Source organism: Monodelphis domestica, chromosome X, assembly GCF_027887165.1.
Source record: "Monodelphis domestica isolate mMonDom1 chromosome X, mMonDom1.pri, whole genome shotgun sequence".
Classification (NCBI taxonomy): Eukaryota; Metazoa; Chordata; class Mammalia; order Didelphimorphia; family Didelphidae; genus Monodelphis; species Monodelphis domestica.
Window position 1 is genome coordinate 55,714,912 of NC_077235.1, and position 72,089 is coordinate 55,787,000.

The 72,089-nt window shown below is 39.0% G+C and overlaps 1 long non-coding RNA gene across 1 annotated transcript; it reads left to right on the plus strand.

The window, feature by feature from the left end:
- The first annotated feature begins 7,092 nt into the window (after nt 1-7,092).
- On the plus strand, nt 7,093-38,534 carry LOC130456123 (uncharacterized). Its single transcript, XR_008914617.1, has 4 exons — nt 7,093-7,390; nt 11,466-11,505; nt 12,088-12,172; nt 38,434-38,534. It is a non-coding gene; the product is annotated as an uncharacterized LOC130456123 (long non-coding RNA).
- The last annotated feature ends 33,555 nt before the right edge of the window (nt 38,535-72,089 follow it).

The window sequence follows — 72,089 nt, forward strand, 5'->3', positions numbered from 1 at the left end:
TTGTTTTTTTCAGTTGTTTTTCTTTTTTGAGAAGGGAGGGTTCAGTTCTGTGTGGGAGGATGGGGTTACATAGTCAGAAATGATTTATTATGTAAAAGCAGAAGGCATAATTTAAAGAGACATGAAGATTTAATACCCTTCTCTCTCCCTCTCTTATGCTGCCTAGAACAGTGGGAGCTTCAGGGAAGAAAACACGGAAGAGATGGGCACAATAAAAGTCATTTTTTAGCAGTCGCAAGGAGATATAGGACAGATGGCCAAAGTTGGAGGAAAGGATGGCAGGTTTCTCCATGTGGGGCCACCTACTGAGTCTACTCTCCCTGTTCATCATGAGCTTTATACATTCCAAAGAACTCAGAGGAAACAAGATAGTCAGCTGAGACCAAGAATAGTGCTATATGGCACATCTTCTTTCACGTTTACTTGGATTCAGAATCCATTCCCTGGGTCATGAGTTCCAGGTTCTTCTTGCCTCTTTATCTGGTGAATCCTTCTTTGAATGGACACTTCACTTTCAGTTCGGGTCAAAAGAACATAGATTTAGAGGCAAAAAGGAACTCAGAGGTCATAGGGGCTAATTCTCTTATTCTGTGGAGGAATACACTGGCACCTAGAGAAATGAAACAACTTGTTCAAGGTTACCCAAAGGTTCAGAGATCTAAAAGTAGGCTCCCAAAGGCCATATAGTGCAACCCCTTTATTTTTTAGATGGGAAATATTGAAGTGCAGGGAACTCATTCCAGGCCATTCATAGAACTAGTGATCTAGATTTAGATCTCAGAGGCTATCTGGTCCAACTCCTTTATTTTACAGAGAGGAGAAACTGAAGACCAAGGAGGGGAAATGAGTTGTCCAAGGTCACACAGGTAGTGAGTGGCAGAGGATTGAGAACCAGGCCTAGAGATGGGAGGGTCCTAGGCTCAAATTTGGCTTCCAACATTAACTGTATGACTCTGGGCAACTCACTTCCCCTCCTTGGTCTTCAGTTTCTCCTGGGTAGAAGAGCAGTAAGGGCTAGGCAGTGGGGGTTATATGACTTGTCCAGTTACACAACTATGAATTGTCTAAGGCCAGATTTGAAGGCAGGACCTCTCATCTCCAGTCCTGTATCTTTCTCCACTGAGCCCCTTGGCCTGCTCAACTTTTCACTCAGTTTTGAAGTATGCCATTTGGTAGCTCTCAATCCACTAAGCCACTTAGATGCCCCGAAGGGAGAAGTCTTCTTACCCTGGACTTGATAGCTTTGCTACTTTTCATTTGTATGACCTCAGGATAGTCCCCTCTTTTTTTCTTCACATTAAATTCCTCCACTTTAAAAAAATGAGGCCAGATTGAATGGTTTCTGATAGATTCCACATATTACATAGGTAAATTGGCAAAACTTTTGGCAAATCACCTCACCTATCAGGTCTTAGCTTACTCATCCATAAAGTAAGTCGATTGGAGTATTTGAGTTCTAAATCTAGAGCCACTTCTAGTTTTAGATCTAGAATCCTATATGTGACCTTGGGCAAGTCATTTTCTCCTCTGTAAAAATGGAGAATTGGACTAGATGACCTCTGAGGATCCTTCTACTTCTGGCACCTTATGGTTCTTTATGTGTGAACTGTGAGTCTTGATTCATTCTTGTTAAGAGTGGATGGGACTCACTGTCACACCAACTGATGGGGCTGCCTTTCATCTCCACTAAGGCACCCTTTCTAAAGGGCACATTCTACTTCAACAGATTATGAGGCCAGAGCAAAGGGCAGCAGTGGGGCTAATTTCTCCTTGGAAGGCTGAAGTTCTTCATCATTAAAGTTAAGTCAACTCTCTCTAGGGTCTCTCAACCCTCTACTCAGTGATGACTACTCAGTCTATCAAACAAGCAGGAATGATCCTCATGGAGATTTCACCTCAAGGAAGACATATAAACCTGTGTCATGGCCAGAGTTAACTCTTCGTTGCATAGCCTACTTTATTTTGATTTATATACTTGCAGACAGAAAACAAATGAGAGTTTGAGCCCCTAGAAATCCAAGAAAGGTCAGCTAGCCCCAAATGTTGGTTCATTTGTCTTCTGCTGCATGTTTATAAATCAGGAGAAAGGTTATCAGGCACTTAAGGTAGTTAAGTGGTAGTGTAATAGATAGAAAAACAGAAATAAGAAATGATTACTGAACTTCTCAAAGGGACTTGAATAATTCTCTTTCAGCTGACATCCCAGTCACTGGCTTTATTCTTTTTGGGGTACCTTTGAAAAATTCACATGTGAGAGTAAGTGTACACATATATGGTAAAACAGATATTCATAGGTATACGTACAGAGACATTTCTGAGTGATTTGCAGATCTGACTTAGGACTTTTCACAATTTTGGTGTCATCTGTCATTCCAAGACCAATCCTCAGTGCAACCCAGAGTCTAAGTGCCTTCACTTCTTGCTGGGGGCCATCAGTCCACGACACCTTGACGGAGTCACGTGTGGTAGCCAGGGAGACCACAGAGTGGTCCTTGGCGAGATGTGACTTCCCACTCTATCTACCTTGCATTATTTCTTTTGAGACTAGGGGGAATAATAATCATGTCAATTCATAGGTAAGGGGCATTGATAAAAGAAGTCATGCAAGGGGGATAGAGTGGGAAGTCACATCTCGCCAAGGACCACTCTATGTTCTCCCTGGCTACCACGCGTGACTCTGTCAAGGCATCGTGGACTGATGGCCCCCAGCAACTTCTGGCCTCCATTGTCCACTTTCTAGCTTTTGCCCAGGCTTTTATATTGGGAAGAGTTAGCATATATAGTCATAGAATAAATGTAATGCTGGTCACGTGATTATATAGATTATAGAGGTCACATGACCATATCATCCCACCCTTATAGAGTCTGATAGAAACTGAGGCCCAGAGAACATTAGTGAATTGCCAGGGGCACATAGCTAGTAAACAACAGAGTTGGAATTTGAGACTAGGTCCAGCAGTCCTTCATTATTTCCCCTGATCTAGGCTATCTTGAATTGGAGGCTCCCACTGCATCTCTCCTCTTTCCCTTCACTTTTCTCGAATTTGTCCTTATATATTTGATTTCCATGAGAAATTCCTAGCTTGTTATCTCATCTTCTCTGCATTTAAACATATAAGCAGTTGAACAGTTCATGTATTCATTTAGTGAACAAATATTTATGAAGCTAGACAGTGGGAACATAAAGATAAAAACAGAATGGTCTCTGCCCTCAGGGAGCTTATATATTATTAGAGGGAAAGAACATCCCAGAACCACCGAATTTTAGATTTAGAAGGAATTTCAGTGGTCATCTAGTCCAAATCATTGCAGAAAGGATTCTTTATTATAACATGTAAGGCAAATGATCCTCCACCCTCTGCCCAAAGCCCTGCATGTATTAATTCCTTTCCCCATCTCCTTATTCTTTGCATCTTCTCTCTCCATTTTACCAAAAAAGTCTCTCTCTGGCTCTGTATCTCTGTGTCTTTCTTGTTTGCCCCTATTCTCAGGCAGCCTGCATTCTAATGTAGATTTTTGTGCTTCATTCTTTTTGGTCCTGTCTATTCTTCATGTCCCCATTTGGGATTTTCTTGTTAAAGATACTGGAGTGGTTTGCCATTTCCTTCTCCAGTTCATTTTGCAAGTAAGGAGCCTGAAGCTGACAGGGTTAAGTGACTTGCCTAGGGTCACACAGCTACTAAGTGTCTTCCGGACTCCAGGCTTAGTACTCTATAGTATAAATATAACTCTATGCAGAATGATGTTAATAGAATAAATGCAAATGAAAACAAGTTAGGGAATGAATAAATGCAAACAAAAAATGAGGTAGTTCAGGAGACATGTCTCTAGCAGTTAGGAAGATCACATAAAGTTTTATGTCTGCCACACTTCTATGTTGAAGAGAGTGATTTTCTGACACAGAAGTGAGGAGGAAGGACATTCTAGTCAATAGGTAATGGCATGGTGGAAGCAAGGAAATAGAGTGAGCACAGTATATGAGGAACAGGGAGAAGACAAGTTTGGCTAAAATGCCAAGTATAGGAGGGGAATTATGACTAGGGTTTTAAAAACTCAATAAAGGACATGCCAGTTTACCCTGCGGCAATGGGGAGCCCTTGGAGTGGATCTAACAGGGAAGTGGCTAGGTCAGAGCTTTTCTTAAGAGATGACATCCTTGACATCCTTGTTGAGGCTGTATTTTGGTGGGGAGAGACGGCAGGGAGGGGAATCAGCTGGGGTGACAGCACAGGAGAATGGTGATGAGAGCTTGTACAGAGGTGGCAGCTTTGTGAGTGCAGAGAAGCTAGAAGTGAAAAATACTGGAAGGGCAGAAATGGAAATTTGGGTGAAAGACTGTTAGGGAAAGTAAGGAGTCTAGAATGGCTTTAGCCTGAGCATACCCATTTGAGAGGGGGGAAAACTGATGGTGCAGTAGAAACAGGCACATTTGGTAGAAGGATGGATTTGGACAGAAGCATAAATTCTGTTTATAAGGCATTGGGTCTGAGATCTGTCTAGGACATTGGGATTCAGTAGGTGATGTTCATCAAGGCCAAGTGATTTGCATGAATCAAGGTGTTTTCTTGGGAATCTGCTTCCTCTTAGCCATTTGATTTTGTCATTTCCTGTGTAAAAGGCATTTTCCTGGATAGAGAAGACAGGTCCCCAAAAGTATTAAGTTGCCTGTCCTCTCTGTTTTGGTCATCATTCCGTCCACCTCAATTAGCCAGTCATTATATCACTACTGGATCTCTCTTTCTCCTCATTCTGGTTTAAAAAGATGTACCTATAAAGGATATGCAAAGTAACTTCCAGGGCAGAGGACATACTACCATTTGGGGATGCAAGAAGTGGGGGAAATCAGGATGGGTTTGCCATGGAAGGTAGCACTTTATCTGACAGCTTTGAAGGAGGAAAGGGACTCTCTGAAGTGGCAGAGGTACAGAGAGAATCTATGCCAGGCATGGGGGGGCAGATTGTACAAAGGCATGAAGGTGGGAGATGGGAGATAAAATGTCAGCTAAGAACCAATTTGTCAGAAATGTGGGATGAGGAAAGAAGGATCAAATACAGTAATCCTGGAAAGATAAGCAGGAAAGGTTTTCAAAGAAGAGATTTTTTTTTTAAATCATAGAAGCAAGAGGCTCTTGAGCAGAAGAATGGCAGAATTGTACTTTAGAATTTCAGTTTGGTTGTGGTATATGATCCTCATGGAATGCTATTGTGCTGTAAAGAATGAGGAACAGGATGGTTTCAGAAAGAGCTGGAAAGACCTCCATGAACTGATGTAGAGAGAAATGAGGAGAACCAAAAAAGCATTGTACACAGTAACAGCAACACTGTGGAACCATCAAATGTGATAGACTGGGCTACTCTCAGCAATGCAATGATCCAGGACAATTCTGAGGGACTTATGACCAAGAATGCTCTCCAACTCCAGAGAAAGGCCTGCTGAAGTAGGAATGCAGATGAAAGCACATGATTTGTCACTTGTTTATTTGGGTTTTATAAGATTATTTGCTTGCAAAAATGAACAATATGGAAATATGTTTTGCATATATATTTTGATATATATATATCTCAGATGGAATTGCCTGCAAGCACTGGGAAGGGGAAGAGGAGGGAGCTAAGTTCAGACATATAACTTAGGAAAACTTGTGTGGAAATGTGTTATTTCATGGAATTGGTAAAAAATAAAATAAAACTATATTAAAATAAAGAATTCTAATTTGGAAGCTGTTTGGAGGATAATTTGGAGAAGGGAGAAAATGGAGGTAGAGAAACTAATTAAGAGTATTTTAATATTTCAAGGGAGAGATGATGAGGGGTTAAAATATGGTTGTTGTTCATGTCCTGGCGAACAAGTAGAAGCAATCAAACTTGGTAACATTGGACATGAGAAATGCGGGGGCTGAGGAGTGGGGGTGGGGGAGGCAGCCAGGTTTGAGAGGGGGAGATCCAATATGACCCCAGACTCTTAGCACTGTGACTTGACCCTGGGCAAGTCACTGAACCCCCATTGGCTAGCCCTTACTACTCTTCTGTCTTGGAACCAATACAGTATTGATCCTAAGAGGGAAGGAAAGGATTTAAAAAAAGAAAAGAATGACTTCTTTGGAAGGCTGGTGGTGTTCTCTCTAGCAACAGGGAAGATGGGAAGGGGAATGGTTTGGGAGGAGAAGGAGTAAGTTCTGTTTTGAACTTGCTGGTTTGTAGGTGCCTGTGGGGCATCCCTTCAGAGAAGCAGTTCTTAATGCAGGACTGGCCTTTCGGAGGGAGCTGGGCCAGTTTACAGAGATCTGATTATGCTGTGTATAAAGACAGGTGAATCTTTGGGAGCTGAGAGGAACTAGAGAAACAATACACAAAACAGAGCCTCAGGGCTCTCGACAGGCCATTTAATTGCTTTGGTTTTTAATCCACCAAGTAAAGGACAGTTCATCAAAAACTTGTCAATATACTCAGCTTTATTTGACTTCCTGGCTGAATCTACAAGTCATTTGAACTGGCTGGATGCGTCACTCCAAAAGGCTAACTCACTTTGGTGTGCTTGTGACTATCTATGTGTATAGACTCAGGCTCTCTATTTTTCAAGTGAAAACTCCACTTAAGATGTGTTTTCTTCCTCTACTTGATCCAATATCGTGTAAGGACGTAGTCCTCTCCACCTCCCCCTCCCGTCACTTATTACTTTTGCGACTTTAAAAGACAGTAAGCGTGCCACTTATGGCAGTGACGGAAGCCCAGGTGGCAGGATTAGGTAGTGGTTAGAACGACATTTTCTTTTAGCCACTGGGTCTGTTTAATAAAAAAGTCTCTCTCTTCTAAATCCATAGCCAGGGCAAGTCAATTCCAAGCCCCTTCCCCCCTCAGTGCTGGCTAGGCCCCATTGTTTCCAATGGTGTATCGATTTTTATTCTGAGGGGCCCAGTCGGCAAACACCTGGAGCCCGAGGTGGATCGCTACAAAGTTATCTAGAGATGGGTGAAGGGGCTGGGCTGGATTCAAAACAACCAATAGAAAGTCCCCCGATTTTTTCAACGAATGATTTGGGCGCCAATACAAAGTATAAAAGGGCAGCGCCGGGTTATGCGAAATCCTTTGCTGCCAGTTCACTTCTTCTGCACGCTGAATTCGAAGCTCGCCTCCCAAGCTTCCCCGCATCTCCGGCGCCAGAACGACCCACGATTAAGATTCCCCCCACTACTGTGGGGGAAGCTCAGCCCTTCTACTGAAGGCTTGAGGTCGAGGTTGGCCTGAGGCTGCCAGTTGCAGTTTTGGAGGCAGGCGCCACCCCGCAGGCGACTTCCAGTTTCTACGCTCTGGGCGCCGGGGGGAAGACGGCACACTCACTCGGTCCGGAGTCACGTGCAGAGTGCGGCTAGCACTCGAATCGGCAAGCAAGGAGGTACGGTACTGGGTTTTGGGCGCGAGGGCCCCCTTTGAAGCCTGGCAGTTTGGAGTTCTCTCCTCAACGGCCGGTTCCAGAGGTCAAGCCGGGGGGCTGGTTCTAATACTACCAACCGGCCCCGAGCGTGTTTGACAGCGTAGACCGGGCACCTCCGGGCGGCGGGGGGGGGGGGGGGGGGGCGGGGCTGTGGGGGAGCGGGGAATAGATTCAGTGGTGGGTGGTGGGGACAGGATACCGGCAGGGCCACGTGCGCGGTCTCCTCCCTGAACAGCCCCTCCCACCTTGACCCCGAAATTTTTTTCCCTTTTACTTTGCTTGTCTCCTTCCTGGGCTAAGTCTGTCCCGGGGCCCTAGCCGTTAGCGTGGGGAACCCCGGGCGGGGCGAGGGGAGCCCAAAGCTGCTCCTCTTGAGCAAGCTGGAAATCTAATCTCAGGTAGCGAGACCTCTAAATTAAAAAAGGGATCTCTTTTAAAAGGAAGCCGAGGGGAGGGGAGTGGCCCTTTACCGTGGGCCAGAATCTCCAGCTGAATCTCTAGCAGCCTCCATCTCGGGTAGGTAGACATGACCCGGGCTGCCGGCCTGGCCCACCTGGGGCGGGGTGAAACTGCCTATTCTTGGGGTCGGCAGCAGTCTAGAAAAAAGAGCGCCGCGATTCCGTCCCACTTTACTCAGATTCTTTGGGGTTCTGGGGTTACTGAAAAAGGCCCCGAGTTCCACATTCCAAAGAGTCCCACATCTCCCAGCGAGCTCTCCAGACTGCCGCTTGGCTCTAGGTGGGTGGGTGGGTGGGTTTGGGGGGGGGTTGCGTCTGGGGCTCATAGCGCTTTAAGAAACAAGACTTTGCCCTTTGGGGTTTGGAGAAAGGGCATTTGGGGAGGGAAACTGCACTGCTTTGGGAGTCAGATTCAGGGCCAAAAGAAAACTTTGTAGACCTGGTCCAGCAGTTGTTAACCCAGCGGCATTGTGAACGGGTGGGGGGGGGTGGGGGGGTGGGGGGGAAATGGCATCTTTATTTCCACTGACTTTTAACGGAATTTTAGCCATTTCCTCAAAGAATAAGTTACCCCCCAAAAAAGTATTATTCTAAAAAGGGCCTCTGCTGTGAGTTTCCTGGCTCTAGAGCTCTGGTTTTGCTTAACTACCATTATGTAGTGAACAGAAGAAACGTATTTGTGCTTGGGGTAGTAGCAGCCTCACTTCTCTAGAGGAGATAGGAGTTTTGGGAACTTGAGGTCCCAGCCAATCGGCCCCATCCCTGGGAAGTCCCTGCTGGGGTCAGGTGGGACATGGGACGGGATAAAGGGGCGGGGCTGGGTATTGCAGGACTCAAGGTTAAGTTTATTCTTGTCCTGGAGTGTGTATTTCTATGGTTAGTCTTATGAGGATTGCCTATATTGGCAGGAAATTTCCAAGGTGGTGATTTCCATTCTTCAAAAAGTTCATTTTAGGGGGCGGCTGGTTGGCTCAGTGGATTGAGAGTCCAGCCTAGAATCAAGAGGTTCTGGGTTCAAATGTGGTCTCACACTTCTGAGCTGTGGCCCTGGGCAAGTTACGCTTTGGAACCCAATCCTGATTCTAAGACAGAAAGTAAGGGTTTTAAAAAATTCATTTTTTTCATCCTTAGCCATCAGGGATAGGAGGGAATGAAGCAGTGTATTTTTCCTTTCTTAGTGGGGGCTGGGGGGGAGCTGTGGTTATTTATGCGGGGAGTACCAAACTCCCAGTAGTGCCCAGGTTTATCCCAAGGTCATGACCCAGGGTGAAAGGATCTTGGTTCATCTAATCCAGAAGTTCTTAACTTGTACATTTATCTTTGTTGAATTTTAATTTAATTTTTTAAAATTTAATTTTAATGTTATTTATTTAAAACCCCTTACTTTGAGTCTTAGACTCCATTGATTTTAAGGCAGTTGGGGTTTAGTGACTTGCCAAGGGTCACACAGCCAAGGAAATGTCTGAAGCCAGATTTTGTATGAACTTAAAATATATATGAGATACATATTTAAAAATATTTTTCTAACTGCATTTTCCTATAATTGGTTTACTGTGTAATCTATGCATTATTTATATATAAATGTATATTTTAACGTTTTTATAAATAATATGAAAAAGCATTTTACATCCAAATTAAAAATTTTTGTTTACCTTTTTTACATTATTAAAGAACATTATTTTGAGAGGGTCCTATATAAAACTTCATCTGACTGTCATAGGGGTCTGTGAAACAAAAATATTGAAAAAACCCTCATCTAGTCCAATTTGAGGCCAAGAGAAGGGGATACAAGTTACTGAGGGTGCTTATATATATAGTAAATATTGAAGTCCTGTTCAAGATCTTTGACTTCCTCTCTTGGAGCCTCAGATCCTTAGTCTTTCAAAGGAAGGGGGTCTTTAAGGGTCTGGCATTGGCATTCTATGACCATATGAGAACTTCTTTATAATCCTGAAACAACCAAGACTCATTGTGTTCTCTTCCCAGCATGAAAAACCTTTGTTTTTGCACTATCATTAGAAATGAAAGCATATGGACAGTAATTTTATGAAGTAAGGGTCAACGTGGCTTAGATGATTGAGCTGGCCTTTGAGGCAGGCAAACCCTAGTTAAAGTCTGACCCTTCTGCTATATAAACTGGGTACCCAGATTATTTCTTAATGTTTCCAGGGCTTGGGGTAGCCCAGTCTGCCTGCAAGTGGCAGAGATGACTGCTCTCTATTGGGATATGGGGTGTGTCCTAACCCCAGGCAGCATTTTTCCCAATACCAGTAAGATCACAAGCTGAGCTTGAGTCCCCTTAGAAGTAGCCCCCTCCCCAAGGTTTCTGCAACTGATCCATGTAACATGAATGAGGGGGTCCCATCAGAGCAGGTTCCCAAAGGCTCTTCCACACTTGACTAAGCATGATGGTGAAGGTAAGGTGCTAGAGTGCCAGGCTGGAATTAGTAAGTCATCTAATTGAATTTGAATCTAGCATCAGGCCCTTACTAGCTATGTGACCCTGGCCAAGTCATTTAACCCTGCTTTCTTCAAGTTTCCTCATTTGTAAAATGAGCTGGTGAAGCTTTTTTAGGTGGAATGAGGAAGACTCAGAAGACTTAAATGACTGAACAGCAAGAAACCACAATGATCCATAGAACTGTTCACTATTTATCCCAAGTGCCATAGGTGCAAATGTTACTGCAAGGGCAAAAACTTGCTTTTCTATGGCCTCTATAGTCTCTGTCCTAACTGGGACTTGGAGAAACAGCTTAGTATAATGGAATGAGGCATGGATTTGGGGTTGAATTTGAATTCAGGTCCTGCCTGGGATTTATTAGATGTATTTTGCTGGCCAAATTACTGAACTTGGGTTTTCTCATCTGTAAAATGGACACAGTCGCCCATCTCATGAGTGGCTTTATAGACACTAAAATAAAAATCAATATGAAAATATGAATCATTCCCCTTATAGACAGGCTTTCTTTTTCCAAATGGAGAGGTGGAATAATGTGAAGGAAAGATCCTAGATTTCTAGAAAGATGATTAATATCCAAATCCCGACTTGTATCACTAATTACATTTATGACTGGACAAGTTCCTTCTCCCTGAACCTCAGTTCCTTCACCTGCAAAATGGTGGGAGAGTTGGATTAAAGTTCTAGCTAGTTACAGAGCTAGGATCCTGTGCTGATAAGAACAGATGTGATAATTTATGCCCTCTCCAGAGACTTCAGCAGGGTCATTCTTTTGAAGTGCTTTAGCTGGCACAGTCAGTATCAGAGTTAGGGTAATGAATGCTAAGCTCCCTTGAGACCCAGACCCCCTTTTGGGAAATGCCTGGAAAGTTCTATAACTTCATTGTTTGGATCCAGCATTTGCAAAAGCCTATTTGGTTTCCTATGACCTGTCTCATCTGTTATACAATTTAGCACCATAAAGTTAAAAAATAAGATCTGGTTCACTTCAAATTTTTCTAGATCAGGCTATAACCATATAGCAAAATTAGAATTGATCTCAGCACTGAAGTTGTTTCATAAATTGGGGTAAAAGGTTTTTTGTGTGTATGTTTTTAACTCTATATCAGTCTTTCCACAGATAGTGACCCATGTATCCAGGATCTTCTCAATAGACTAAAGTAGGTATGATTTAAGTATTTTCCTAGGCCCTGGGGTGGGGCAGGGTGAGAGGGGTGAACCTTGGAAGGAAACCACAAATTTTCAAGTGACAATAGTGAGGGGTGTCTGGTCTTTCAAATCTGAATGGCAGCTTGCCTGAAGGTGTGAGGGAAGGAGTGTGTAAAGGGCATTTATTTTGTGAAATATGTGGGGAAGGATGGGTTATATAATCAGACTTTGAAGGGCTGTCAAACCAAGCTGTTTCTATTTATCCTTGATGTGGTATTAAAACTACCAGATGTTCTTTTTAAAGATTTTTTATTTTTTAATTTTAAGATTTTTTTCTAGTTACACATAGAATCAGTTTTCAACATGATTTCCAAAATTATTAGATCCAAATTGTCTCCCTCCCTCTCCCCCATCTCAGATGATAAGCAAATTTGATCTGGGTATATACATGTATTATCTTGAAAACATTTCTTTATTCGTGGTTGTGAGGATAATAATAAAACCAAAACCTCAAAATAAAAACTCAAATAAATTAAAATAAAAAATAGGATGTTTTGATCTGCATTCTAACTCCAACTGTAATTTTTCTGGAGGTGGAGAGTATTCTTTGTCATAAGTCCTTCAGACTGCTCCTGGATCCTGGATCATACTGCTGAGAGTAGCCAAGTCTTATCACAGGTGATCATTGTATAGTGTTGCTGTTGCTGTGTACATTATTGTTCTGGTTCTTATTTTGCTCTGGATCAGTTCATGCAGATTTTTATAGCTTTTTCTGTTATCTCCCTGCTTATCATTGCTTACAACACAATAGTATGCCATCACATACCACAATTTGTTTAGCCAATTTCCAAACTGAAGGACATCCCCAATTCTTTGCCACCACAAAAAGCTGCTATAAATAGTCAAGTCCTTTCCCCTTTTTATGATTTCTTTTAAGATACAGACCCAGTAATGGTATTACAGGATCAAAGGGTATGCATTGATTTATAACCCCTTGGACATAGTTCTAAATTGCACTCCAAAATGGTTGGATTAATAAAATGATATATTAGGGTCCCGGTTTTGCCATGTCTCTCAACATTTATTACTTTCCTTTTTTGCCATATTGGCCAGTTTCGTTAGGTGTGAGGTGATACCTCAGACTTGTTTTAATTTGCATTTCTCTAATCAAGTGATTCAGACCATTTTTTTTTAATTTTATAGTATTTTATTTGATCATTTCCATGCATTTTTCATTAAAGACAAAGATCATTTTCTTTTCCTCCCTCCCACCCCCCGTGGCCGACGCGTGGTTCCACTGGTATCACATGTGTTCTTGATTCGAACCCATTGCCATGTTGTTAGTATTTGCATTAGAGTGTTCGTTTAGAGTCTCTGACTCTGTCATGTCCCCTCAGCCATTGTAGTCAGGCAGTTACTTTTCCTCGGTGTTTCTACTCCCTCAGTTTGTCCTCTGCTTATGGATAGTGTTTTTTCTCCTTGATCCCTGAAGATTGTGCAGGGACATTACACTGCCACTAATGGAGAAGTCCATTACGTTCAATTATACCACAGTGTATTAGTTTCTGTGTACAATGTTCTCCTGGTTCTGCTCCTCTCGCTCTGCATCACTTCCTGGAGGTTGTTCCAGTCTCCATGGAACTCCTCCACTTTTTTATTCCTTTGAGCACAATAGTATTCCATCACCAACATATACCACAATTTGTTCAGCCATTCCCCAATTGAAGGGCATCCCCTCGTTTTCCAATTTTTGGCCACCACAAAGAGCGCAGCTATGAATATTCTTGTACAAGTCTTTTTCCTTATTGTCTCTTTGGGGTACAAACCCAGCAGTGCTATGGCTCGATCAAAGGGTAGACATTCTTTTATCGCCCTTTGGGCATAGTTCCAAATTGCCCTCCAGAATGGCTGGATCAGTTCACAACTCCACCAGCAATGCATTAATGTCCCAACTTTGCCACATCCCCTCCAGCATTCATTACTTTCCTTTGCTGTTATGTTAGCCAATCTGCTAGGTGTGAGGTGATACCTCAGAGTTGTTTTGATTTGCATCTCTCTGACTATAAGAGATGTGGAGCACTTTTTCATGTGCTTATTAATAGTTTTGATTTCTTTATGATTCAGACCATTTTTTAATGATTATTGATAGCTTTGATTTCATCTGAAACCGCCTCATACTATCTTCCGGCTATTTTTCAGTTGGGGAATGGCTAGTATTCTTATAAATTTGAGTTGGTTCTCTATAAATTTGAGAAATTGATAGAGAAATTTGCTTATACATTTTTCCCAGTTATTTTTACATCTTCTAATGCTCTATTCATAAATTCATCCCTTTTCCATAGATCCAATAGATAAAACTATTCTGTTACACTCATTTACTTAGTTTTACTGTTTATTACTAAATCCTATACCTATTTTGACCTTATCTTGGTGTGTATAGGGTGTGAGATACTTGTCTATAGCTAGTTTATGCCATTTTTACTTTTCCTAGCAGTTTTTGTCATTGATAGCTTTGACTTCATTTAAAAATTGCTTGTTCATATCCTTTTATCAGAAGTTTTCTATAAATCTTCCCCCAAATTTATTGTTTCCCTTTTAACCTTGACTTGGCTTGGTTTTGTTTGTACAGAACCTTTTAATAGAATCAAAATGATTCATTTTAATTTACATTTTATAATATTCTGTCTCTTGTCATCCCTTCTCTATAGAGCTGACAGGTAAACTAGTCTATGTTCCCCTTATTTACTTATGGTATTGAATAATCTCATATATAAAAATAGCCCTTTTTCTGTTTTGAATTTGTAAATTGTCACCTAAAGGATGGATAGACATAAAAAACTAGTTACAATCGTATAACAACCTTTGGAAAATTTAATGAGCTGAATTATCTCAAATTGGTTCTTAAAGGGGTTTTTTAGACATGATTTTTGTATTTTTTCAACAACTCTGATAAGGTAAGGTCCATTTCAGTAGCTGAAGTGAAATACAATTATAATCTCCATCTCCCACATTTATAAAAATGTGAACGGATGGAACATCACAGTCTCATACCAAAGGAGCTGGGAAGATAGGGCATTGTGCCTCTGGATGAGACTCCCAAAAGAGGAGCATCTCTCTCATTTATAACTCTTCAGCTCGCTTTACCCAACATCAACAGTACAGAGGTTTGGGTTTTTCCTAGACTCCTCTGCCTCATTTTTGTAATGATATCTAGATTTCTTGTTGATGTTCTAGATCCAAGTAAGTTCTACTTTGTTTAAAAACATGTTTGCCAAGGTTGAAACATTGCTACACCTGACAAGTATCCATTTTCTTTATATGTAATGCAGTAGACTTATGATAGTGGGTTTGTTTGCTATTGTAATTAATTGGGCTATCGAGAATTTTGGGGATATTGATACCTACATAATTGTACTACTGTTCTTTATTAAAAAAACTGTTACCTTGTGAAATTCATTTGCTTGTACTCACAGTGGATCATGGCCAGGTATGAAGAGGAAATGGATCTCATTTTTGGTGAGAAACCTTGTATTCTATATGTCCTTAGCTGACACAGTGTGTCAATGATTATGAGCTATATTTTTATTTTTAAAACTTATTATATATTTCTTGCATGTGCAATATACTATTTCAGTTTTTAGTTTTTTTTCTTTCCTTTTTATATTTGAAGCACGTCACCAATATAAAGACTTTCTTTAACTTTTTTGATTTGCAGTGATATAAGTTTAAAATATATTTGCTATAATGTCAATGCATGCCCCAAAAGCTTGAGACTATAAAAAATGATGCCATTTATTGATAAAAATTATGGGACTTGGCTTAATGATTCTCTCTGATTCCAGGACAAGATATACAAAAGAGCCATTGCACAGTGCCAATTGAGCACAAGGTCAGAGACTAACCAATCCCAAAGGGGTTGATGAAAATTCTAAGCCAATACAAAGGATTTGAACCTAGTGTGAGACTCGAGGTTGCAATGCTTGACATGTTAAGATGTAGGCCTTCCTTGTATCCACACTCTTTGTGAAAATACTTACAGATAGTATCTCAAATTTGGCTCCTATCTGGCTCCTATAAACTAGTCCTTTTTCTGTCTTTCATAATGTGGCAACTTTCTGTAGTCCTGGCTACTGATTGGGTACATGCATAAATGCTTATATCATTTTAATTGGGCCCTTATTCAAGGACCTGTTATAGATTTAACTTTCCTTTACTTAGAATTTTTACACATAAGACTTTGATAGTCTATATTTCATCCAGAAATCATTTTTTATTTGGATTTTTTTGATGTTTTTGATTTCTCTTACCAATTGATTCATATACCTCATAACTCAGCCATGCATTCCTAAGTGATCCCTGTGTTTTTCAATCACCCTCTTCAGGGGGGAAATGTAAAATTATTATTTTAAATTACAAAGTTTAAATTCCTTGAGAGGGAAATTTTAGGTTAAGAAACTTGATAACTCTCTGAATCCAGAAACTGAACTGTTTGGAGAAGCCACCATGAAGATGCCTCCACGGACCACAAGCTGCATGAGAAAGATCAAGAATGAACTTTGGGTGTGGTTGATTAAATACTTATTTGTATATATACTTTTGGGGACTTCCCCCTAACTGGCTTTTTGTCAATGCGTCTAGCAATTATTGGTTTTGTCCTCTTTTCCTCTTATCCTCAAATTGTTGTATTTTCAAAGTTATGTTTACAAGACCCAGCAAAGAGGCCTTGGGGGGTAATGTAAAATGGAGATTTGAACACTAGACTTCAATCCCCAGAAGTCCTTGGTATTTTCCAGAATTCCGTATAATCTCACCCGAGTCTCCACCTGGGGGAGATCACAATGAGTATTTTAACTGGCGGTAACCACCTACCTGGCACTGCTATGCTCTCACTCTTGCTGCTTGGCCATTTGCAAGATCTAGTAAGTAAGCTTTGAAAGGGCTAATCAGCCCTAGGCACGTGTTCTATTATTTTGTATTTCCTTTATCCCTTGATTTCTAATAATCCTTAGAAAACCTTTTAAAATATAATACTTTTATTACTAGAGACAAATTTAATTTTTTACAGTATCACCCTTTGTCTAAATCATACTGACCTTATCTTGGTATAGGGTGTGAGATACTTGTCTAAACTCAGTTTCTTCCATTTTGTTTTCAAGTTTTTCAGTTAGTTTTTTGTCAGATAGTGAGTTCTTATCCCAAAATCTGGGATCTTTGGGCTTATCGAACACTAGATTGCTTAAGGTCCTTTGCCTCTGATCTATTTCATTGATGCATCACTCTTATTTTTATCCAGTAACAGATTGTTTTGATGATTGGTGCTCTGAGCTTTATGGAATAGTTAGAGATCTGCTACTATTGGGCCACCATTATTCACTTTCCTTCCTATTGTCTTCCAGATGAATTTTGTTTTAATTTTTCTACTTCCAAGAGAATTTTTTGGTAGTTTATAGTGTATGTTGCTGAGCAAGTAAATTTAGGTAGGATTGCCATTTTTAATATATTGCCATGGCTTATACTTCAGCAATTATTATTTTTCCAATTGTTTAGATCTGACTTTACTTATTTGAGGTGTTTTGTAATCATTTTCATATAATTCCTGTGTTTGTCTTTGCAAGTATATGTCCAGGTATTTTATAATTGTTTAGTGATTTTAAATGAATTTCTCTTTCTAACTTGATGCTGGACTTGGTTGGTAATATAGAAATGTTGGGGGGGGTGAGCTGGGTAGCTCAGTGGATTGAGAGCCAGGCCTAGAGATGGGAGGTCCTAGGTTCAAATCTGGCTTCAGACACTTCCCAGCTGTGTGACCCTGGGCAAGTCACTTAACCCTCATTACCTAGCTCTTACCACTCTTCTGTCTAGAACCAATAACCTGTATTGATTCTAAGGCAGAAGGTAAGGGTTTAAAAAAAAGAAATGCAGGTATTTTATGCCAATTTATTTTGTATCATTCAACTTTAGTAAAGTTTTTAATTATTTCAACTAGTTTTTAGTTGACTGTAGGATCCTGTAAGTATACCATCATATCTGTAAAGAATGATTGTTTTCCTCATTACTTACTTTCTCCTTCAATTCCTTTTTCTCATTGCTGAAGCATAAAAGTTGTACAATTTTAAAAAATAGTGGTGATAATGGGCATCTTTCACCCTGATCTTGTTGGGAAGGCTTCTAATTTATCCTCATTGCAGATGATGTTTGCTGATTTTATTTTTAAAAATGTGTGATTATTAAATATCAAAAAGCAGTCTAGAGAAAGAAGCATGAACCACATCTCTCCAGCTAGCTTTTTGCTGTCTCCTGAGAGCAAGCTGAGTCATCCCAGAGCCAGTACTTTGGCCCTTCCATATTCATGGTTTGAGGAAAGGGAAGACTTCCTGCCACATTTTATATTCCTTATGATTCCCTTTTCCTGTGCCTAGTTGGAGTATTCAGACCTCATTCAGGGCAAGAGTTAGGTCTTGTAGATGATTGGGCTTGTTAAAATGGCCACTGCACAGTACTGGCATTTTCCAGCATGGCATTTATTATCCTAAGGGAATCCTTTTTTTTACAGATAAAACAAAGATCTTCCCTTGGAGAAGCCAGTGTGTGTAGGTAGCTGCATTCATATAAGAACAAACTTTCTTTTATTTTAAAATCAAAATGTTGCTTGGTAGTTAAATGGATAATTTGATCACATTTTATAAAAAGTATGCTGCTACATGCTTGGAAATTTTACACCAAAGTGGTCAACTGCATACCACTATTTTCCTTGTATGCAGGCAGGCACAATTTCTTTCACCATTCTCCTACCAAACCAAAACTAAGCCTTTTTTTTAACTGAAAAGATTTACTAGATTTTTTCAAAGTAGTAAATTCTGAAGTGGTAGAGGTGTAAATAGAGGAGCTGAGCTTCAGGGATGTGAGCAATGAAGTCTATCTCGAAGAAGATTGTAGAACCCCTTTGGGTCGTGGCCATGGCACAAGTAAAACCTATTTGCCTGAGAAGTGGTTTCTGAATTCACTGGCACCAAGAATAATTTTGATTTGCTGAATGCCTTTTTCTTATGGTGACCATAGAGGATCTTCAGAGAGTACAAATCACACCACCACCTCTGATGGTATTAACCATTCCTGTCCTTTTTGGTGGAGGAGCTGTCCTTGAGAGAGAATGGAGCAGCATTAGTTTTTTCTCAACATAATTAAAAGAAAACTTGACCTAAAAAAGCCAAGAATTATCCAGTCTACTCTTTTGATATATCTGAGGCATATTAGTTGTTAGTTTTTTGCATTTCCCAAGTCTTATTAAGAAAATGAAATTATCTGTATTTCATTCACAAAGTTCTAGACTTAGAGCTGCTAGGAACCTCAATAGTGTTAGTTGAAAAGGGCAAGTCCAAAAGGGGAAGATGGCATCCTTGAGGAATGATTTCTAGAAACTTGAATCCCCATCAGTGGGTTTTTGAGAGAACTCAAAGGGCAGAAAAAAATTGAAATCTTTTTTGCGGTTATCTTTTTTTTTTGGTTGAGGAAGCTATTGCTGTAGATTATTTAAGGAAAGGCCCATTTATGTTAATAGGAATGGGTTTTTGAGGCTTTTTTCCCCCTTGCATCTGTTGAGATCAGTGATTTCTGTTAGTTTGGTTATTGATATGGTCAATTATGCAGATGGTTTTCCTGAAACTAAACCAGCTCTGAATTCCTGGTAGGTCCCACCTGGTCATAGTGAAAAATTCTTGATATGTTTAATTTTTGCATTTTTGCATCTATATTCATTATTAAGTAAATTGATCTAGAATATTCTTTCCCTGTTTTTGCTCTTCTGGCTTTTAGGTATCTGCATCATATTTGTATAATAGAAGGAATTTGGTGTAGGTCTCAGTATTGGACTTAATTGTTTATTAAATGTTTGATAGCATTTGCTTGTGAAGCCATCTGGGCCTGGGGATTTTTTCCTTGGGAGTTCATTGATGGCTTGTTAATTTCTTTTTTTGAAATGGGATTATTTGCTTATTTATTTGTTTGTTTTTTAAAGCCTTTACCTTCTGTCTTGGAGTTAGTACTTTGTATTGGCTCCAAGGCAGAAGAGTGGTAAGGGCTAGGGAATGGGGGTTAAGTGACTTGCCCAGGGTCACACAGCTGGGAAGTGTCTGAGGCCAGATTTGAACCTAGGACCTCCCATCTCTAGGCCTGGCTCTCAATCCACTGAACTACCCAGCTGCCCCCTGAAATGGGATTATTTAAGTATTCAATTTCCTCTTTGGTTAATCTACACCTTATATTTTTATTTAGATTGTTAGATTTAATGGCATATAATTGGCAAAATAGTTTTTTCACCTTTTTATTTTATTTTTCTCTTTAAATTTATTAATTTACAATATCAAAGTGGTTCCTAATGATTGCTTTAATTTCCTCTTCATTGATGATAAATTCACCCTTTCATTTTTGATAATGTTAGTTTTACTTTTTTGCATTAAATTAAACCAGTGCTATTATTTTTTCAATAAAACTTCTAGTCTTGATTCATTAGTGCAATTTTTTTCTTTTCAATTTTGTTAATTTCTCTTTTGTCATATTTCCAATTTAGTCTTTCATTGGGGATTTTTAATTTGTTCTAGTTTTTAGTTGCATACATAATTCATTAATTTGCTTTTCTTCATTTTATTGATGTAAGTGTTTTCATATGATATATGTATGTATACACACACATATACATATAGTGTTTCCAGTTAAATTTTGAATTCTTTCTGTGGTCCCTCAATTGATGATAATTTTGCATTACTATGAGGATACATTTATTATTTTTGCTTTTCTTCATTTGGTTAACTACCCTAATTCAGTGATGACAAACCTTTTAGAGATGAGTGCCAGGCTGCCAGGCCCCACAACACCCTTGACCAAGTACTATGACCCTCCCCCAGACTTATTGCTGTGCTTTGTCCCCCATTTACCTCAGACGGGAGGAAGTGCTCCCCATTGGGCTGCTGGCAAGGGGTCAGGTAGAATGGAGAAGTGTGGAGAGGGGCAAGAGAATGGCTTGAGTACTCTACCCCCTCCAGCTATGTATATGCTATGATCTTTGGTACTCTCAAACCTAGCTTCTCTCCTGCTACTACAGGAAGTCTGCATACCCTCATGTAGCATGTGAGCACTTGCTTTATGAAAGGAGAGAGGAAGCACTCCTACTGGACTGCTGGGCAAAAGGGGTGGGGGAAGTGAGGACAGTCTTAGGCTCATGGAGAGGGGGAGGGGAACAGATCTACCCCAAGTCCCCTCTCACTTCCTAGTAATGAACTCTGGGAGGTGACTATAAACATGACCACAGAGAGGGCTCTGTGAACCCTTTGTGTCATATATGCCATAGGTTCACCATCACAAGCCTAATATATGGTCAGTTTTTGTGCAAGACCCATGCACAGCTGAAAAGATGGTATATTTTCTCCAGAGATCTTTTAGTTCTAACTTTACTAAAATTTCATTTACTTTTTTGTTTATTTTTTTGGTTAGATTCATTTAGTTTTGAGAAGGGAAAGTTGAGATTCCTCCACTAGTAAAGTTTTACTATTTTTCTGCTAAAGCTCATTTAATTTCTCCTTTAAAAATGTGGAGACTATACACCATTTGGTGTATATGTTTAGCATTGGTATTAGTACCTTTTAACAAGATGTAGTTTCCTTCCTTCTCTCTTCTCATCATATCTATTTCTGCTTTAGCTTTGAGATTTTGATCACTGCTCCTCCTTTTTTACTTAAGATGATGCACAGTAAATTCTGCTCCAACCTTTACACTGTTACTGCCTCATGAGTATTTTGTAAACATATAGTAGGATTGTGTTTTTTAATTCTTAACTGCTTCTGTTTTACTGGGCGAGTTCATTCCATTTACAGTTATGATGACCAACTGTATATTCCCCTCATTCCCCCTTTGATCCTACTCTTTTCTTTCACTCTGTCCCTCTTCACCAGTGTTTTGCTTTTTTCACCACTCCCTACTTCCCCCATCCTATTTCCACCCTCCATTTCCTTCCCTTACCTTATTCTCCTACTTCTTTACAGGGTAAGATAGGATTCTATACCCCATTGAGTGGTTGTTTTTCTCTCTGAACCAATCATGAGAGTAAGGTTTAAGCATTGCCTTTCAGCACCCTCATGCCTCTTTAGGTGAGATAATTTACCCCATTACATTTCCCTTTTCCTCTAAATGAAATCTTTCGTCCCGTGATATTTTTTTCATATCATATTCCATTCCACTTCCACACCCTGTGTATATTCCTTCTAATTGCTCTAATACTGATAAGATTTTTAAAATTATAAGTATCCTCTTTCCATAAAGAAAGTCTGACCTTAATTATTTTCTTATTTTTGTGAGGAGGGCTATGTGTTTTCAGAATGTTTTCCAAAAGCCAATGCCAAGAAATGTGCTGGTTTCAAACATGCTGACCAGAGTATCATCCTCAGAAACTCCTAACAACAACCCCCTGCTACTGCTTAGCTGTGTCCCTGAGCATATTTTAGCATGCTACAGGTGTTATTAAAGTTAATGATTATGCCATTTGTGAACTGAACCAAGCTTTTATGCTAAAGCTGTGGTTGTTAAAGTTGTGATTGTTCTATCTTCTGATTGAGTAAAACTTTAGTCTGTAAGTTTTGGCTCCTCAGTTTCTGAGGTGAGGCAGGCAGGGAAAGGAGGTGGAAAAAGGGGGTCTTGTGGTTAAAGTCATTAAAAAGGCTAGGTTCAACCAAAAGCAGGGTCCATTTGCCTTATGATTAGAGACTGTGCCCTTTTCTGCTCATAGAACTGACTGAGTTCATCCTTTTATAGTTCTCTCATCCTGAGACTGCTGATGGCCTGCAGAGCTCAGAGCACTGTGAGCTGCTACCCTAATACAAGGTCTATTAGGCTTGTATGGGGGCTTTTGATCTCCCTGGGCTTGATCTGCCCTCCTCCTCTTAAGCTCCTCTCCAACCCTACCATGGGAATCGCCTTCACCACAGACTCAACAGGGTGCTGTCTGCACTGCACCCTCATGACATATGAACCCCAGTCCCCAGTGCTTTACCCCAGTTAGGGGAAGGAGGAAGTGTTCCCATTGGGCTGTTGGGCAGAGAGGCAAGTGAAGTGAGGAATATCTTCAGGTGCATGAAGAAGGGGAAGGGGAAGAGCTCTGCTCCAAGTCCCTCTGGATCTGGAAACTGTAGGTATTCCCACAGAGAAGGCTCTGCCTATCCTTTTTGGCATAAGTGCCATCCATTTGCCATCACTGTGCAGGACTTGGAACCTCATTGCAGGTTTATGCTAGGGCTGGGAAACTTCAAGGGTTGCGTGAGGTGCTGTGCCTCCTCAGGGTCTTGGGGTTGTCTTGGGCCCAGATTCAGAGCCTGAAACAGCAGATGGGGGAGCTTTTGGGACTCCTTTGTGTGACCTTGCTGCTGGCTGCTTGGCCTTGCCTCCGCTGTGTTCCTCTCTCACTCCAGTGAACCAGATCTTTTCTGTCTACCTTTCAAGTTGTCTTCGGGAAAATTGTTTAACTCTGTTCCCCTGTTGGCTCTCTCTAGTATTCTAGTATTTGTCTTGAAGTTATTTTAAGGTTGGTTGGAGAGGATTCTCGAGAGTAGTTTTCTTGCCTCTACTCCACCATCTTGGTTCTCCAGAAGTTCTTTATAAAATCAATTAAAAATTTTTTTTAGCGAAAACCTATTTTCTCTCCTAACCTCTCCCAATGGAAAAAAAGGGAAAAAATAACCTTGTGACAAATACAGAGTATTCTTGTATTTGCCATGTACAAGAAAAAGATTTTTCCCCAGGTCTGACATTGGGAGGAACTGGATTCAAGTATGTATGAGTCAAAGATCAAACTCACCTGTCTTGATTTTTATGAGTGTAGTTAGCTATTTTATTCCACATTGGCTGAATCAAGCAAGTGATAGGTTAATAGTTTCTTAAGGAGGAGAAAGAACAGTGTTGCTCATACTTGTGCTCTGGGGAGCTTAGTTAGGTAGCTGTATGGAAGATGGATTAGAGAAGAGGACATATTGGAAGCAGAGAGAACAATTAAATTAGGCTACTGCTATTGTATGGGTGAGAAGTGATGGAGGTCTTGGCCTAGGTTGATGGCCTTGATAAATGGTGATAATAGAACAGATGACACAGTTGTTGCAAAAGTAAAATTAACCAGACCTGGCAACTAATTTGACTTGAGAGACTGAAGAATTTAGGATGACTCCACAGTTGCGAATCTTAGTAACTAGAAACATGGCAATTTTCTCTCTGGGATAGGAAAAAGATTGTTGTTTGAGTTGTTTGAAGGAAGTGAATATAAAATTAGTTGAGGAACTTCGATATCTGCTCCCAGCAGAGACCTAGTTTTGAGGAAGGATATGGCTCATGAAATATGTATCTCATGTCAGTTATGGTTTGATTGGACTTATATTTTATCCAAATTTGGTATGTTAAAAAATGTTCTTAGTTATCTGATTAGAGAAATGCAAATTTTTAAAACTTCTGAATATCAGAGGGCATGTGGGAAAATTGGGACACTAATGGGATGTTGGTAGAGTTATGAACTGATATTCCACATTCTGAAGAGCTATTTGGAACTATGCCCAAAGTGTAAAAAAAATTACTTTTTTTTGTGGTACAAAGAATTGGAAGTTGGGGAAGTTTTGTCAGTTGGAGAATGGCTAAACAAGGGCATGGTAGATCATCTGTGAATGACTCAAGTATTCTGAGCAATACAGCGATCCAAGACAATTTCAAAAGGACCCATGATGAAAAATGCTATGCATTTCCAAGAAAAGAACTGATGGAATCTGATCACAGATAGAAACATACTTGATCTATTTTGCATAACTTCACATTTGTAATTTGTCACTTGCCTTCCATTTCAAGGAGGTATGAGGGACATATGAGAAAATTCAGAACTCAATTTTTTAAAAAAGCATCATTAAATTTTTTGTGTAATTGAGAAACATTTAATGAAATAAAAAATAATTTGAGAATATTAAGAATTGCCTAATATATATTTCTCCCTACTTGTGTGTAGTTTAGCAAAAGCTGAATAGGCTTACTGCTCAGTCTTCTCTCTGGAGGCCTACATGGAATAAAATCAATGAAGTCCATTTTCTTGACTATATACCTGGTAGTAATTGACATTTAGTCCCAGGCAAATAGCTCTTTGAATGAGTTACCCTCCCTAGCCAATTCTCCCCTCTTCACTGTATGTAAAAGTCATGGGAGTGACTTTTGATTAACATTTCTTCTTCCATCATTATTTATAATAATCACAACAGCAACAAAACATGACACATGGCCCCATAACTTCAGTAAAGCTTGGGGTGATGTAGTTCATACTGTTTCTCATGTAATTCTAATTTCTTCTACTAGGTATTTATATTTGGAAAAAGTTTTTAATTCAATGTAGTTTGTAGAATGAGTATACAGTGTAGTAGCATCTATTATGTTCCTATAGATGTGGATAGCATTTCTGTCTGTAATGATTTGTATCCTGTAAAATTCATTTGTTCAATTCTCAAGAGTATTTTGGGCAAAAAGGGCTTCATCTTTAGTCTATGAACTAGTGAGTTCCCTCCTGGTGGGTCATTCTAGTCACTTGGTTGAATCTTTTTATGTATCTGGTGGACTTGAGTTTTTGTAGTCTGCCGCTTATGACATGATGCACAGTTTTTACCATGTCGGTGTCATTGATCAATCAATCCATATTTGTTAGCAAGTGCAAGGGAGAAAAAGAGGCAAGAGGCAGTCCCTGCCCTCAAGGAACTTGTAATCTAATTGGGGAACCAAAACTCAAACCAATATATTACAAAAAAGCTATATATAGGACAAATAGGAAGACATTGGAATTAAGAGAAATTGCGATGAGGAGAGAGGACATTAACAAGCATGGGACACAGTGGAGAAAATTTCTGTAGTTGAGACGTGGAGGGATCCTGTGTGTTCATGGAATGGTCAGGGGAGGCTAGTGTCATTGGATCAAAGAGTACATGCCAGGGAGTATAAGGTGTAAGATGACTAGAAATGTAGGAGATGGTTAGGTTACAAGGGCTTTGAATGCTAAACATAGCTTTTTGCATTTGACCCTCAAGGCCACAGGGAACCACTGGGGCTTAGGGGTTGACATGCTCAGATCTATTCTTTGGAAAAATCACTTGGTGGCTGAATGGAGGATGGCCTGGAGTAGGGAGGGGCTTTTGAGGTGGGAGGACCCAGTATCAGGCTATTGTAGTAGTCTAGGCATAAGTGATGAGAGCCTTTACCAGAGTGGTGGCAGTGTCAGAGGACAGAAGGGGAAGAACATGAAAGATGTTGGGAAATCAATGGGACTTGGCAGCAGATGTGTAATCTCCTTTGATTGATATATTTATTTAAGCTCCTTAAGGGTAGATGATCTTTCAATAATTTCTGGTGTGAATGACCTGATCCTAAATTGCCTTCAAACCCCTCCCAATTCTAGAAACCAGTTCAGATGATTCAGCCATTCACCCAGCAAATACTTCTTTGTAAACATCCTGTTAGTTGAGTTCCTGCCAATGTTGCTCAGTCTGTGGGGAGATGCAGACATAAATAATGTCCTTTTAAAGTTTACACTCTGTTGGGGGAGATAAGGCAAATATCCCATGAAAGAGAAAATAAGGGTCAAAGAGGTATGATAAGGTGCTATCAGAGTTCAGAGAAGAGTGATTACTTCAGAGAGAATGCTCTATCTGGTAGATATGTTATCTGTTGAACAAAGTTTCCAGTTGTGAGCCTGGATCAGTAGTGTCAAACTCACATAGAAATGGGGTCTATTAAACCTTACATAAGGATCCATGTAGGCACAGCTTGCCTTAGAAACCCACGTTAACATTATCTTTGGTTTATTTTGTTAAATATTTCCTATTTACATTTTAATTTGGGAGTTTTGCAGGCCATATGAGCCTGAAAGCCATGTATTGGGCAACTCTGAAATGAACCATTCCTAGAAGAAAGGCAAGCCATGTTCAGCACCCTGAGAACAGGGTAGGGGTTAGATAATAGAACAAGTGGCCATTGGTCATAGCTTGTGTTCCTCATTTCAGTGATGCCAATAAGCTTGGAGAAGGAAAATGGGTCCAGAAGCCTGAAATTGATCAAGAGGGCATTCTGGCAGGAGTCTGTTTGGACTGTGGGGTATAGCAGCTTCCAAAGAGCAGCTTTGAAATCTAGCCAGTGGTCTAAGGCCACATGCCCTCAAATGAAGGGGGGGGAATGCATACCTTCTTTCAGAGTTAGTATAGCTAAGCCATTAGAGGAGGCAAGTTCACTGAAAAACAGGCTGTCAGGAATTAAATTTGAGTGATCAGAGAGCTTACAGGGATAAAGCATCTGGCTATTTGGGGAGTATCTGAAGAGGAAAGGAGACCTGTGGAAGTGCTAAAGGTATGCTACTATTTTTAGAATTCATGAGCTGTGTCTATATGAAATGGCAACTGGTTGACATACTATGAGCTGGGTTTTGCCAAGTTTAGGATTGAATTCATTGTCTTATTTGCTGTTGGTGAAATAACCTATTTCAAGGATTAAAGAACTTTTTTTCTGAAGGTTGATGACTTAGCTATTCTCCATCCCCATGGAAGATTGAACAAGAAGAAAACAGACTAACCGATGAGACAAGAAACCTCAGATAATTATAAGGAAATGCTTCCAGACAATGTGGGTTGTTTGTTGCTATTGGTAACTGAAAGAGCTGAATTGAGCTCCTCAATGAGAGAGAATTTTTCTCTTTGGAAACTTTGAACCAACCTCATGGTAGCAATAGGATGGACATGATGATCTGTGAAACTGAATAATTTCTCTTGTGCTGATTTATGAGTTTCATTGCTGTGAGTCAGTTGCTTATGATGTCAGCTGTGGAATCTCCTCTGGACCCTTGACTGTTTTAAATCAAGAAGGGAAAGGAAGCTCCCAAAACCTCTTTATTTTCTTATGATGTAGGCTTCATTGCACAAACCAACGAAAAGATGTTCAGTGAATGAATAGCACGGTTTTGGGTACAGTGAACATCCTTTGGCTTGCCTAAATGACCAGTAGATGCTGATACTTCACACAGTGAGCCTTGAAAGACTTAGAAAGAAGGAATATTTGTTTCAGTTTCAGGAGTGATGGAGGATATAGCCATTTCTGTGCCATTTTAAGGTTTACTAGGTGCTTTCTCACAATAGTCCTGAGTAGGAAAGGAAGCACTTTGTAAATTTTACATCTTCCATCACTTCTGAAACTATGAAACAAATAGTGTCCACTACCCATCACTGAAAATCCTGGTCTTTTTGATGCATTCTATACTTACTGCTTCAGGTATTCCAGGCTCTAAAGGAGGTTCACATTAAAATATTGGTTCCAGAGTCCTAGAAATTTACAAAAGATGGCTACGTTGATGGACTTCTATAGATAATCATCATATGAATCTAAGCCTGAAAGGAACATAAAGGCCACCTACTTTGTTCTCTTAATTTGACAAAAAAAGACTGATGGTCAAAGTGGAGAATGGATTTGCCTAAGATAATTCATCTATTTTTTGGTAGAGTCAATACTCATAGCTAGGTCCCAGATTCTGTCTTGTCTGTCTCTCTTTCCAAACATACATATATATCCCACCTATATACACAAAACATGCATATACCCATACATGGATATATAATACATGGCCATATATATGCATAAACATGTCGCATGTGTATGTTGTAAAGTGTGTGTATATATATTTGGAAGGGGAGGAACATTTCTAGAAAGCTACTTTACACAGATTCCCATTGGTGAAGTGTTGGACCAACTGTCTACACATCAGTATAACACAGGATGGCACTTTCTCTCATTGTTCTACCCTTCCAACTGCTTCAGCAGATGAAAAATATGAGATATGCATTGTTTTGTGTATTTGGTTTTATTAGTCAATGAAACACACGGTGGCTTAGAAATTTTCTACAAAGATGATGATTATGTAATGGTAGTGTTTTTAGGATCTTAATTGATAATAAATTGAGTATTATGTTACCTCTGAGCAGGGCAATAATTTTTTTGACTTGTTTAGATAAATCATTCTTTAGTCAGGATTAAAAATGTCCCCAACATAATTTCATATGGCTTTCAATGTGATGCCTTCTTATCTTAATACAGTAAAAATGTAAAAGAAGGAAGGATAAGGTGAAATTAACATGAAGTGGTGATGTCATTTCATAGAATGCAAAATATTTCAAGAGTATATGGCCTACTACAGTCATGTAGTATATAAAATGAAAAATATTATAAGGGAAACTCCTTTCCAAAATTAGAAAAGTCTAGAAAGCCTTGATTTCCAGTTCATTGAAATTCAATTATGGCACTTGTCTGAGGAAAAATTTCAGTTCAAGATCCTTGAAAAGTTCAAGTTGTCCTTGAGATTCCATGTTAGGCCGCTACCACATCTCATTCACCAGCTGAGCCAACCGATGGCTTAATTAATCATATCAGCCCAACTGGAAGGTTCTTGTTTCAAGGAGTTCAACTGAATGAATGTTCCTGACAAAAGATACCTTATTTCCTACTTTGATGAAGGAAGAGTAAGACTGAAAGCTTTGGTTAAGATTTCTTTTAGGCATTATTCAAATGCTTTTAAGTTTTTGTCTAGGTCCCCTTAATGTCTAGGTCTCTTAATGAATGTGGTTTGGAAACAGAAATGATTTTTGACCTCTGTCAAAAAAAATGGGTAGGAGTTCAATATTTGCCTTGTTTAAAGTAAAATTATTGTGCATGCATAATGAGGTCTATTTTAAAAATTCTATCTGTCAAGACATATTGATAAGTGAATGCTGTTAGTTCATGAGATTGTTTTTCTATTTTGTGTTCTTGAACTCTCTTAATAAAATATAACATGTACCATTGTATCATTTTGACATTACTCTTCCTTCTGTTGGTCATTGTATATTCAGTGTGCATTTATTATTAGGCAAACTTTGAAAGCATATATTTCAGTGTCTTAAAATCATTTGGGCAATAGACCAGGCTTTAGTGTGATGATAAAATTTTGAATTCAGTTAATACAGTTAAAACTCTTCAATTTAACTGGTTGTCATTGTGTGCACTTTTCATCCAGTTGTTAGCTTCATATGGGCACAAATGTGTCATTTAGCATAATATAGATGCCACTTAAATATTTCTTTTTCTACCTTTCTGTCAGTTGTATTTGTGCCATGTAGAGAGTTTAAATCTCTGATTTATCTAGATATTTTTTGCCTTTTTATTTAATATTTTTCAGAATTAGAAACTGGTAGAAGTTGGAAGGAACTTTATAAAGCCAACCTCCCATCTTGTGCAAGAATTGCCACTTTCTGTGAGTGAAGGTTATCTAGCTTCTCTACTTTATTGGTCTAATATGTATTCCTCTTTTTCTCTTAATGATTTTTATTAGGAGTGGGAAGGATGGAATCCGATCCCATCTCAGAAATAGCTTTTGTGAACTGAGAGAAAACCAGATACAGAGGCACAGTTGTCACATCAGGACTCTGGTCTCATTCTGTTCTCTAATCACAACCCCATAGCCTTCCATCTATTTGTTTTCAACTCTCTGATGTTATCTCTTTGATTTAAATTCACTGTGACATTCCTTCTCCTCTCTCCTCCCTTTCCCACATGGCTCTGAATAGAGAATGCACCCTTAATAAAGAATCTTTCAAAGGGGAAAACATTTAGGTATATGCTGAGAAGTAGTTATACAAAATTCCCTCAGATCTTGGCTAACTCTGGCCCCATCTCTGTGGGTACACCTTCTGATGGTGTAGATCAGGAACTTGCTTCCCTTTCTCATTGTATGCCTCTTGGCAATGCCTTCCTTTAAGTCTTCAATGGGACAACCACCCATGGCTCAGGGCTAGTATTGTGTAGATACAAGCCGAACATGTGGGCCGGGATTGTATGTTGGTCCTCCCTACATGACTGTCTTACCTCTTCTAGTCAGACATCTTTAATGCATACATCTTCTTGATAGTATGTCATAATCTTACATTTGGATCATCTTCCTGTTCAGTGCCCTTTGGGAAATCTGCCACACTCATTTTTTGGATACTGTGGAATTCCATTACTCATTGCTGTGCAAAGACAGGCATTTGTTTCAGTGAGAAGCTTGAAATCATGAAAAGCATTCTTTGAAGACCATTTGGCCTGTTTTTTCCTCCCCTTCATCTATGGACACAGTCTACTGTACTGTGTTCTGTCCAAGATAACAACTCTAGAGTTTGTCCATCCACCTGCATAGTAGTCTGGACACTGGGCATCCTCAGGGTGCTGGGTCATTGCTTGGTTGATAGATGAAACTCTACAGTGTTTCTGGGCTTGATGGAGTCAGTGCCATATTATCTGCAAATAGAACTACTCTTTCCTGTACACTCATCCTCTCTGACCTTGAATGAATAAATTTTCCCATTTTATGTTACTTGGAATAATCAGGATTTTATACCAAATTCTCAGCTTTTATCTTTCAAGCATTGACATTCTCAGGATACACCTTGGAGAAGAACATTTAAAGAATTGTTTTGTTCTAAATCGGATGCTTTGAAAATATAATTAATGAAGGCTCATTAGCTCTTTTTCTTCTTTCTCTTGAGTGACTATACTATCTGTTTCTTTCTTACACTTGCATCAGCAGTACCCTGGGTTGTGTGTGCTTGTGTGCACATGTAGATAATTATCATAATTTCCCCTATGGTAGTCCCTCTTGAGTGTGATCCTTTCTGAGTTTCCCCTCCATGTTACTGGTGATTGGGGTGGACATCTATTGAAAACCACTGTTTGAACTGCTCCAACATTTCTTTTACTAATCCAAAGTGGGTCCTGCAGATTTGAAGAAAGGGCAGTTAATGAAGCAAAGTGACACACAAGAACATGGAAGGAAATCTAGTATCAACTTTCAAGGGAGCACTAATCCTTCAGAATGGCCAAGATAACTTAACTGGATGGGGCAGCTAGGTAATACAGAGAGCAGAGAACAATAGACCTAGACTCATGAAAAACCTGAGTTCAAATCCAGGCTCAAATATACCTGTTGTGACATACTGGGCAAGTCATTTAATTGCTGTTTGTCTGTGTCGTCATTTGTAAAATGTAAAATAATAAAAGCATTCCAATTCTCAGGGTTGTTGTAAGGACCAAATGAGATACTTTAAAGCATGTCATATATTTGGAAGCATAATATAAATGCTAGTCGCCATTATTATGTAAGAGTAGTACTTGGTCATGTCAAGTTCTGTGGGCTCCACATGAGGGCTTCAGTTCCTTCTTACTCATCTTTCTGCTTACCAGCTTGGTACCTGGTTTTCTCTAGTTTTCATTGTGACCATCCCTAGTGGTTTCTCTGATTATTCCATTCTTGGCCACTAGATATTCATTCCTGGTCCGTCTCTATCCTCAGCAAGATATCCAACATCCTGCTCAGCTAATACATGGGATTCTGAAGGAAGTTCTTTTCCCCTTAAGAAAAACATGTAGAGGTTGGTAGTTAATAACATTTTCCAGCTCATCCATTTTTCAATCTGTGAAAGGCCTTTTTAACAAATGTAAATTAAGATTTAGCTGTTTTATTACCACTGCTATTATTTTCTTACCAAAAGCTCAGTTATGGCTGATATTCAGGTTTTCTGCAAGCCAGATGTGGCCAGGAGTGGACTGAGAGGGAAATCACTATTCAGACATGGTTTTATTGGGGAAGAGAGAGACCCAGACCTGTGACTTTATTCAAGGGCAGTAGCTCTCTATCCACTCTGCCACAATTGCTGCTCCTTCAAACTAATACTATATTCTAATTAATCCAATCTGACCTTTCTTCAGTCGCTTAGATTTTTCACCTTTTGTTTTCTTGAGTTCAGTTGCATTGTTAAGATAAGCATCAGGAATTTGGAGTGGTGGGTGCTCTCTAAGAGAGAAATCCTTTGTGTGTGACCAATGGGGAATATGATGGAAGGGGAGAGTACCTACAGCAGTGTGAAAGTCTGAGAGAGCCTGTAGGCTCTGAGGAATGTAAAAATCAGAAAAAGCAGCAATGACATTAGACAATGACTTCAGGAAGGAAATTCCTTAAATGGTACTCTTCTGCTAATAGACCTGATAGATGTGAAATAAGAATACTTGAGGGAAGGGCAAGCCTCCTTTACCTCTTGGGAAGTGATGGTGATGGAATCATTGTGCAGTCCAATTGGGAATTTTAAGTAATGGAGCCTCTATGTGCTCTTGCTGTCTTGAAAAGATTTAGTGTTAAATGAAGACTAATGTACAGACCAAGACTAAACAAAAAACATTTTTTTCAGGAATGCCAGCTAGCTAGTGAGATGGAAATGGTTGAAATTAGGAGTGACAGCAGCTGTTAGGAACACAATTTGTAACATGTTCTTTTGGACATGATAATATGTTGTGGTACTGCACAAAGGTTAAAACCATATGATGGTTGACTATAAATAGAATCAGTGTGATTCTTAATAAACACATCTAAAAGTTCCATTATTTCTACTGCAGGCTGTGATAGCTGCTTTAAAATTATTCATATCAATTCCCTTTTCATTTTTAAAGAAAGCTGTTATTAATGACTGCTCTGGGTCTTCTGGGGTTTGTTTGCTTTTAGTGTTTATGCACATTTGGTTTTTTTCCTCTCTTTTCATTTTGTTTTCTATCTTCTACCATAATCAAATAATTCATTTGGAAAAGAGTTGCTAGGGTAAATCTGAAATGCATAGGCAACTTGCAAAAATTAATTTAAACCTAATTGAACTTTAAAGTTGTTGCAAAGTGAAAAACATGATACAGTGGGCATGCCATAAGTAAACTTGATAAAGGGAATAGAGATGTGTCTGGAGGAAAAAAAATTAAATGAAAGGAGTAGACCTATCAAACCAATTCTTCCCTGTTTTGATATAACAGTGTTGTTCTGCTATAAGCCAGAAGGATCAAGCATTGGATCAATGTTTATTTTATTGGAACTTTAGGGATTTGGGGTTGCAGGCCTTCTTGGGAGCTACAGGGACCTGCTTTCAGGTAGTATGGTCCCTAACCCAATTCAGATGGCTGAGGATCGCAAGTTTAATGATTGCCAAGGAAATAGATCCTATACCCTAACTATGTAATCCATTTCACTGTTGAAATAATCTCAGTGCTACAATTTAATTAACTATAGGGTTGAGTTTTCAATGATTTAATCACTCTTATTGCTAAAGGGGTCTCAAGTAATCTTGAGCCTGATAAGAGGGGGGAATCTTCAATTTTGTGTGAGGGGGAATGCCCTCTTTATTGGTATACAAATTAAATGGGACAAAATGAAATTGATTTCCAGAATGTCTTTAAAAAATATAAAAAACTTACTATGACCTTTTGCTGTGGTCACTTGTTTTAAATGATTGGAAATTTAGTTCATGAGATTTTGACATTTTCTGTCTTAATGAAAGGACACTGGATATAAGCATACATTGGAATAGTCCCCCTTTTCAATTTATTCTTAATAGCATATAGATTGTCCTATAGTAAGACTTTAAAATTAATTGATTTACTTATTTTAATATATTTTGGCATCTGCCCCCTCACTGGGCTCCTCAGAAACAAGGCCCCAAACTCATTAAAGATATGTAATCCAGTAAAACAAATTCCTACATTGTCTGTAACCATGTACATATCTATACAGTTAAAAATTTCCTTCTCTAGCAGATGATACCCCTTCAGTTTCTAGTTTGGGGCCACTACTTAAGCTGTGATAAATACTTTTTGTATACCCTTTTTCTTATTTAACTGCTTTGAAGCTTTATAGGCCTAGTAGAGATTTCTCTGGGTGAAATGAATTTACAGTTTAGTAACTTGAGGCGCAGTGGTAGTTCCAAGTTGCTTTGTAGACTGGGTGGACCAATTCCCATTTTCAGAGGCAAACCACTGTGTATTCCAATAGATCATTTTCTTCTTTTGTCATATATACCTTTCTGAAGGGTGTGATGCAGAATCCCAAAGTTGCATTCGTTTTCATTTTTCATTTAGAGCATTTTCCAGTTAGATCTGTCTTGACTTTATTCATTTAAAAATTGTGTCCTTTGAACATTCTATTGGGAAAAGACTCTTCATAAACTTGAATCACTTAAATATGTTTTACATGTATGTGTGAATAATATGATATGGGATATTTATTAGAGAAACTTCATAGATTTTCTATACAAATCATTTAAAAATTTTTTATCAAACTTCCTCCATCACTTATTTAGCATTCCCTATTCATAGATCCCAAGATAATTTCTTCTTCCCTACTTTATGCATTGTGGGAAGTATTGATTGAAACCTAATTTTTGCCAGATCAGCAGTTATTGTTAAGTAAATCTTTCCCTACAGGGACTGAGGTTTAGGGGCTTGCTGAAAGTTATGCTCCTATATATGACTCCTTAGCACATGATCTATTTCACAGTACAAATATGACCCTGTCACCTCCCTGTTCAAAAACTCCCGTGATTCTCATATGAAATCTTCTCTTTTCCTTGTAAACCCTGGCTTACACTGGCTTACGTTCCGTTTTCTAAATGTTTCCATTGGCCATTTTCCACCTTTGTAATCTCTACCTCTTGGCTTCTTTTAAATCACAGTTAATCTACCTTCCGTGAGAAGCCTTACTTGATCTCCTTTAATCCCAGTGATTTTCCTCAAATTATCTCCAGTTTTTATCCCATGGTTGCATGTTATCACTCCCCCTAGACTTGGAGCACCTCGAGGGCAAGAAATATTTTTTCTTTCCTTCTATTCATAGCACTTAGTTTAGTGCCTTGTAGATAGGAAGGTTTTTTTTTAAACACTAGAAGGACTAGATGCTCCAATTGATTGAAAAATTTCACTATTTTACTTTGAATTTCATTATTATTTTTTGCATTTCAAAGATTCTTTTGATAGGTTGATACTGAATAAGTAAAGTTATTGAGGTACTCTCATTTTTACTATATTGGCTCTACCTAAGGTTAGAGGCCTTTCTAGTGAGGAAGCCCTATTTAATATTGTGTTACAGATAGATCCTAGATAGAGTAATAATTGAGGGAAGAGAAAATGAGGGGATGAGCATATGCAAAGAGGAAGGAATATTACTGCTTTTTTGAAGATGATAAAAAATACTTGGAAAACTCTAAAGTCAACCAAAAATTAAAGCGAAATAAATTTCAACAAAGTTGCATATAAAATCCACAGAAAACACCAACATTCTTGTGTATTTCAAACGAAATTCAATGGAAAGAATTTGAAAGTAATTCCTTTGAAAATAAGTATAGAGGCTATAAAAAATTGGGAGTGTATATATCATTCCTCCTGGGAATATGTGAAACAGTTTTGGTGGTAATACTAAATATTTGGAAAAACATTCAATGCTAGGGGTGAGACAGCATTCTCCTCCCATCTCTTGAAAACCTGTGACAAAAGGCATGGTATGCCCTATTGTAGTATTTGATCTCATTTGAGGATTTTTATTGTTTTTAGAACAATTCTGCATCTTGGTATATTAATATATTTTCATAGTTTGTTATTCCCTTAATGTGGATAAGACTTCTAGACATATAGAAAGTAAAAAAATCTCTTTTCCACACCTATTTTTGGGTGTGAATGTTTTACATCTTGATGAAGATAACCATGTCTATGAGACAGCCTTGGACTTCTTCTGACAAGTCTTATTATAAAAAGTGCTTTTCAATGGAAAAATCAGCTGTTCGAATTAGCTGTTCCTGAGTCTTCAGGATTCTAGTCTTTTTTAAATGTAATTTTATTATTTTTTTAAACCCTTACCTTCCATCTTGAAATCAATATTGTATATTGGTTACAAGGCAGAAAAGTGGTAAGGGCTAGGCAATGGGGGTTAAGGGACTTGCCCAGGGTCACACAGCTGGGAAGTGTCTGAGGTCAAATTGGAACCCAGGACCTCCTGTCTTTAGGCCTGACTCTCAATCCACTGAGCCACTCAGCTGCCCCCAGGATTCCAGTCTTTACCACAAAAACTACTTGTGATTAGCATTCCTTTTGTTATGAGGTGACCTTGTTAATCTTTTTACTTTAAGTGGTCCTATAGAGAGGAGGCAAGATTCTAAAGGGCCTCCTTTTCTGAGGCTTTCATTAGGCCATTTCACAGCTAAAGTCTGGCAGGGTGCTTTTTAAGCACACTTGTTTCAGTGTGGACTTGAATTATACTGAAAATATGGGACTGATCGTCTCCCCCCACCTCATGCCACAACCTATTGGTATACTGTTTAAGAACTACAAATCTTGCAGCTTTCCTTTCAGTTATAAAGGTTCAGATCCTTTCTCTTTTTCCTACCTGTGTGATCTTGGGCAAGTCACTTAACTTCCTTGGACCTCTTTCCTCATCTATAGAATAAAAGGATCAAACTGATGATATCCTTTCCACCTCATCTCTTAAGATGCTAAGACTTAATCAACTGGCAAATATTTGTTATTCATTGTGCACTATAGTTATTTACTGTGTGCAGTGAGGATATGAATAACCCCAGCCCTGCCTTCAAAGGGTTTGTGTTCTCTGCTGGGGATAATTTATACACATTTTTAAGTATATACAAAATCAGTACAAGGTTATGAGGCTCCCAGCAGCTTTTTAGGGATCAGGAAAAGTTTAATCTAGGACCTAGTGTTTGAGTTGAATCATGAAGGAAATGAGGGATTCTAAGAGGCTTTGATGAGTGAATGGAGGATAGTTTGGGTCTGAGGATGGAGAGAAGTACGTGAGAAGCTTAGAGGTATAACATCTGGGAAGGGGAATAATTATTAGTATTATTAAATATTAACTATATTTGATGGGTTTAGAAAGATAGATTGGGGCCAGGTTATGAAGGAATTTAAAAGCCAAATGGGTTTTAGCAGGAAAGGGGACCCACAGTTAAGGAGTATCTCTTTGGCAGCAGTACAGAGGAACTGTAAAAGAGACTTGAGGCAAGATGGCCAATTAGGAGGCCATTATAATAGTCCAAGGAAGAGATAATGAAGGTAATGGCTTTAGAGGAAGAGTGATAAGGGGACAGATGTGAAACATGTGGAGACAGTAACAACTACTGGATTTGGCTGGTTATTAGCTAGGAGAAGTGAAAGAATGAGTCTGAGAGAGTGCTGAAATCATGAAATGGGAATGCGAGAAAGTGTTATCCCAGACAGAAGTGGCAAAGTTCAGAAGAGAAACAATGATGGCTTCTGGCTTGGACATACTGAGTTTGAGATGTCTTTTAGGCACTTTTGAAATATCCAGAAAGTATGTGAGATATAGTGTTGAGCATGTGAGACTAAGGAATTCATTTCAGAGAGGATTACAAAATCCATAAATGTTGATGAGATCAAGTGAGAATACAGAGAAAGAATTGAAAATGATCAAGCATATCTAGTAGTGTTCTCAAAGTTGAGGGGGGCATAATAGTGATAATTAGCTGGTAAAGGTGATAGAGTAGGTAAAAGAACAAATAGAGAGCACTGTCATTAAAACCCAGAGAAAGAGACTGACCTTCTGGGAGGAAGTAGTCAACGCTAAATGCAACAGATAATTTGAGCAAGATGCAGATCATGAGATTTGGCAAATATCAGAGTTTTGGTAACTTGGGAGAGAGGAGTTTGCATTGATTGCTGATTCAAGAAAACCAAACTGCAAAAAGTAGAAAATAAGTGAGAGAAGACATGGAGACAATAACTGTAGAGAGGTTTTTCATGGCTAAGAGGGTAGGAAAGAAATGGGATTTGTGAGAATTGTATGTAGGGTCTAGTGAAAATTAAGGATGGAGAGAAACTTGGATGCATTTGTTGAAGGTGGCAAGGAAGGAACTAGTACATGGAGAGAGGCTGAAGATTAAAGGGAGAAATGAACTGACTGAGTGGGTAATCTGGAGAGAACTAGAAGGAATGGAATCAAGTTGAGGTTGAATTACATAAATGTGGTGTGAATCCCGTCAGCTTAGTTGTGTGTCTTTCTCCAGGACCGTTTCATAGCATATGAAGAGGAGGAAATCATGCTACTAATCCTGGATTGAGCAGCAACAGGAGGAGAGATCAAATTATTTGAAAGCAGAAGGTAATGTAGAATTGAACTATTTGACTATGGGGTCCATGTTGGGAAGGGAGGAGAGGGTAATGGCTGAAAACTTACTGAAAGGTGGACTGTATGAGGGGATGCTTCTGAGGAGGCTCTCCAGTTGAAGTGACATTTGGCTGGGACATTAAAGAACAGCTGCATAACAGCAAGCGAGAGTGATACAAGCATCTTCAAAATCTTTAAATTTTAAACCAACTAATTTGAGAGAATACTTTGTAGTATGTGGAAAAGAACGTTTGGGATTTTAAAACAATTTGAGACTAAATAACATGTAGGAAATGGAGGGCATATTCATTTCTCCGTTCCTATCCCTCACGTTCTACCAATAAAGCCTTACTATTGAGAAGAATTTTTCCTACTATAAGCAGTGAGTATGTTTGAAAAAAATCTGTTCTATAACCTGATTGCGTCTCCTCCATTTCAGGGCCACGGATTTTCTTTTGGACTATAGTTTTGACTTTGAAAGGCAAAAGAATTAAGAATTCCAATCTGTGCCTAGATTGTATTTCATTGGTAATGTGATAGTAAATTTAGCATCTGTATATCCAGCTTCAATTAAGAATATTCCTTTTGAGAAGGTTTACGCTAAGATCTGTATTGTATCTCCTCCATTTTCTGTTTTAACTATTGTAACCTGATACAATTCTTCTGAGGTCAAGATTTTTATTGTTAGTGGCTTTTATTCTTAAGGGAAAGCAACATTCACATAAGGCCTTACCTTTATCTTTATTTCCTGGAGTAGTTTTCATGCAATTGATGACGCATCTCTGTAATATTTCACTAGAATACTGGTGACATGTTGGCATCATTGTCTTGACATCTACACCACGAATTGCTTCTGACTCGATAGGTGCGGTACTAGAAGCCAGACTGCCTACTTCTTCCATCCACTCAGGTTCATAAGCTCAGTCATCTGTCACTCTGATTCTTTATCTGCCTCAGCTTTTCCTTCCTTCCCCTCCTTGACTGCTGGATCAGTTGTCCAATCTGGTTGATGCCACTTTCACATATTTACTATAAGCCTCTGTGTTTTGTGGATTTTTTTTGCAATATGTTATAGCTTATTTGAAAATATTTGTCTTTGGAGTGAATTCCAAGTCAGGGGATTGTGAGATGAGACGCACGCAAGTCAAAAGAGAAAAGGCTTCTGTTTCTAATCCACTTGGAAATCATTCTATGTTTACCTGTTACAGAAGGAGGATCAAAGAGATTAAGTTGACTCTAAACAACCACCAATGTAATTAGATGTGATGGGGAAAAATATAATCTGTCCCTTTATAATAACATGTTGAAGACTTGCTTCATTATATACTCATTTGGCTAACACAGCATGGAGATGGTTTGGCGCCATGAGGTTAACATGACATTTGGGCCTGAGAGTCTCCAAATGGGTTTTAACTTATGACTATTGAATGCACAGAATAGTTCTGGTGCGCTGCAGTTAAGCTTAGCCTGTGCTCTGCTCTCATCACGTGATGCTTCTGTTCCAATTCTGAAAAATCGATGACTTGTAGGAAGACAAGTTGAATTTCAGTTCAGTCGAAATATCTCTAGCTTTGGGAACCTTGAGTCAGGAGGACTACATAATTTTACCAGTTTGGTTTCAGGAATACTGAGGCTCTTAAGTCCAAGTGTTAATGCACGTCAGTGGCTTGACAAAGTGACTGCTATATATCATTTTAAGAGTTCCCGAAAAGGTCTCTTTGGAACCCCTTTTGCTGCCAGAAAATCTGAAGTTAAGATGATGAGCTTTTTTTCCAACCACAGGTGCTTGCTGGCCCACATGGAGTTCTCAGGCTGTGTTGGAGGAGGTATTTTTCTCTTTACCTTATTCTTTTTCCTGTTCATCATTCAGGGATTGTGACAAAATCTTGTCAACCTGAGCTGACAATTATCAGACTGACCAGATTCTTGATGAGTTTTCCTGAATTCCTCATTAAAAAACCGGGTAGGAAAGCCTATTAACAAGAATGTCATCCTACCGCTTTTATGTATTTTTGTTCTCAGCTTCTATCAACAGCCTTCCTCTAATGCTCATTCCCACCACTAGTTCCCAAATGTCTATGCCTTTGCCTTGCAAAGCCATGTTTAGATTGCACTAACTTAACTCCTTGCCTCCATCTCTCCAAATCCTTCATTTTCTGTAGGATTCAGTTTGAGCACCACCTTCCACCTGAAGTGTTTTTTCATCTGCTTGACTGCCAGTGCCTTTTTTATCTCTGCCCAAATAAATGCTCAGCTTTCCTAAATGCTTGCACATTGATAATTGAATTCTTGACTAAGGCTCTAAAGACAATGAAATATAGGAGAAAGAACATAGGCCTAGGATCAAGACTAGCTTTGGAATCTGACTGACTACAATGGGATGTTGGTCAAAGTTCTGTGCTTCCTTGATCTTCACTTAAAAGAAGATGTCAAAGTAGATCCATGTTGGTGGACACATGCTGTGCCCATGGGGGCTACTTCTATCCCCTTCTCCACTTGAGTACCTGAAGACATTTCTCTCATTTCCCACCCCTCTGCCCAGCTGCCCAATGGAAGTACTTCCTTTTTTCCCTGTCTGGGGTAAGGTGAGAGTGACTCACATGTGGCATGAGTTTGGGCATGCTAAAAAGGTTCACCAACATTGAATTAGATCATAATTTATGAAGCACGTTCTTCATAATGATTCAGGCAGAAGTGATCTCTCCATTTTCAGATTTCTCGGCACATTTCTCTTTTCTTTATCACTATATTTCCTTGTATTAACCTTTTTGGTATCCACAAAGTATCATAGAAAATTTTCATTTCTTCAAATCTAGCATAGTATTTGCAAAAAAGAGAGCCTTAATATATGCTGATTGAATTGAATTGGGTTGAACAATGCATCTAGGATAGATTACTCTCAGATGAATTTTGGCTACTAAAAGTGGCTGTGAGAGACAGGTATGGGTGAAGGGGGGAGGTTAAAGGCTGGCTGGGTGCCATCAATGAAGATATCCCTTCTTTTGAGTTCTTTTATGTAAACAATATTTGACAGTGCCTTCTTTTTCCTAAAAACATTCTATTTGGGACAGCTTTACTTATGATGGGGTAAAGGCTCTATTGGAGTTACCACTGCAGTAGTAAAATGCATGGGAAATGCATGTGGTTTGACCTCTTTCCCATGTCTGGAGCTGGGCTACCCCAGTGAATGTCACCTCCAGGCATGGACAGAGTATAAATAGGATGATTAAGGAAGCAAGAGGAAGGCACATTTTGTTGGTGATGCTTTTTTAAGTAAGTGCTTGGTTGATAGCATTGGGAAATAAAGCGTGGTAGTTGATTCCAAGGTCAGGTGGCATGTTCTTCATTACTGAGTTGGGTGGGAAGGATAAAACTGATTAATGGTCTCCTTAGTATGACTTATTCTAGATCTTGGAGGAAACAGCCATTTGACTCCCATTTTTAGATTGTCACCTTATCTGATAGTTAAGCTATGGTTTAAACCACCGACATTGCATTGGGCCTTTTTTTTTTTACTTGAGTGGACTTCTTGGTGAGATGATATCCTGTAAATATAACTAATATGTACATTTAAAAGTCTTGTTCCAAAGTGGTTAGCACTTTAATTATGTTAGTCTACATATTAGAAAGGAGTTGCATTGGAAAACAGCACTAGATCATAATGCCAGACCTCGGTCATATTTCTTGGGATCACATGTGAGGATTCTCTTAAAAACCCTTCTTGTTCAGGGCCTAAGTTGTGGGAGATAGAGATCTCATCATGCCCTTTAGGAGAACTCCATTCATGTGAGAGATAAAGGAGTGTTTGACCATGTTCTGTTCCAAAATTGCTCTTGATTCAGTTTTTCACTGAGGCAAATTTTAGTAATGAAGGTAGATTTGCATTATGCAGCCATCTCTTGGCTGATCCTCTGAACCAAGAGAGCTCATGATGGAACCATTGGGGGAAGATGATCATCTTGGACCGATTATCACCAAAAGAGACTAGTAGCTGCTGAAGGAAAAATAATGGAAGCCCTGTTGGAGGGGGTCTTTTTTTTCAGTGGCTGGATTGTTTGGGGAGTCAAGACTTTCAAAGATTCCAGAGGAGAATGTGTAAGATTTAATATCCTTAGTCAATTTAATTGGACTTATATTTTTGTTGGTTTACAAAGTTCCAAGTTAGAAACTTGCTTTACTAGTACAGGTTGGCAATTTCTTCGGAAGTTATAATTTTTGAGTCCCAAGAAGCTAAATAAGTTATCCAGGATCACACAGCAGAGAAGTCGAACTTAAGTCTTCTGTATTTTGGGGTCAGCTTTCTATCCACTCTGCAAACCTGGCCTAATATATATACTAAGGGGAAATCAGCCTTGGAGGGATGGGAAGATTTTGAGACTGAAGTTGTGCTGAGAAATATTTCCAATGAAAAGTCAAAAGGAGAAATTGATACTTATGACTTGTTCACTAAGGGCTTTCTAAAAGGGATAGAAGGATAAGTCAGTGATAATAGATGATAGATAAAAGTATGGCAGTCCTATAATGAAAGTATCATGTTATTAGGAAATGCTAAGAGTAACAACAATGAAAACAATGTAAGGGAAAAGAAGCAAATTAAGTGTTAGAACTGTGGCTTGGGATAGACAGTTGATAATAATGGATGACTAGGTATCGATGCAATTCAGGAGAAAACAAGTGGGCAGTGGAAGGAAAGGGGACAGAATCAAGAAGAATCTCGTGGGAAGGTGGATTAACTTTCCCACATCCTTCAACACTCAGACTCAGGGGCCAGTTTAAGAACTGTAAAAAGCCAATTGTATGAAGGATAGAAACTGACCTATCTAACCCTGTGGCTTATAACTAGCCATAGTGAACCGGCTTGGGGAGAGACACTATATTGCTAGACTTTCAAAAGGTCTAAACTAAGTTGGTAAGCTCATTTTTAATGAGGACGATTTAGAAAAATCAGTTGAAAGAGATGTAAAAAGCTGATTGAAGGGGAGAAATGCACAAACAAAAGAAAAATTCCATTTCACTAGACATGCAATTCCCAATAAAGGTGATAATCAAAACCTTTTGGGGGAAGTAAAGTAAAAATAACATAAATTCTTCAGGGTACCTAGAAAGGCAAAAGGAGTAATTCCAAAAACTTCTAGAATGTTTTAGAAGAATAATCAAAGAAATAAGGGAGGATATGCAGACAGGAAATAACTCAGAGGAAATTGTTAGAAGATGCCAGGAAATCCTATGTCCAGTCGCAATATTTCCAATTAATTAAAAGTTGGATTAAAGCAGTCATCCCTTCTAAGACAACTTGGGAGGAGATCAGGAAAGGCCTGACTTTTGAGATGTTGAGCCACTGGCACAACCACATTACAGATAACATAGGCAGATTCTGCCAAGTCAAAAAACAATAAACCCTGGTGACCAGCAGCCTCAGCTTTGGGAGCTTTCACCCCTAGATGGAATGGAGGTCAGTGACTGATCTAAAGACTGAAGCATGTTGAGGGGAAGAGAGAGGTTTTTTGGAACTGGTCATGAGACACAGCATGTTGACCAGATGTGGTCCCAGGCTGTGGCTGTTGGTGAGGAGGAACGAGCAAAATTTGCTGCCGTAATGGGGTGGGGTGTCATACTGTTTGTGGCCTCTCCCAGAGAGTAGAATCCCTGGTTTACATTACAGGCTAGAGATATGAGCTTGATGCTTGTGATGCCTGAGGGGACTACTTAGGAGTAAGAGCATTTGCAATGGCAGTGGTGCTAGGGATCCTGATTATGGTTCAGGGGTGGTACCTGAGGTTGCATATGGATGTGAGCCAGAGGAACACCTGCCCTTGGGTCAGAGAATATTGGAAAAACTAAAAGGTGAAGAAAGACCCCAAATTGAGTTCAGAAAACAGCAGGAGTCTGACATAATGATAACATAGGAAAGAAATGGTGTATAGACATTATACTTCAAGAAATTATTTAGGAAAATTTCCCTGAAGTTTTAGAACTAGAGAGTAAAATAGAAAAGAATAAAACCCACCAATCACTGTCTGAAAGATCCCAAAATGAAAACTCGGACATATTATAGCTAAGTGTCAAAGCTCCCAGATTAAGTAGAAAATACAAGTAGATAGAGAAACAATTTCAATAATATACAGCTACAGTCAGGATTTAGCTCTAAATGATTATTAGAGAAATTCAACTTTGAGAATACTGTCTCCTTTCAGATTAGCTAAAATGATAAGGAAAAATGAAAAGTCCTGGAGGGGAATTGGAAAAATGGGAACTGTTTGGAATTGTGAACTGATCTAACCATTTTGGAGAGCAATTTGGAATTATGCCCAAAGAGTTATAAAACTGTGCACTCTTTGATGGAGAAATGCCACTATTAGGCATGTTTCCCAAGGGAATTTGAGAAAACAGAAAAGCACTTGTATGTTCTAAAATATTTGTAGTGTCTTTCTCTGTAGTGGTAAAGAACTGGGAATTGAGGAATAGGTGAATAAGTTGTGATATATAATTGTGAGAGAATACTAGTGTGATATATAAGTAACATGGAGACTTGGATAAAATAATGAAGAATGAGTAATAGGGTTTGATTGGTAACTGAGTTACTAAGCTTTTTCTAGTAACTCAAATCAAACTACAAAGGACTATGAATGCAGATGCTATCCGCCTCCAGAGAAACAACCATTATATGGAAGTATGTCTTCTCTAGTTTTACATACATATCTGTGAGGTTGAGAGGGAGGGAGAAAAAGAGGGAGTCAACTCAAAATGTAACAAAAAAACGAAGGGAAAAAGTTCTTGGAGACTAGGAAATTTGAAACAAAAGATGTACCTCATGTCTATATGTGTTCTGGAAAAGAAAACGACAAAATTGGATAACAAGAATATAGATACAGAAGGAAAAAGAATGAAATACTTTAAAAATATATCGTAATTTCAACTGCAAGAGTGCAAAAATAATAATGGGTGTTCAAAAATAGTTTAAAATAAAATTACATTAAGAATCATACAGGAAATTTGTGAAAATTTTCAATGCACAATAGCATACTATAAATGATATTATGGAATTATGCTCAAAATCACTACTGATCAGAGGAGTACAAAGTAAATTAACTTTGAGGCTTGTCTTTCATGCAAATTGGCAAAATGACAATAATAGCAATTATTGCTAGGGAATCCATGGGAAGACACGTTAAAGTGATCAAACTGTTTGGTTTCAGTTTATAATTATGCAAGAATATTCAGTACTCATGGCTAGACTGTGCCAATATAATGCAAATAATAATTTTTTTCTTTTTTACTTCTATGGTGCTATACCAATCAAAATTTTAAAGAAATATTTTATAGAACTTGGCAAAACAATAAAATTCCTTGGAAGGCATAAAAGATATAGATCAATTGAAATAATGAAACAAAAAGGTTGAAATGAAGAGGAAATGGAGAGGACAGTACATATACACCAATAGTTCTTTAAGCAAGAAATATCTGAGGACCTTTCAGGGGATCCATTTGGATAAACTATTTTTAAAATAGATGTTTTCATTTATATTAACAGTAGACATTGACTATATCTAGCATAAACTAAAGTTCTTTTTTTTTAAACATTATTTTATTTGGTCATTTCCAAACATTATTCATTGGAAACAAAGATCATTTTCTTTTCCTCCCCCCCCACTTCTCCCACAGCCGACGTGCGATTCCACTGGGTATCACATGTGTCCTTGATTCAAACCCATTTCTGTGTTGTTGGTATTTGCTCTAGAGTGTTCATTTAGAGTCTCTCCTCAGTCATATCCCCTCAACCCCTGTAGTCAAGCAGTTGCTTTTCTTAAGTGTTTTTACCCTCAAAGTTTATCCTCTGCTTGTGGATAGTGTTTTTTAGATCCCTGCAGATCGTTCAGGGACATTGCATTGACACCAATGGAGTTGTCCATTACATCTGATTGTACCACAGTGTATCAGTCTGTGTACAATGTTTTCCTGGTCCTGCTCCTCTTGCTCTGCATCAATTCCTGGAGGTTGTTCCAGTCTCCATGGAATTCCTCCACTTTATTATTCCTTTGAGCACAATAGTATTCCATCACCAACAGATACCACAATTCATTCAGCCATTCCCCAATTGAAGGGCATCCCCTCATTTTCCAATTTTTGGCCACCACAAAGAGTGCAGCTATGAATATTCTTATACAAGTCTTTTTCCTTATTATCTCTTTGGGGTACAAACCCAGCAGTGCTATGGCTGGATATAAACTAAAGTTCTTTGAGAGAGTTTTCAGTTTTTCAGAGTTTAAAAGGGTCTTGAGACTAAAAGGTTTGAGATCTGCTGCTATAAACAATAGTTCTAGGAGTAATAGCCAATAGGAAAGTTTCATATTGTGATTTTTAAAACTATTCCACCCTAATCAGACCATTCTTTAGAAGATTTTATTTAGCTATTTCCTGATCAGTGACAATGGAGATAACTTAGGATAACAGAATTAGGTCTTGGAAACTCCACATTTCTCCTCCCTTCTTAGTTTAACAAGATTTGGAAGGTCTGCATGGAACTCAAGATTTAATTATCTGAGGAAATGGCCTTCAACAGACATGTGCAGAAGTCAAGCTAAGCCATCATTGGTATAGATGAGAAATAGGAAAGTGATGTAAAACTGTCTGTATAAGGCACATCACTTCCTGTCTCCCCTTTTCCTGGAGAGACAACTCTGGCTGGCAGCGTGCTAAGAGTTCTGACACCTTGGCATGGTGGCAGCTATTGTCTGGTTTCGGTGGTGAGTTTTGCCCTGGAGCTGATTTCAGGTTCAGGCATCTTGGCTCAGCCTTTTCCCTTTTGGAGTTCAAGCCTGACTCCTTCATTTTTCATGCTCCAAAACCATATCTCCTAATCTCCCCACCAGCCTGGGGGGTGGTGGTGGTGGTGGGTGGTGGGGAGAGAAAACCTACTCCTTTCCTTCTCCTTAATCACCTCCACTATCAGTTAAATCAACATAAAATTTCCAGCCGACTTGGGGGTTCATTGGGATTTTATAAATCCTTGGCGACCAAAAAATATTATTACATTCAGTCTCGGGCATAATTTTAACACTTAAAATATTAACCTAAGGAAGGGTGGGTAGGTGATGAGCCATACTGCGAAAGGTAGAAAACTCTTATATAGTATCTTGTGTCATGGTCACATTTTGTCCAAAGTTATTATGTTGTATAATACCTGTGTAAAAACTCTTTTACCAAACCTGGAAACATGGAAGAAACTGGGGCTCTTCCTTAGTCTTAGAGAACCATAATTCTATATCCTGGAATTTAGAAATGCTGTGGTCAGGGTGATGTGAAACTATCCAGCTCTAGAGGCATGGTTTTTTCCATCTTTAGTTTTTCATTATTTTATAAACGATTGAAAATAAATGCATGAATAAAATTTTGCATCTACTTACTATTCAACAATATTGACATCAGGAAATATTTTAAATTATTTTTCCTTTTGATGGTGATAGCAGTAGCAGGATCCTAAGGCTCTGCCTGATGTAGGTTAGTGTGTATTTTCCTTAAAAAGGTGTAAAGAGCTTTCTTTGCTTCTCTGTATTCATTACATTTAATGTTTCTTGCAGTATAGTTCTAATTAGCATAAAAATATGAGTCTGTAACTGTTTTGGTGTATATGGAGACTTTCCTTTTGAACAATCCGTAATTTGGGGTAGACAACTAGAAGTGAAACTCTGGGTCATAAGTGCTCTTTTTAAGTCATTCCCATAATTCTAAATTACTTTCCAGAATGGTTTGCCCTAATTCACAACTCCACGAACAATGCACTAGTGATCCTGTTTCCCATACAACCTCTCCCAGATGGACAATTGCCATATTTTATTGTCTTTGCCAATTTTGCTTATGGGTCCAGTGAAATCTCCTGGCTATCTTGTATTTACAGGATGTGGGGCAGTATTGCTTTTGAATAGTTTGCAATTCTATTGAGAACTAGTTGTTCAGGTTGTCTGGCTGCTTATTTGTTAGCGAATGTGTACTGGTCTGTCTCGTCTTCAGGGCCAAACCTTTCTCCATGATATTTGATGGAAGGATTCATCTTATTGACCACTCTCTTCTTATCCTAGATGGATTCATTTTGTTTGTGCCAAACATGTTCACTTTATGTAATCAAAATATCTATTTTGTCTTTCATTTTATTTCACTAATTTTTATATTATATTTTACATCTGGCAGTCTTAATGGATTTACTCATATATATGGTATCATAAATGTGTATTTTTAAGTTCTTAAAGCTTAAATGTGCATAAGATTTGGGGGATGTGCTGTATAGGTTATCTTTATGGCTAAGTAGTTCTTCCAGCTGCATCATAAAAAATGGCCAATACTTTTTAAACTTTGTGAGAAGTACCAATTGGGGAAAAACATAGAACAGATATTGCTAAGTTGTGGTTCATAAAATGCTCAGGGGTTTTAGAGCCAAAAAGTTTCCATAAGGGGTCTTTATAATAATGCAGACGTGATTGGAGCTTTCCTTTCTTTGTACAATAAGAAGACGGGAGTATGTGATTCCCTCAAGTCCCTTTCAGCCCCCAAACCTCTGACCCTCTGATATAGGCCACTGGGAGGTCATCGAAAGGAAAATATTGGAAGATAAAGAAGTGCATTTGGATTTCACCTAAAAAGAAACCTGTAGAGGGAATGGAGTATATGTGTCTGCTTGTATGTGTGTGGGCTTGTGCACTTGTGAAGGGTTGGGGGTGGTGAGCAAGAATTGAAAACACTGAAACATCAGAGTGGTTTTGATTAAAGCAAATTTTCTGAGGTTTAGAGTCACCAAATCTCATATGGAAATTATAGTTGCTCATAATCTGCTTTCAGAAGACTGATGAAAATATTAAAAAGTAATGAACTAACAAGATTGTTTGTTAATGCCACATAAAACTGCTAATTATACATCATTTCCTGCCTACAGCAAAGCCCAAGAGACATCTCCTAAGAAATTGTTAAATAAGCTTCTTCATCTGAAATGTGACTACAGCAGATTTGCATGAGGAATTTTCACTTATGCATCTTGGTGTGCCAATCTCATCCTTAAAGTTACCCCCACCCCACCTTACACACTCATCCCTACCAGAAAGTAGTATGGTAAATGGATCTGAGCAAAGTGGCTTTTTGGCTCATGGAAAGTATATCATTATCATATTTGTACCACATATTCACCATAGACTTTGAAAGAAGTAAAGAAGTATATTTCATACTTGACTATATTTAGTCTGTATTTGGAGACTGATTATATTATATGACCGGTATAAATTTCAGTGTTATTACTTTTAATAATAGTGAAAGTCACAGCAGTAACTTACTGGATTGTATTAGAAATGTAGGCTTTGTGTCATGTTATAGACTGCTGGTTGAATTTCTGTATCCAATTCTATTCAAAGCCTTGGGTGGGGAGAGCATTGCTTCATTGGATTTTTTCCATCAAGAGAATACTTTTAAAACAATAATTCGCAGCACTGTTCTTTCTAATTTTTGCTTGTCTATATTAATCTATTTTCTGCATCAAAGAACAGCTTTTCATCAGGTATATGAGGATTTGAGAGGCTCTTGGTTTTTGATCTCATGCCGGATATGCTTAAAGACTGAGTTGAAAAGTCACTTTCCAGTTTAGAAAAAAAAATCAGTCCACATGGCTGAACTCCAGATGTTTGTCTGTGGGAGAAATTCCTTTTTCCCTGATAGTGACTGATATGGAAAGCAATGAGATCTTAATTCCTCTCTGGGATTTTTTTTAAAATACAAAATGAGAAAAAACTCATTATTATAGAAATAGACACTGCCCAATAAATAGCCACATAAAGGCCTTTCCAAAGTATAGTCTCCTCAAACAGTTTAGCAAAACCGACTAGGATTGTGACTGAAAGGATATGTCACTATCTGTTCCTGAAACTTATCATAAAGGAAGGCTGGATGTATGCTTGAAACTTACTAGGATTACTGCAGCATAAGGAAATAACCTGACTAACGATGGTTGGCCCCCTCTTTGGGTAGTGTTAAGAGGCATTATGTACTTAATGATAGGGTGATGGAGTAAACCAATGAAATTACCCCACCCCATCTAGGGCAAGAGAAAAATTGCTATGCTTTGGTATTTTAGCTGTGTGGGAGATCACTTCAGTCAGTCAATAGACTCAACATTCATTGAGGGCCTTCTCAATAACAGATGTTGCTGGGACACAAGGGAAAATAAAATGATTTAAAAGATTTTCTTTTCACCCTTTTTTGGTGTTGTATGGTGTGCGTACTGGACATTTCCCTCCTTGGGATCCTATTATGCATGGTATGGGAGTTAGGTATTGGGTGAACATACTGAATAATTTGCTCCCTTGGTACTTGAGTCCAGGATGAGATGTAAAACCCTCTCTTACCTCTCTTAGGAGGGCCCCTCCTTCTATTCTTCTTATAATCTACCCTGCTGCCCTCCTCATGTACTAAGGAGTCTAGTAAGCCCCGCCACCTGCTCTTCTTTGAACTGCTTATCCCATTCCAACCATTTTTCCTGGCATATTCTATGTCTGGAAAAGTCTCCTGGTTTCCCCAAGTTTAAGCCTCAGCTAAACCCTACCTTGTCCTTAAAGCCTTTCCCAATTAATGATAGTGCCTTCCCTTGGTCAGTCTGGTCTCTGTCCTCTCTGTGTATATAGTTGACTGCATGTTCGCTCTCCTGTTGTCTGGGGAATTCCTTGAGAGTATGAACTGTCTTCTGCCTTTCTTTGAATCTTAGGTGCTTGGCATATAGTGTGGTGCCTAATGGGAACTTACTTAATCCATGCTTATGGCCTGAATGCTTTGTGTAGCCCGAGCTTGTGCTCTGCCTGTCTGTCCTTGTTCTCTGGAGCCTTGTGCTCTGGCTCCACCTGTTTTGTGCCTCCTGGCTTGCTTTGAACTCCGAGCATCTGAAGGTTTTTGGCCGTGTCCTTTTTGTGCAATCCTGGCCTACATGGAAAAAAAAGCTAATTAACTTTGGATTTTTCCTTGGGGTGCTTCACTGGAGGTTGGCAAGGGATGTGGGCCCATTGATTTTACAGCTGAAGACACTGACAGTGGAGAAGTGATTTGTCTAAGATCAGACATATTTAGTGGTTTAGTCCTAATGGAAATCAAGTCTCCTCATCACTGAAAACAGTGACCTGTTCATTGTCATGTTGTTGAGGTTTTTTCCATTACACTGAACATTTTACATCGAATGGGAGGCACTGGGCTAGCTTCAGAATAGAAATAGACTGAAGAATCTCCAAATCTTCGGCCTGGGACTGTGGTAGATGATATTTCTAGGAAGAAATGAGGCAGTGACTTTCAGTGAAACACTTGCTACTTAAAATCCTCCCCCTTACAAATAGCTTTGTAGTTTGTCCATTTTCTAACGTCCAGCTGCTCTCAATCATAACCAGAGATCAGGCCCTGAAAGAGCCAGGCCACTTAGTTTTGAAAGTTCTGCTCCAAGGCTGAACTCTACTGATTGGTGAGAGTCCACTACATCTAGCTTACTTTGGACCACCCCACCCCACCTGTTCTTATTAATCATCTTCCCTCTAGTCCACATAAGCTAAGGATCTCAGACTCTTAAACAAGTCTTGTGCCTTGACACAATGCGTTTTTCTTTAATGCAGCTTGCTGAAGCTCTCACTGATGCACTTTCCTCCAAGATCATTTAGGAAACCATCCTAACCTTTTAGAAAGGTGTGAGATAGTAAAAACTGTTGTGGTATCAAAACTTCCCAAAATTCTGTGACACTTCTAGTATATACAAACACTGGAGGTAACTTGGCTCAAGATTAGAAAGGAATGTGGCAAAGAGGTTACTGAACTTTTGCTTGATGGATCCTTTCTTGGGGTTCCCAATGTATAGTTTCTTTGCTGAGTTCCTTGATTTTTAGTCTATCCTTGAGTTCCATTAAAAGACATTCAGCATGTCATTACACTAGGCCACCAAATCCTCAATACCTTCAAAGTTCTGTGACCATAAAGGTGGGTATAGGGTTAAGGGAGACCTAGGCTAAGCACTGTTCCTTCTTATTCCCCAGGTAGTACCTCCTCAGAGGTTTTCCTGGAATGTTACAATTGCTCCATCTAAAGAATGACCCTTCTTCTCAGCTTGCTCAACAGTTTATAGATGACAAGGGTCAAGATCCGATTTTCTTGGAAATTAAATCTCATGATGGATAGTGACTTTTCATCTGGGTAAGGCAGCAGGATATGTCATCAGTTTTGAAACAGGCACATAGTAAATCTGCAATAATTTTCTCTTCATTTAGAATATCTCCTCTTGAACTAGTTCTATTCTTTCTCTTCCCCTGCCCATCTATGCCTTTTTCCTCTTTCTGAAATTCCCTCTTCTTCCTAATCACTTCACATACACAGATACATGTATACTTTACACACATAACAGTCATTCCCCCAGCATACATAGCATTCTTTTGGCTCAGAAGGCTCTCTGAGTTTTTTGACATACTTTTATATGACTTGTCCTAGCTTTCCTTTGCCTCTTGGGACCATGTTGGTGAGACATGTAGTAAAAGAAGTTAGATGGAGGCGTTCTTAGCGGGAATGGGTTGGGGAAAATGATCTGTGCTGGGATTGATGGAGTTATCTGGGTATAGTGGGTGGCCTAGGAAAGACGAATATAGAAGAAAAACTGACAAAAGTGCTAGTTACTTCAATGATTTGGAATGGCAAACCTGTTCTTATTTGGGATCTGAGACTCAGCCCTTTTCAGTGGTAATAAAGAAGGTCCTAAAGTGAGCATGAGATGCTCAATTTGCATTTAATCAATTGTCAGCAACAGTCCACCTTTTTTAAAGAGTGGAAAAAATGGTATGTGGTGAGACACTGTTTCTCTGACTTCTGAATATTCAAAGCATACCAATTCCTGAGCAGAACTACCATGCATGTCCATTATTGGGAAAAGAAAGAGCTGTAGCCACAGAGAAACAGCTGTAATTTCACTTAATTTAGGCCTATCACCTGTTTCCTCTGTGGGAATATCACTCATTACAGCTCATTATAAGGAAGCCATTTGAGATTCTTTGATAGCTATAGAATTAACCTGTGTCATGATGCGGCTGTGCTTTCTTCCCATAAGTAAAAGTTTGTTTCTTTCTAGATTTGGCCCATTGATCTTAAAATTGGGTCATTTCATGTAGACCTTTAAAAGGGCCCTAAAAAAAATCGACGCCTCAGTTAGTCTGTTAATTCAAGGCCATTGTTTAGGGCTAGTGGACTTGTTGTAAAGTGATTTTGTTAGATGTGCTACTTAGTTTTTTAGTGACGGCTGGTGTTCCATGATGGATGAAGTCAGGCCGTAAGACTCCAATGAAAAGAAGTGATTTGCTGCTGTTTAGTGTTTTTGTTAAAATTATTTTCCAAAGAACAAGACATAATTTTAATGCCATGTCTAGTTTATAAAAGACTATAAATAAAAATTCATAACTTTGAACTTTAACCTTCATTTTCCTGTATTTTGATTGGTTACTCATTCTACCTCTTTCTATCAGGCCTCTGGAGTTGTATAAACAGGGATGTGTAGGAATGGCTAATGAATCATACTTTGGGACGCTGAAAAGGTCAAAGTTGTACAGTTTAACTATTATCTTCTAGAGAATATATAGGACATTAAAATTCTGATGCCACAGTCTTGTGACAAAGAATATAATGAGAACTATAAATAATAAACAGTATAACATGAATCTCCTTGTGGCAATGATTATAACTAGTATAGGAAATACTTAACTCATTCCCATTGCTGTCATAAAAAGAGTCTATTGACTGATAATTTCCCATTTACTCATAAAAGGAAAAGACTTTTGACTAGTAGAGTACACACATAGTGGGCCTATGATTAAAATTTGCTGAATTGAATTGAATGTTATCCCTTAAGGCCATCATCAAGTGTCATCATTGTTCCTGAACTAATGAATCACAAGTCTGTGGATTAGGGCCCTATTTATACCTTCCTCTTTTTTTTAAACATTGTTTTGTCCAGGCCAATATTTTGGCAAAAGTCATATGCTTTTCTCTCTTTGAAGCCATCAGCATCCATAAGTGGGACAATGTTTAATGGCTGATTGCCTTTCTTTAATGCTTTAAAGATCCACAGTATCAGCACTGTAAGGCTTCCTTTGTCAAAGCAGGTGTTTGACTATAGCTCTTAGCAGCCAGTGGCCTTTCTGATTTGTTTTGGCCAGAAACATTGGTGACCTGTTAACCAATTTCCAGAGGTGAACCTCTCTAAATTTAACTAGACCAGGTCCCAGGCAATTCTATTTCTGGGTTTGGACTGGGCCTTTCAGTTTCAGAGTACCTAGTAGAGCTTGGATGCTCTGAAGATATGGTGTCCACGAACCCAGGCTTACCTACTTCACCCCTAACATTATATGAATCAGTTAAATAATTCTCCCTACAAATCTATTTGAACTTCATAGCAGGGTCCCAGGGTCGTTGCTAAGTATTTTCATTTTTTTTCTCAAAGTATTGATTCCAACCCAAGTTAAATGAATAGCCTTTGTAATAGAAGGGCAGACAGATCTGATTCTTCAGTTGACTAATTGCTCTCCTCTACTACTTGCAATTACTGTTGAATCTTTAGATATGACTAGTGTTTGTTTTCTGTGAAACCAGGCATTTGCCATATTCTTAGTATGCATTTACCATGTTCCATGTCCTGGGGATACAAAGATCAAAGTAAAATAGTAAGAACTTGCCCTCGAAGTTTACTTTCAAGTAGAGAAGATAGCATGCACGTACATTGATATCCTATCAAATACATGCAAAAGAAATAGAAAAGAATTTGAGTGGTGGGGGAATGGGACAGAAGGCATTGGCAGGTGGAGAAAGGAAGACAGATATCCTGCCAAAGGTGGAATATAGTTTGAGCCTTGAAGGAAAACAAGGATTCCAAGTGTGGAGATTGAAGGGAGGCAAGCTGGTCATCATAAGCATTAAAACCACGTATGGTCAGAAACTGGGCTCAGAAATAGATGGTGCTGGATTAATGAATTGCTGCATCATGAAGTTAAATCAAGATTTAACAAAACAAGGAAACATAAATTCAGCATTGCTTCCAATAAAAATAATAGTAATTCTTTAGGTGAGAACAGAGGATTTTCATATCAATAAAAATATTACTTCATCTTGATTTCTTAAAATTTAAATTCTATTCTGTGTTGAGCATGTTAAATCATTATTGGCACTGCTCTCTCTGTCTCTGACTATCTCTGTCTCTCTCTCACTGTCCAGAGCAGAGCTTACCTTTCCCCTTGTGTTCAGTGGAATTATGGGTGTGCTTGCATTGCACACTGAGAAATCACTCCAATGAGCAGACAGGAGACCTATATACTAATGTGGCTTTACTTGGAGGAGGGAAGGGAAGGAAAAGGAATTCTGCCCACACAAGCTCAGTGCTAAAATGTCCTTTCTCTACTTTGTAAGAACAGTCTTTTATTATACTATTGTAGCAAGATTCTCTTTCCTTCTGTCCAGTCCTGTATGGGGGGGGGATGTTCACAGTCTTTAGCAGGTGATTTTTTATTATGTACCCCTAAAGACTCTTCATGATCAAAAAAACCATGAATGCCATGCAATTTTCAGCCTGGGATAGTAAAGCTACATTTGAGAAACACTGTTCTTGACTCCTTGAGCTTATCTTTGCCCCTCTTCCTGAAGCTGGCATCTTTTCTAGGATACAGATAACTTCTCAAGGTTTTTGAAAGTAGATCAGGAAAACTAAAAATTTGGGGGGTATTCTAGGAATATTAATACTAAGTTAAGGGGTCTTGGAAAATGGGGTTTATGAGCCAAATACTAATTGCATGCTAACTGAATCTCATCCCACATAGCCCTAACTGAGTTTCTCAGTGGCTTTCCCATTCATCAAGTCATCTCTTCCTAAAATCTTAGGGTTACCTTTCAAAGTTCTCTCCATTTTGAACATACAAAATAGTAGTTTTGAAATGAAAAAAATAAAGCCACTAGATCCTTCAGAGGGATCCTTGCTGCCTTCGTTTTGTTTTGGAAAACCACACATTCCCATTATCTGTGTTCCTATTGTATTTTTATTGAGTTAATCCTAGTCATATTTTAATCTGGTTCTGAGGCAGGAGTATTGTGAGCCAATATACCCGCAGATGGACATCTCTGTTCTACAGTATCTCCCATTCTCTCCACTCCCACTCCACTCCACTCCACTCAAGTATTGTTTAAAATCCTCTTGTTTAAACATCTTCCTGTCTCTTCCTTCCAATTCACCCTGCTGTCAAGCTCTTCTTCTTTGTCTTGTGATCTGATTATGTCTTTCCTTTATATGGCATCCTTCGATGTCTTTCTATTGCTTTCTTGTACATTTAGGTCCAGACTCCCTGGTCTGGAATTGAAGCTCTGCCTAATCTTGTACTTCCATTTCTGGCCTCATTTTAACCTCTTGTCTCCTTGTCAGCCACGCCCACTTCTGCCTAAGTATTTCCTGTTTTTCTTTCCACTGCACCCTTATTCAGACTACTCTCTGGGTTCCAGATGCTACCTCTCTCATGTTCCAGTCCTGGTGAGCCTCCACTTAGGTGCTGGAGAGGATGATTCTCATTTGAGGACAGATTCTCTAGCTTCCTTCCAGACTTTGCTCAAGTGGCACCTCTTGGTTGACTTGAAAATTGAATTTCATTTATGTACTCGTTCTCTTGAGTACTTTGAGAGCAGCAATTGTTTTGGTTCTTTTTCTTTATGCTGTTAGTATCGAGCACAGTGCCAAGCACATAGTGTGCTCTTTATAAGTGCTTACAAAATGATCCCATTTTAATGGTCCTTCATCCATGATGCCTTAACCGATCTTCCTTGGTAGCCAATATTTTGCCCTTGAATCTCCCACAAGGCTTTACTTGCACCTCATCTGTTCATTTCCTTTGTGCTTCGTGTTATAATTACGTGTGTGTGTGTGTGTGTGTGTGTGTGTGTGTTCGTGTTCGTGTTCGTGTTCTCCCTACCACCACGTTCTTCCCAGCATGGGCCCAGAGATTGTGTCTCATTGAATCTGGGCATCTCTCTTAGCACTCAGCAGGGTGTTCTGCACACAGAAGGTACTCACTAAAGGTTTATTGAATAGAATTACATTAAAAGTGATTGTTAACAGATTGCATTGTTGGTGTTTTCTTGTGGAGATGAATTTGTTATGGACTGAGATACTGGGAGTAAAGTCTCTGTGTGCATTTGTTTGCCCTCCTTGAGAGAGAAGAGGATTGCATCCTGCCCTGGTTCACTACCCGTTTGGGGGACTCTACAGATACATGGCAATATGATTGGTATGCAGGCTGCGTTTTTTTCTCAGTATATCTTTTAACATCTGGCTGGGGAGATCTTGGTGATGCCCATAAGCAGGCCCAGCTCATTCATTCATTAAGGCTGAAAATGCAATAAGTATTTGGTACACTGGGACAAAGCTATCTTCTAGTGAGCAGCTGTCGAATGATTTGCTGAATCCTTCTGTCCAATCCACAGTGAATTGGTGGAATGGTGCCAGTTTCGGGATATGCTCAATATGAGGGGAAATTCATCCAACACTACCCAGCTGCTCCTCAAAAGCCCTGAACTACCACCTCTGAGCCTGGAACAAGCCAATTTAAAACAACTAGATAGGAATAATTAGAAAGGAAGCTTGGGTGGATTCTGACATTCTCCTTGCTTGAGGAACTCCCCAGGCAAACAGACATGAAACATGTGGCCCAGAAACTCAGTGGGTTCTTGGTTTGAAGAGATTTTCTTTTGGCTTTGTGACCTATTGTGTTAAATCTGATATATCATTGGCAAGGGGCAGGAGAAAGGGATCATTCAGAAAATTGCTCCCATACAGCATGGTATCCCTGGTGCCTGGCACAAAGAAGGCAATCATTGCTTTTGTAATGATGGTATAACAAATAATACTGTCTTTCAAGTCAGAAGACCTGTGTTTGAATTTAGTTTTGCTATTGGCTACCTGTCTGTGTGGCCTTGGGCAAGTCATCACATTTCTGCTACTATTTCCCCTTCTATATACAAAGGTCTCTTCTGGCCCTCAGGCCTCTGCTCCTATGAACTTATGTTCTGTGGAGGAAGCAGTATAATAAATTCTAGGTGGGTTCTGACTTTACTGGATGGGAGAGCTGGCTCCTAGTTATGCATTGTCTCTGCCTAACAAGTTAGGATTTTGTTTTTTCCCTTCTTCTAATACCTAGTTTCTTTAGATATACATAATAACTCAAAATTAGATAGATCCAACCTGAAACTCTTTGTTTTCACCCCATATCACCTTCCAGAAGAGCAAATTCCCTAAATTTATCCCCTACTATGACAAATAAAATTGTTTAAACGTAGATATTTCTTGCTCTACCCCTATCTCCCTAATTCAGGCCATACAGATGGAGAAAGTAAGAATATACTTAGGATAGAGCTATCCTAAGTCAATCTTGTCCATAGAAATGTTGGTTGGGTATGGAAGCATTTTGGGGACAATGTCAACCTTGTTGTGAAGAGTGGTAGGGGAATCCAACTGGGCAGGCACAATTTTGCCTATAAGTGGCAAAACCTCTAGCTTCAAGCTCCTCTGACTTGAGTTTTCACAGTAACCCATCAGTATGGATTTTTAGAATGCCAAACTATGTGGCAGTTCTGTCTCCAAGGTGATAATCTCAAGGTATACAGTGAGGGGAGAGGGCTGGACAGAATCTGACAGGCAAAGGGTGGTAGAGATACTTTTTAATATTTTCTGGAACACAAGGAAAGAAAACTCACTCTACAAAGAACATAACCATATCTAATCTCTCATAGCATAAAGGAGTCCCTTAAGAAATATGGTTTTATTCAGACAGCTTTCGAGGAAATTTTTGGATGACAGTTACAGGTTGTCTAAGGAGGCAGAATATATTGAAGTTATATAACAGAACTTAAGTAATCACATAAGGTTACAGTATCAGAGACATGATCTCTTAAGTTCTTGGTCCTCTGAGAATCCCTGGATGTTTCTTCCTTGTTGATTCCCAGATGAGAAAGAAACTCCTCAAACTGACTTACTTCATAGCCAAAGACTTTCTCCCCCTTTTAAAATATTTATTATTTATTTTTAACATTCTTTGAATGCCAAATTCTTTATTCACTGAGAAAGACAACTGGGTACATCAGTTATACATATGAAATAATGGAAAACATTTCCCTTCACAAGAAAAAGAAAAGTAAAGAAAATGTGAAAATCATACTTCAGTCTGCCCTCGAGACCATCATTCATTTTGTATTGAATCATTACACTCAGGGTAGCTAAGTCACACTGTTAATCATCCTTACAATAGTGCTCTTTCCCTATAAAATAATCTCCTGTTTCTGCCCTTTTTACTTCCTGTCAGTTCATGCAGGTCTTTGCATATTTTTTCCTGAACCCCATCTGTTTTATCCTTTTTTATAGTACAATTATACCACAACTTGTCTAGCCATTTGGTAATTTCAATTGATGTAGCTCCAGACTTCCTTTTGATGCATGAGTTTCAATTGATTGTTTGGAGGGGAATGTTCAGAAAAAGGGACATTTTGGCCTGTTGCAGACATTTAATAAGTATTTCTTTGCCATATTGGAAAGGAAGGGATAAACATCACTTGTAGCAAACACATTTGAAACAAGGGTTACAGTTGGATTGAATTCTGTCAGTTAAAAAGCAACCACCACAAGGACAACACCACAAAAGAAAAGACAATGCAGTTGTTCGAAAATCTTTAAATACAGAAATTATTCCCTAACTTCTGTTAAAGCTGTAATTATTTGTACTGAAGTTTCAGCTTCCTAGGATCCTTAATACTGGTCAATTATCTTAGGACCCAGAGATGGCTCACATTTTGTCTCACAGAATCAACTTTGTCTATGCAGTCACTTAACTTTTAGGCCTCAGTTTCCTTATATGTAAAAGAGGTTAATAGTGTCTACTTCCCAGAATTGTTCTGACCATCAAATGAGTTAATGTAGGTGATGCATTTTGTGAATCTTTATATGCATTCAGATTTGTTCATGAGTTACTGTTACATCACTAAAGCCGATTTTAAAATTTACAAAACAAAATCTATCCTTAGACACTGGGCCAGTCTCTTAACCCCTATTGCCCAGCCATTACTGCTCTTCTGCCTTGGAACCAATATACTATTGATTCTAAGATGGAAGGTAGGGGGTTAAAAATTTTGCTTTGTTAAAATACCGTGAAGTAGGATTTTTAAGGATTGTTGTACCCATTTTATATAAGGTAAATGAGCCAGTCACATAGCTAGCAAGCATTCTAACCCAGGTCTCCTGACTTTATTTCTGAGTCTTACATAAAATCATAATAGAAATGCAAATTAGCAAAAAAGCAAATTTGCACTTGCAAAGAGTTGTTCACCACTAATGGCTATTTCTCCCACATTTGGTCTGTAATGTTGATGCTGAATCAACCATAAGAGAGATGGTCCAGATCTCAAGTTACATGTAATCATGTTGGGAATGACATTTTCTAAAGAGGTATGCAAAACTGTCTTTCACTTCTCTACTGTACTTTCCTCAAAGTATATCTTTGACTTCCTCAGAGTAAGCTCTCTCCCTTTGAGCATATTTGTTTCCAAAATAATCAACCACTCTGCTTTTGCCTACTTGGTGAGGCCCAACGTCCTTCGTTGGCTGATCCCTAAGCAACAGACATGAAAGACCACCAGTGGGCCTTTTTTCAGTGGTCTTCAGCCTTCTGGCAAAACTCTGAAATATCGTCTCCACTGCTGTTGAGTAGTAACAGTAGGATTTATTGAAGTCCATATTTTTGTATTATGGTTTTCTGTGCTGGTGTCTTACCTCCTACTCCCTGCACTCCATAAGGATTGGCAACTGTGTTTCTATCCTATCCTATCCTGTCTTTAGTCTGGCTGTACACAGAGTACCTTAATCAATGTTTGGGGAAATGATGTAATTTAGGGAAATTATAGTAGTACAATGGAAGGAGTTCCTTCCTATCTTTCCTCCTCATTTTAAAGATGATGAGATAGATGGCCCCTGAGGTTTCTTCCTTTTCTCTACCAGTGATCTTTTGTGTAACCTTATCTCAAACTCTAATCTAATCTTTTCATTTATACATGAGGAAACTGAGGTCTAGGAGGGTGGAGATGACTATGGAAGATTGGGAGTTTGAATTGGGCCTTGAAGCTCACTTGAGACCTGAATAGGGGGATAAGAAAGACAATGCCATTCCCATTTGGAAGACTGGGATGTGCTGGGTGAGAACACAGAGACAATGGAATCTATATTGGGCTTTCATGTTCAGGGAGTTCAGTCACTCTAGGTTCTAAGTTTTGCAGAAATGAACAGAGGCCAGGTGGGTGTGTCAAGCATAATGGGTAAATCCTCAGGCAGCTAACGAAAGGTATTTGTACTCATTACGCTGTTTTGGATTGAGTCCCTCACATGTGGAGCTGTGGAGCAGTTGAGTTGGGGGTGGGGAAGAATAATGCCTACCATGGTGGTGGGCACAGTTCATTGCTTGGTTGATTTTGTTGAAGCGCTTTCTTTGCCTTCGTTATTATAATAAATAAATAGCTCACTAAATAGAGACAAGGGGTGGAAATAGAATATATTTAGACCTGACAATCATGTGCAACCAAGAGAGAGCAATAAAGCAAGGATGTATTTTAAAAAGAAGAAAATCTGCAATTAGATGAAAACAATCACAGCGTACATTTCTTGACCTGATGACTACTTTAAGGATTTGACAGGGGCATGAAAAGTACCCTGAGGTAGTTGAGGATTTTCCAAGAATGTAGTTCTACTATGACAATTCCCAAGTTATCTGATCTTTACATTATCTGTCGCCTTATATTTCAAGATTCAATTTCAAATATTCTCCATATATCTGTCAGAAGATTTTGAGAACTGTATTGAATTGCCAATAGAGACATTTCCTCTTGCCATGAGATTTTGTATATGTAGAAGTACAGGCCAAATGTCATGTTAAAGTCTGGAAGACCGCCCTCTCCCGTTCTTGTATCAGGCTGGTAGGAAGGTGATGAGAGGGTGCTGCCATCTCTGATTGGAAAAAAGCCGTAGACTGGGTAGAGAGGGAGAGAGCTAGCAGAGGCAAAGAATAGTAGTTCTTCTGGAAGCATACATTAATTTCTCCTGTTTTCCCAAATGTTTTCTAGCTCTGTGGTTCTAAAAATTGATATTTTTGTAACAGTTGTTGGATTTTATGAAGCTATCTTTACAAAAGTCCTGTGAAGTGGCTAGTACAAGTATCATTATATCCTTTGTCTTTTTTTTTTTAATTTTAAACATTATTTTATTTGGTCATTTCCAAACATTATTCACTGGAAACAAAGATCATTTTCTTTTCCTCCCCGCCCCCTCTCCCACCACCTTTCCCTCTCCCATAGCCGACGCACGATTCCACAGGTTATCACATGTGTTCTTGACTCGAACCCATTTCCCTGTTGTTGGTATTTGCATTAGAGTGTTCATTTAGAGTTTCTCCTCAGTCATATCCCCTCCACCTCTGTAGTCAAGCAGTTGCTTTTCATCGGTGTTTTTACTCCCACAGTTTATCCTCTGCTTGTGGATAGTATTTTTTAGATTCCTGCAGATTCTCCTTTGTCTTAAGCTGAAGAAATTGATGCTTAGAGAGAAGTCATTTGTCTAGGAATGCACAGGAAGAACAGAACTTGGATGGTCTTCTGAATGATTTCACACTTGGATCTTCTGCATGACTAAATTAAGTTCTAGCATAGGGGATGTGGACAAAACTACCCAAGATAAAGTAGTACTTCTACTCTTCTGTTCTGCTGAGAGATATGATATAGAAATAGATAAAAATATAAAGTAATTTGAAAAAGGAGAGTATTAAAAAAAACAGGTGAAACAGGCTTCCTGAATGAAGTTGCACCAAAATGGAGATTCTGAGAGGATAAAGGAAGGTGTTCACAGTATGGAAAATGGTTTCTACAACGGTTCCTCTCATATCAGTTCTTTGATTGTATTTAAGTTGCCAGGTTTAGCCGGTGGCCATTCTGTTTTCTTTATTAAAAAAAAATTAAGCGTTGATCACATTTCTGAGTGGTTTACAATAACATCTGTGTATCCTCCTCAACCCTTTGTAGCATCACATCAACGGAGGCTGCCAGTGCATTCAGCATTCCACCTCCATGATCCCTCACTTCTACCAGAAAGTGAAGGAGACCAAAATTTTTTGATGTCTTATTCTCGTCCAAACTTGCTCACTCTAGTCCCTTGGTTTTAAAGTGAGTGAATGAAATGGCTTTTGTTAAGTGCTAGTTATGTATGTTCAGATGGACCTCTTCCCTACTCAGAGGACCCTCCTCTAACAAGGAGTTTGTTTCATTCCCTTTTGCACTTGCCCTTAATGCAGACAAAGGAGGCATGACTCAGTGGCCCCCCATAAAAGAAGTAAACAATTAGAGTGTAACCATGGTCCTAAGATTCCAGCTGGTGGGTTGGGCAGTGAGGGGAAATCCAGATGAACTGGGATCTTGCTACACAGCCTTGTTGTTGCCAGGAATGGATGGCCTCTTAGGCCTTCAGCTGGCCTATTATGGAGAATGAATAAACTCAGTAGCTGGCAGGCAGGTAGGCAAAGAAAGTACTACCCCTACCATGTTGGTCCCCAGCAGTCTGCCTACAGAACTTTTAGCTTGCAAATTTGTCTCTACTGCATTCAGTCACTTTCTCTTCTTGTTCTAGCCTCAGTTTTCTCCTCCCCCCTCCCCCCATGCCCAACCATCAAGATGACAGGCAGCCTTACAATAATTTTAGTTCCTATAGGTCTCATCCCATTACAACTAACCTGGGCTCTCCTTTTGGCCCAATAACAAAATGTACATCTCATCTGCTTTGTTACAGCAGAGGGACTCATGGTATGTATTTCTGGCTTCAGATCAAGTCACTGGGGACTGAATTTGGAGGGTCTGGGGGCTGAGAATGCCCCTGTACTCATGTTTTAGGTGGTCACCCTCTCTATTTGCTCACAAAGGCCTTGCTAATTTTTATGGCTTAAGGGTGTAGAGGATGAACCTGACTCTTTAAATCCCCAAAGTTAAGCAATCCTTTCAAGTCTCCAGCTGGAGCTCCTTGTATAGTCTTCCTACCTGATGTCTTTAATCCCTTCACTGGGCTGCTGCTGTGTTAGTTAGTCTGCTGCTTTCTTTTGTCTTTGACCACACACACATTTAAGTACCTTTCACAGCAGGAGTCACTGAAAGCTACAGTAATGATTAGAGAGAAAATCCTGGAACAAAGAGGACAGTTAGATGGCCTGATAACTGAATATCTGGATGGATTGATTTTTCTGAATGATTTGTTCCTTTAACAAAAGACACACACACACACACACACACACACACACACACACACACACACACACACACACACACACACACACACACACACGACTTTCTACTTTCATCACCAGCAATGATTTTTTTCATCACAAACTGCTTGAATACCCCCTCTTCCCTGCCATTGCCCAATGTTGATCTACAGAGGGAAATAGTGAAACACAGTAATAGACTTTCTTCACCCTGAAGTGACTGACTTGATTCTTGATCCGAATGAATGTGATCAATGTTGATTTTATTTTTTGTTTATTTAATTTTAATTCTCTAAACCCTTACCTTCCATTTTAGAATCAATAATTAATGCTGAAGAAGGGTTAAGGGCTAGTCTATGTGGGGGTTAAGTGACTAGTCTAGGGTCACACAGCAAGGCAGTATCTGAGGTGAGACTTGAACCCCAGGACCTCCTGTCTCTGAGCCTAGCTCCCATTTCACCATAGCTGTCCTGGGGTTCATGTTTCATAGCTTTGGAACTTTGTGTAAAGGAGATGGAAAGGTCTGATCTCCAACTGACTGACTGCTCATGACAACCCCATTGATGACTTCCATTCTCATGGATTTGGTTAGGGGCCAATTTCAGTTCCTTTTAAGGAATGTGAATGCACAAGGCAGTACGAGGGGCCTTTTCTGTGAGATGGTAGATTTTTGCTAATTAGTCTTTATAAAGTAGCCTTTTTATTTTTTAAAAATTTATTTAAAATTTTTTTCCATGTTTACATAATTCATTTTCTAGCACTGACAAGCAATTCCATTCATTAGTTCTAAAGAGGCATCCCACCTGAATCCTGGTAGGGCCAGTGGAACTGTGAACCTGTGAATTCTCTGCAGGTCTCACCACAGCATTCACTCTTTGGCTTTGAGAGTAATGATAATCCTGTGCCTGATCTGATCTAGGAGAGGGAAGGGAAAAATAGAGATACTCTTCCCAATCCCCTGGCCTTCTAGCTTTGATAAATTCTCCCTTGATGTTGTCAGCCAATGTAAGCATTCTTGACTAAATTGACTAAAGTACCTCATCATTCTGGTTGAGTTCTGAGTATTGTGAGGAATTCACTGACATGTATTGAAGCTCATACATGAGGAAATAAATTGCCTTTTATGTTTCTTGGCTCTATCTACCCCAATGTAACTGTAAAAAAGTTCCAGCTAGCATGAAATCAGATATTACCTCAAGATCCCAAAGAAAATTTGGGGCCACCTTTGATTACAACATGGTGACCTTTTCTCAAAAATTTCCTAGGAAGATTTCTGTACCCGGCTCTGTGGGAGATATAAAAGAATTATGGGCTAATTTTAAGTGAAGAAAACTTGAGGAAGAAGCTCAGCTACAGCAAATATTTTATTTGATCATTTCCAAGCATTATTCATTAAAGACAAAGATCATTTTCTTTTCCTCCCCCCCACCCCCCATAGCCGACGCATGATTCCACTGGGTATCACATGTGTTCTCGATTCGAACCCATTGTCATGTTGTTAGTATTTGCATTAGAGTGTTCCTTTAGAGTCTCTCCTCTGTCATGTCCCCTCAACCGCTGTAGTCAGGCAGTTCTTTTCCTTGGTGTTTCTACTCCCACAGTTTGTCCTCTGCTTATGAATAGTGTTTTTTCTCCTAGATCCCTACAGATTGTTCAGGGACATTACACCGCCACTAATGGAGAAGTCCATTACGTTCGATTATACCACATTGTATTAGTTTCTGTGTACAGTGTTCTGGTTCTGCTCCTCTCGCTCTGCATCACTTCCTGGAGGTCATTCCAGTCTCCATGGAATTCCTCCACTTTATTATTCCTTTTAGCACAATAGTATTCCATCACCAACATATACCACAATTTGTTCAGCCATTCCCCGGTTGATGGGCATCCCCTCATTTTCCAATTTTTGGCCACCACAAAGAGCGCAGCTATGAATATTCTTGTACAAGTCTTTTTCTCCATTATCTCTTTGGGGTACAGACCCAGCAGTGGTATGGCTGGATCAAAGGGCAGACAGTCTTTTATCACCCTTTGGGCATAGTTCGAAATTGCCCTCCAGAATGGTTGGACCAATTCACAACTCCACCAGCAATGAATTAATGTCCCTACTTTGCCACAACCCCCTCCAGCATTCATTACTTTCCTTTGCTATCATGTTAGCCAATCTGCTAGGTGTTAGGTGATACCTCAGAGTTGTTTTGATTTGCATCTCTCTGATTATAAGAGATGTGGAGCACTTCTTCATGTGCTTATTAATAGTTTTGATTTCTTTATCTGAAAACTGCCTATCCATGTCCCTTGCCCATTTTTTTTTATAATATATTTTATTTGATCATTTCCAAGCATTATTCGTTAAAGACATAGATCATTTTCTTTTCCTCCCCCCCACCCCCCATAGCCGACGCGTAAGTCCACTGGGCATTAGATGTTTTCTTGATTTGAACCCATTGCTTTGTTGATAGTATTTGCATTAGAGTGTTCATTTAAAGTCTATCCTCTGTCATGTCCCCTCAACCTCTGTATTCAGGCAGCTGCTTTTTCTCGGTGTTTCCACTCCCATAGTTTATCCTTTGCTTATGAATGGTGTTTTTTTTCTCCTGGATCCCTGAAAGTTGTTCAGGGACATTACACCGCCCCTAATGGAGAAGTCCATTACGTTCGATTATACCACAGTGTATTAGTCTCTGTGTACAATGTTCTCCTGGTTCTGCTCCTCTCGCTCTGCATCACTTCCTGGAGGTTGTTCCAGTCTCCATGGAACTTCTCCACTTTATTATTCCTTTGAGCACAATAGTATTCCATCACCAACATATACCACAGTTTGTTCAGCCATTCCCCAATTGATGGGCATCCCCTCGTTTTCCAGTTTTGGGCCACCACAAAGAGCGCAGCTATGAATATTTTTGTACAAGTCTTTGTGTCCATTATCTCTTTGGGGTACAGACCCAGCAGTGCTATGGCTGGGTCAAAGGGTAGATATTCTTTTGTCGCCCTTTGGGCATAGTTCCAAATTGCCCTCCAGAATGGTTGGATCAGTTCACAACTCCACCAGCAATGAATTAATGTCCCTACTTTGCCACATCCCCTCCAGCATTCATTACTTTCCTCTGCTGTTATGTTAGCCAATCTGCTAGGTGTGAGGTGATACCTCAGAGTTGTTTTGATTTGCATCTCTCTGATTATAAGAGATGTAGAACACTTCTTCATGTGCTTGTTAATAGTTTTGATTTCTTTATCTGAGAACTGCCTATCCATTTCCCTTGCCCATTTATCAATTGGAGAATGGCTTGATTTTTTGTACAATTGATTTAGCTCATTATAAATATGAGTAATTAAACCTTTGTCAGAGGTTTCTATGAAGATTTTTTCCCAATTTGTTGTTTCCCTTCTGATTTTAGTTATATTGGTTTTGTTTGTACAAAAGCTTTTTAGTTTGATGTAGTCAAAATTATTTATTTTACATTTTGTGATTCTTTCTATATCTTGCTTGGTTTTAAAGCCTTTCCCCTCCCAAAGGTCTGACATGTATACTATTCTGTGTTTACCCAATTTACTTATGGTTTCCTTCTTTATGTTTAAGTCACTCACCCATTTTGAATTTATCTTGGTGTAGGGTGTGAGGTGTTGATCTATTCCTAGTCTCTCCCACGCTGTCTTCCAATTTTCCCAGCAGTTTTTATCGAATAGTGGATTTTTGTCCCAAAAGCTGGGATCTTTGGGTTTATCGTATACTGTCTTGCTGAGGTCGTTTTCCCCCAGTCTATTCCACTGATCTTCCTTTCTGTTTCTTAGCCAGTACCAAATTGTTTTGATGATTGCTGCTTTGTAATATAGTTTGAGGTCTGGGACTGCAAGGCCCCCATCATATGTGTTTTTTTTCATTATTTCCCTGGATATCCTTGATCTTTTGTTCTTCCAAATGAACTTTGTTATGGTTTTTTCTAAATCAGTGAAGAAGTATTTTGGTAGTTCAATGGGTATGGCACTAAATAGATAAATAAGTTTGGGTAGGATGGTCATTTTTATTATATTGGCTCGTCCTATCCATGAGCAGTTAATGTTTTTCCAATTGTTCAAGTCTAGTTTTAGTTGTGTGGCGAGTGTTTTGTAGTTGTGTTCATATAGTTCCTGTGTTTGTCTTGGGAGGTAGATTCCTAGGTATTTTATTTTGTCTAAGGTGATTTTGAATGGGATTTCTCTTTCTAGTTCTTGCTGCTGAGCTGTGTTGGAGATATATAGAAAAGCTGATGATTTATGTGGGTTTATTTTGTATCCTGCAACTTTGCTAAAGTTGTTGATTATTTCAATTAGCTTTTTGGTTGAATCTCTAGGATTCTTTAAGTAGACCATCATGTCATCCGCAAAGAGTGATAACTTGGTCTCCTCCTTGCCTATTCTGATGCCTTCAATTTCTTTATCTTCTCTAATTGCTACTGCTAGTGTTTCTAGTACAATGTCAAATAGTAGAGGTGATAATGGGCATCCTTGTTTCACTCCTGATCTTATTGGGAATGCATCTAGTTTAACCCCATTGCAGATGATATTAGCTGTTGGTTTTAGATATATACTGTTTATTATTTTTAGGAACGACCCTTCTATTCCTAGGCTTTCTAGTGTTTTTAATAGGAATGGGTGTTGTATTTTATCAAAGGCTTTTTCTGCATCTATTGAGATAATCATGTGGTTCTTGCTAGTTTGCTTGTTGATGTGGTCAATTATGTGGATGGTTTTCCTAATGTTGAACCAGCCCTGCATCCCTGGTATGAATCCTACTTGATCATGGTGAATGATCCTTCTGATCACTTGCTGGAGTCTTTTTGCTAGTATCCTATTTAAAATTTTTGCATCTATATTCATTAGGGAGATTGGTCTATAGTTTTCTTTCTCTGTTTTTGACCTGCCTGGTTTTGGAATCAGTACCATGTTTGTGTCGTAAAAGGAGTTTGGTAGAACTCCCTCTTTGCTTATTATGTCAAATAGTTTGTATAGTATTGGGGTTAACTGTTCTCTGAATGTTTGTCCCTTGCCCATTTATCAATTGGAGAATGGCTTGGTTTTTTGTACAATTGATTTAGCTCTTTATAAATTTGAGTAATTAAACCTTTGTCAGAGGTTTTTATGAAGATTTTTTTCCCCAATTTGTTGTTTCCCTTCTGATTTTAGTTACATTGGTTTTGTACAAAAGCTTTTAAATTTGATATAGTCGAAATTATTTATTTTACATTTTGTGACTCTTTCTATGTCTTGCTTGGTTTTAAAGTCTTTCCCCTCCCAAAGGTCTGACATGTATACTATTCTGTGTTTACCCAATTTACTTATGGTTTCCTTCTTTATGTTTTAGTCATTCACCCATTTTGAATTCATCTTGGTGTAGGGTGTGAGGTGTTGATCCAAACCTAATCTCTCCCACACTGTCTTCCAGTTTTCCCAGCAGTTTTTATCGAATAGTGGATTTTTGTCCCAAAAGCTGGGATCTTTGGGTTTATCGTATACTATCTTGCTGAGGTCGCTTTCCCCCAGTCTATTCCACTGATCTTCCTTTCTGTTTCTTAGCCAGTACCAAATTGTTTTGATGACTGCTGCTTTGTAATATAGTTTTAGGTCAGGGACTGCAAGGCCCCCATCATATGTGTTTTTTTCATTATTTCCCTGGATATCCTTGATCTTTTGTTATTCCAAATGAACTTTGTTATGTTTTTTTCTAAATCAGTAAAGAAATTTTTGGGGAGTTCAATGGGTATGGCACTAAATAGATAAATAAGTTTGGGTAGTGTAAGATTTAAAATTGTTGTCTGCCATAAACTGTGGCAGTTAAAATGGTTGAAGATATAAATTATAGTAGATATAAGAGTGGGTGAGTAAATTTGACCGCAGAAAATATGTTTCACTACAGTGTCTTGGTTTTAAATCAAAATATAAGGTGGTTGCCAGGGAAATATTCCCAATTATTCAAATACCCTAGTCAACTGGTTTTATAGAGATTTTAATTAATACAAATGTGGAATTAAAGAAAAAAGAGAGAGAAAGGAAATAAGTATGAAGGGCCTTACACCAACATGGCCTAGACCTGAGTCTTAAGAGAGAGAGATCAGTCGGTCAATCTTTTATCACTCACCACAAGGTCTGTGTAAGCAAGGATTCTAGTGACACCAGGCCAGCTCCATCTCAGCTGACTTCATCAGAGAGAGTTCCAGCCAGAGTCCTCCTCAAAGAGAGATCCAGCCAAGAGACTGTTTCAAAGGGGCTCTCTCCAGAGCCTCCAGAGGGACAGAGTCCCCTCAGAGGAGCTCCAGCGAGACCTCCTTAGAGATTGTCCTCCAAGAGCTTCCCTTCTCCAGAGCCTCTCAAGAGATTCTTCCCAAGCGATCCTCATAAGAGATTTCTCCAAAAGGATTCTCTTTCTTATATAGGGGGTTTTCTCCTATGTCACCTCCCCTAAGTTCTTCTATCTACCAATCACAGTAGATGTTTTCCAAAGGACAACTCATTCTAAAAATACTGCTGGGTCGACTAATCACTTTAGGAGAAAACCTCTGAGTAAGTCTGAACCAGAGAAAACACAGCTGAGTTGACTAATCCCCTCAGGAAGTCTGAACCAGAGAAAACACAGCTGAGTTGACTAATCCCCTCAAGAGAAAACCTCTGAGTAAGTTTTCACCTCTTTGCTCCTGACAAGTTTACAAGTTGCCCAACCATTATAGGTACCTAGCATCCCATTGTATCAATTCTAAAAAACAGGCATGGCTCATAGAACTCCTTGCCTCATTATAAGTATGAAAGTATAAACTTTCATTGTTTATCAAGGAGATTTCTCCCCTAAAGCATTCTTAAGTACGGGTCGGGTAGAGGTCCTCCCATTTTGTCTCGGGAGATAGATTCCTAAGTATTTTATTTTGTCTAAGGTGATTTTGAATGGGATTTCTCTTTCTAGTTTTTGCTGCTGAGCTGTGTTGGAGATATATAGAAATGCTGATAACTTACGTGGGTTTATTTTGTATCCTGCAACTTTGCCAAAGTTGTTGATTATTTCAATTAGCTTTTTGGTTGAATCTCTAGGATTCTTTAAGTAGACCATCATGTCATCCGCAAAGAGTGATAACTTGGTCTCCTCCTTGCCTAATTTGATGCCTTCAATTTTTTTTTCTTCTCTAATTGCTACTGCTAGTGTTTCTAGTACAATGTCAAATAGTAGAGGTGATACTGGGCATCCTTG